Here is a 72,089-nt window from a genome sequence, read left to right as displayed (position 1 = left end):
AGAAAGAGCAATTTGCAAATTTATTTGGAACAACATAAAACCTAGGATATCGAGAACTATTCTCAACAATAAAAGAACTTCTGCGGGAATCACCATCCCTGACCTCAACCTATACTACAGGGCAATAGTAATAAAAACTGCATGGTATTGGTACAGAGACAGGCATGAAGATCAATGGAATAGAACTGAAGATCCAGAAATGAGCCCACATACCTATGGTCACTTGATCTTTGACAAGGGAGCTAAAACCATCCAGTGGAAAAAGGACAGCATTTTCAACAAGTGGTGCTGGTTCAACTGGAGGTCAACATGTAGAAGGATGCAAATCAATCCATTCATATCTCCTTGTACAAAGCTCAAATCCAAGTGGATAAAAGACCTTAACTTAAAACCAGATACACTGAAACTAATAGAAGAGAAGGTAGGAAAGACTCTGGAATACCTAGGCACAGGGGAAAAGTTCCTGAACAGAACACCAATGGCTTATGTTCTAAGATCAAGAATTGACAAATGGGACCTCATCAAATTGCAAAGCTTCTGTAAGGCAAAGGACACTGTCAGTAAGACAAATCGGCAACCAACAGATTGGGAAAAGATTCTAACCAATCCTACATCTGATAGAGGGCTGATATCCAAGATATACAAAGAAGTCAAGAAATTATACACCAGACAACCATATAACCCTATCAAAAAATGGGGTACAGAGCTAAAGAAAGAATTCTCAAGAGAGGAACCTCGAATGGCTGAGAAGCACCTTAAGAAATGCTCCACATCCTTAGTCATCAGGGAAATGCAAATCAAAACAACCCTGAGATACCACCTCACACCAATCAGAATGGCTAAGATCAAAAACTCAGGTGATAGTAGAGGCTGGCGAGGATGTGGAGAAAGAGGAACACTCCTCCATTGCTGGTGGGATTGCAAGCTGGTGCAACCACTCTGGAAATCAGTCTGGCTGTTCCTCAGAAAACTGGACATAGCATTACCTGAGGATCCAGCTATAGCACTCCTGGGCATATACCCAGAAGATGCTCCAACATATAATAAAGACATATGCTCCACTATGTTCATAGCAGCCTTATTTATAATAGCCAGAAGCTGGAAAGAACCAAGATGTCCCTCAACAGAGGAATGGATACAAAAAATGTGGTACATCTACACAATGGAGTATTACTCAGCTATTAAAAATAATGAATTCGAGAAATTTTTAGGTAAATGGATGGATCTAGAAATTATCATCTTGAGTGAGTTAACCCAATCACAAAAGAACACACAGGGTATTTACTCACTGTTAAGAGGATGTTAGCCCAAAAGCTAGGATTAGCGAAGAATCAACCTGAAGACCACATGAAGCTCATGAAGAAGGAAGACCAAGAGGGGATGACTCAGTTCTAGTTAGAACGAGTAACAAAAATGCTCAAGGGAGCAAATACGGAAACATAACATGGGACAGAAACTGAAGGAGGGGCCATCAGGAGACCATTTCACCTGGGTATTCACCCCATGTACAGCCACCTAAGCTAAACACTGTTGTGGATGGCTGGAAGTGCATAATGTGAGGAACATGATATAGCTGTCTCCTTAGAGGTCTGCCAAAGACTAACACACTCAGAGGACGATGCTCACAGTTAACCACTGATATGATCAGGGGTTTCCCAATGGAGAACTTAGAGAGAGGACTGAAGGAGCAGAAAGGGTTTGTGACCCCAGGAGGAAAGCAACAATACCAAACATCCAGAGCCCCCCAGGGTCTAAACCACCAGCCTGGGAACACATAGGGAGGGACCCAAGACACCAGTGGTATATGTAGGGGAGGATGGCCTTGTCGGTCATAGGTGGGAGAGGAATTTCTTGGTCCCATAAAAAATAACACAGAGTGGGGGGGGAATGTGAGGGCGGGGAGGGGATAGTGGGGGGGGTAGGTGGGGTCACTGCCTCATAGAAGCATGAGGAGGGGGATGGGATAGGAGGTTTCTGGGTGGTGGGAGGAAGTGGGGTAAGGGGATAAAATCTGAAATGTAAATATTACAACCAATTTTAAAAAGGGAAAAAAAGAAAAGTTGTTAGAACCAACATCTTAAAAAAAAAATGTCAGCCCCCTAGGGGGGAAAATATTTTTTTTCTTGAACTAAAACTTGTTCTGAGAATTGTATATTGCAGAATACACAGCCTTGGTGTATCTACTCATCAATCATACTGAACAGACCTGCCCAAAACCTCCCATGTCCTGGAATTCCATCTGGATTCAGCGAAGACACAGCATCAGAGGCTTATCAACTTACTCTTCTCCCCACCCCTCTTCTAAAATCTCAACGCCCTTAATCAGCTTGAAGAAGTTAAAGAAGAGTCAGCGCCCCTATTCTCTGGGCTTGGGGACTAATGTGGTTAATAATGGTCTGTCTTTCTAGGGAAAAGTAGTGGTTTTGTTGGAACAGGGAGAATTAGCTAGGACTTATTGCATAGCCATAACCTATTGGTAGAAATCTGTATAATTATTATCAAGATGAAGTTGTAATTTCTTAAATGGTACAAAATTTACTTTGATTTCAAATTTAAGGTTTTCATTGGTACAAGTTTTTATTGATATAAAAGTGAGATGAATATTCATACTCTCATGGGCATTGTGCCTGTATAACACATTTAGGAATACAAGGCCTAGACCCAGCCCTTTTTAAATTTTTTTAACTGATTTCGGATGGTTAACCTATGAGTTAAGGAACTATAGCAAATTCATGGTTTTGAGTTTATTGTTAGGGTGTCTTCCATATTTTATTTAGAAATAGCTGAGAGGAGTGAACAGACAACAGTCCAGGTTACCTTACATGGATTGTTGGTTTTCAAAACATCAGAAGTCCATAGAATTGACGCTACAAATATTTATATATTAATGTCCATTCTGATTAGAGACCTGTCTGCTCCTGACAGCTTCCTGTCATGGATTCTAAGAAGAAATTGAGCATCCTTGGAGTTACTCCATTTGTGTGGTAACAGCCACTAGGCAAGAATTGCCTCTTTCCATCTACAGACACATTACTGTCCAGAAAAGGACACACATGCAGAATAGTCGACTGATTATATCTGCCTAGACAGAGTAATCAGCCCTTAATAATCCTGCATCACTAAGGTCTGTCAGATGATTCTGGGCCAGAAGGCTGAAGATTTGATGCTCCAACGTTCGGTAGTATAGGGGCTTTTCAGGTGTCCAGCAGTCTCTATTAATTGGCTAAGTCTTAGAAGCTATGTTTAGTGCTTCCCAAAATTTCAGTTAACTCAGTCATTCTGGATTTCTGACGGGGTTAAAGACCTATAGTCTCATAGTCAATCCTGGCTATTTACTTTGAGAGAAAAGATCTGAGTAGATGGTTTTCAGCTGACATTCATTCTAAAGCCAAAAAAAAAAAAAAAAAAAAAAAAAAAAAAAAAAAAAAAAAAAAAAAAAAAAAGCCAGGATCAAAAGTAAGTGTTTTAGTTAGAAGAGATGACAGAGGTTCTGGTTAGTCAACAGAATGATGGACTGGGTATTAGGACTATCTTGTATCTCACTGGTACAATTAGGAATAAGTATGCTCTAATTGTATTTTGAGAGAAAAGTTTTACTTTAACAGGAAGAGTGATATGTAGGAGGAGCTAAGTGGGAAGGAGTATTGAGAGGAAGAGATGGAGTCAGGAGAGAAGATGAAGGAGAGGAGAAGCTAGGTGATGAGAGAGAGAAAGAGAGAGGGGGCATGGAGGCAGATGTTCACAGGTCTCCACCAGTCAAAGATGGTTTTTATATCTAGGTTGGGTATTGGGTTACGCTCCTGACTGAGCATTACCAAACTTATAAATCTTTTGATTAACATTTAAAAAAATGTATAAAAGCAAAAAGGAAAGGGGTGGGGCATGGGACAGGGGTTTTCTAGGGAGGGGAAATGGGGAAAGGGGATGGCATCTTAAATGTAAATAAAATATTAAATAAAATAAAAAAAGAAAATTTTCCCCAGAAAAAAATAAAATTATTCTCTAGGTATATCTTTATATATAACCTTAAATATCTTAAAGGTTACTTTGTATTCTTCTTTTGGCTTCAGAAACCATTCTTTCTTGTTTGCCTTTGAACTCGAGTTCTCTATCCATATCCTAGCTTCTTCTATTTTTATCCTCACTATGTGTGGTAAGGTTTCATGATTTCAAATATATTCTATGTATAGCCTATGGTCTTGGCTTTTTTCTAAACACCAGCCAATTTTGTGTTTTAAAATTTTCTTGAAGAAGTCTAAGAGCCATTTCAAACTTGGTATGTCTGAGACATATTACTGCTTTCTAAGATCATTCATTACAGTCTTTTACCACACACTTAATCAAGAAGAAGATGTAGCAGACCCAGTGCCAGAATATAACAAAACCACTGTACTCTTTTAAGCCCTGGCAGTTTAGTACACATCTCCATCAGTCTTTGAATTTATGTAAAGTTATAGCTTTCTGATTGGCCTTTTTCTATGTGTGCTTGTCATGAACTGTATGTTCCTCCCTGGAATCTTATCACAATATTTTTTTTTGCCTGTCATAATTTCTAATGGCAATTCTACTCTTAACTGTTACAGAAAAACATAAAAGCAGACATAGTAATGGAGTATCATGTGACATCTATGCATGCATTCTTTGTGCAGTGGTGGGATCCTTTCAGATGTTGGCTAGCTTTGTGAAGTCCATAATGGTGTCACCCTTGTGCACACAGAACTTCTAGCTGTAACTGAGTGCCTTGGTTAACCTCGTCTTGCTTTTACTCTCCCCTTTCTCCTCCTGGCTTTGAAACCATTGGAAATCTCAGTAAGATTTGCACACTAAATGTTGGTAACTGAGAGCTGAGTGGGTACTTACCAGGAAGCAAACAGTCAGGGTGCAGATCCATGCAAACTGTGGCAGAGCTCTCTTCTCTCTTGTTCTGTTAGGTTCTGTGGAAATCAGAAAAGTGGCCCATTAGTTGTTTGAAAAGGATAAAGTTTAGTAAATGACTTCTTTTGTATGGATGTGATCTTTGAGAATCTGATGGTCTGAAACCTAAGCACGCATTGTTATTCCACAGCAGTGGGCAACATTAGTTCAAGCCTTAAGCACATTCTTGCAGAAAGGAATCAGTGAAGGGCACACAAATATCATGTAACTAAAGCATGAGGATTTCTGATAAACAATACACACTGCCCAGATAATCACACCATCTAGACCAGGCAGACTTGAGGAAGGTTAGCAATAAGAAGGTAAGGTGCTAGCAAGATGACAGTCCAGAAAGTGCTGCACAAACCAACAGGAGGCGAACCTTGCCTAAGTTCTATCCCAGCAATTGTCTGAAAAGACAGGCATGGTGACATGGTCCTGTAACTCCAGTGCCGGGGAGATGGAGACAAAGCTCTCACTGACACATGGGTCTTACTGATTATACTATCAGACTGACCAGAAATATCCAAGTCCCAGTGAGGCTTTGTCTCAAAGCATTAACAAGAAGAAATCAAACCAGAGGAAAACAACAGCTACAACATGAATGACAGAGTGGATGGCTCCAGAGGAACAAGATCCAAGTTTGACCTGTGGCCTCCACTCACATGGACACACACACACACACACACACACACACACACACACACACACACACAAACACAGATACATACACAGGCAGAGACAGAGACAGAAAGACACACAGAGATAGAGAAAGTGAGGGAAGGAGAGAGAGGCAGAGAGTTCTTTTCTAACTCAAGAGGGCTATCTTTCGGCAAACTATCATATAAACTGTTTGAAACAGAATATATTTTTAGAAGTTTTCTTTTTACAAAGTTCCTTGGTATATTCCCTTAGGCAGAGAGGACTGTCCTTGCTCTCATGCTGTGGTTGGAAGACAGAACCATATCCAGCATACTCTGCTCTCAGCCTCATTGTCCTGAAGATTTTCCATTTGATATGCTTTAGAAAATCCCCAGAGGTCAACTATTCATTTTATTCATTTTTATATCCTGGAAGGGGGAGGGAAAAGGGGTAACAGGATCAGATATTGGGGAGGGGGGGGAGACAGGAGAGAAGCCATAGGGCCAAGAAAATAAGTAGAAATAAGCAGCCTCTGGAAGTGGGAGTTGGGGGGACCCTCTATAGAGTACTAGAGATCTGGGAGGTGAGACACTCTCAGGACTCAATGGTGGTGACCTTGGCCAAAATGCCCAACATGGGAAGAGGGAACTTGAAGGGCCCACTTCCAGTAGATGGACAGGGCTTCAAGTGGAGTGACAGGGTTACTAACCAACAGTCAAAATTCCTGACCCAGAATTATTCCTGTCTAAAAAAATCTTCAGGGACAAAAATGGAGAAGAGACTGAAGGAGAGGAGGTCTAATGACTTGCCCAATTTGGGATCCAAGGCCTGACACTATTACTGAATTTATGATGTGCTTACAAACAGGAGCCTAGTATGACTGTCCTCTGAGAGGCCCTACCAGCAGTTGACTGAGACAGAAGCAGATACTTAACACCCAACCATCGGATCTAAGTCAGAGACCCCTATGGTTAAATTGAGGGAAGGATTGAAGAAGCTGAATGGGAGAGCCACCCCATAGGAAGACCAGCAGTCTCAACTAACCCAGACCCCCAGGGAGCTCTCAGAGACTGAGCCACCAATCAAGAGCATACATGGGCTGGTCTGAGGCACACATGTAGCAGATGTCTAACTGGTCTGGCCTCAGCTGGGAGATGATGCACTTAATCTTAGAGAGCCTTGAGGCTCCAGGGAAGGGGAAAGTCTGGTACGGGGAAAGCACCTTCTTGGAGGCAAGGCTGAAGAGGAATTGGATGAAGAACTGGGGTGGGGGCTGGGGGAATGATTGAAATGTAAATAAATAAAATAATTTAAATGAAAAAACAAAGAACTAATTGAGCATCTGGGTGTTAGCGGTGACTCCTTGAGGCTAGGATGTGTAGAGGGACAATGATGAAAGGAAGCTGGGTAATGGGTGCCGGGAGCCAAGCCCATGAAATGACCTACTGTTCTGGAAAACTTAGTCAGTTAAAGTACAAAGTTAAAAAGGACATTCTTGGGTCTCAGGTCCCAGGAACTTAAAGAACGTCTGGTATTTCCTGGGTATTACGACAGTGGGATGGTCTTGGGCAATGAGGACATGATAGTGGGATAGCCTCAAGCAACAATCCTTGTCTAAACTTCCCCTTTTGCTGTGTCTTTATAACCTGCCTCCTGAAATTAAAGTTAGAGAGCTTGATCAGAACCTTTGACTTGCTCTCATTCTTTGTGTCTCTTGTCCCTTAATTCTTTTGCCCCATAGGGTCTCATTGAATCCCCCACGGGCCTGTGCAAATGCATACCCAGATATGCTTGAGTAGAGAAGACATAGCATAGTAGGGAGAGTCTAATTCATGATAATCTACAATAAAGCTTTTGAATAACTAGAAACGAGGTATTCCATATAAGAATCTTAGTAAAAAAGACTATTAAAGATATAGAAACCTTGGTTAACCTTATCTCATCAGTATGTATTACATATACGTATGAAATATCACATTGGGAATCATAAATATGTGAGACCATGTCTTAATTCATTTTTTAAATGTTTAGTGGGACAAATTGTTAATCAACCTGCATTGGTCATTATATATGTATTGAATTGAATAATTCAACCAAATAATTTAATATAGTTCAATAATTATGTTGTAAGTCACAAATATAAACACTTAAAATATAAATTATCAAACAATAAAAGTCTAAAGTGTTCCAGCATGTCTATGGGGGAGTTGACAAGGCAACCTCAGCTGCTGTATTGTCTTCCATGCCCAATATCCTTGATCCTTGTGTCTCGAATTGGTAGTTTGTACGTTTGAAGACATGGGTACCTCTTCTAGTCCTCTCAGACCAAGTTCAATGTGAGAACTTAACATACATAACATACATACATGTCTAAAATTATTTTGATCAAATCCTGAAGACCCCCAAACTCAGGAGACCCTTCCTCAAGTCTCAGGAAATCACGACCACCCAAAAATCACAAGAAACCATATCTGGATGCAATCAGCAGAGGTTTATTGGGGAAAGTTGGCTTGCCAACGGTCAAAACTGCTCATCCACACAGGAACAGAATTTTGACAAAAGGCCAGCAAGCTGAGTTTTTTTTTTTTTTTTTTTTTTTTTAATAGCATGGGGTGGGGAAAAAAAGGAATTTTTGCGTGGTTACACATGATTGGTTGCATTTTTGCATGGTTATACATGATTGGTTGTTTTACAAATTCTGAACATCAGCAGGCTGTAACACTGGGAAAACCTCAAAGCAGGGGGGTTAACCAAGAACAGTGGAAAGTTAGCTACTTCTTGGAACCACCCAGATGACTTGCATCTTTCTCTGTGGTTAGGAATATCTTCTTGCTTTGGGCCTTCCCCACCCTGAGGTTTGAGGAATGTTAATCCAGCAAGTGTCCTCTGATTCAGAGATAATGCCCTCCACCCTGAATGTGTCCTGGGGCAGTGAAAACCTGAAATCTTACATTCAGTTCCGCCTTCTGTTACCTGCATTCTCTTGCTCAGGTTTAGGGTAAAAAAAAAAAAAAAATATATATATATATATATATATATATATATATATATATATATATAGTTTTATTTTATTTTTAAAAATCACATTGAATCCCTGTGGTGCATGGATATAGGACCATTTATTTCAGCAACAGTAGCCTCTGAGAGACCACATCACTGAGGAAAACTGACTCTTCCTTAGTAGCCATCAGTTTCCAATCCTTCCTTGGCTATATGTGGCATCCTCACTTGTTCTTCCTTCTTCATGAGCTTCATGTGGTCTGTGAGTTGAATCTTTGTTGTTTCAAACTTTTGGGCTAATCTCCGCTTATCAGTGAGTAAATACCATGTGTGTTCTTTTGCGATTGGGTTACCTCACTCAGGATCATATTTTTTAGTTCCACCCATTTACCTAAGAATTTCTCGAATTCATTATTTTTAAGAGCTGAGTAATATTCCATTGTGTAAATGTACCACATTTTTTGTATCCATTCCTCTGTTGAAGGGCATCTGGGATCTTTCCAGCTTCTGGCTATTATAAATAAGGCTGCTATGAACATAGTGGAGCATATGTCTTTGTTATATGTTGGGGCATTTTCTGGGTATATGCCCAGGAGTGGTATAGCTGGGTCCTCAGGTAGTGCTATGTCCAATTTTCTGAGGAACCGCCAGACTGACTTCCAGAGTGGTTATACCAGCTTGCAACCCCACTAACAATGAAGGAGTGTTTCTCTTTCTTCACATCCTCACCAGCATCTACTATCACCTGAATTTTTGGTCTTAGCCATTCTGACTGGTGTCAGGTGGTATCTCAGTGTTGTTTTGATTTGCATTTCCCTGATGACTAAGGATGTTGAGCATTTCTTAAGGTGCTTCTCAGCCATTCGAGTTTCCTCTCTTGAGAATTCTTTGTTTAGCTTCCTTTCCTATCTGTATCCCTTTGACTTCCTTTTGTTGTCTAATTGCTCTAGCTAGGACTTCCAGTACTATATTGAATAGGTAAGGTGAGAGTGGGCAGCCTTGCCTAGTTCCTGATCTTAGTGGGATTGCTTCAAGTTTCTCTCCATTTAGTTTGATGTTGGCTACTGGCTTGCTCTATATTGCTTTTACTATGTTTAGGTATGGGCCTTGAATTCCTAATCTTTCCAAGACTTTTAACATGAAGGGATGTTGAATTTTGTCAAATGCTTTCTCAGCATCTAGTGAGATGACCATGTGGTTTTTCTTCTTTAAGTTTATTTATGTAGTGGATTACATTGATGGATTTCCGAATATTGAACCATCTCTGCATTCCTGGGATAAAGCCTACTTGATCTTGATGGATAATTGTTTTGATGTGTTGTTGGATTCGGTTTACGAGAATTTTATTGAGTATTTTTGCATCAATATTCATAAGAGAGATTGGTCTGTAGTTCTCTTTCTTTGTTGGGTCTTTCTGTGGTTTGTGTATGAGCGTAATGGTAGCTTCATAGAACGAATTGGGTTGTGTTCCTTCTGTTTCTATTCTGTGGAATAGCTTGAAGAGAATTGGTATTAGGTCTTCCTGGAAAGTCTGATAAAATTCTGCACTAAAACCATCTGGTCCCGGACGTCTTTTGGTGGGAAGATTTTTAATGACTGTTTCTATTTCTTTAGGAGTTATGCGTGCAACTGTTTAGATGGTTTATCTGCTCCTCATTTAACTTTGGTACCTGGTATCTGTCTAGAAAATTGTCCATTTCATCCAGATTTTCCAATTTTGTTGAGTATAGGCCTTTGTAGTAGGATCTGATGATTTGTTAATTTCCTGTTTCTGTTGTTATGTCTCCCTTTTCAGTTCTGATTTTATTAATTTGAATACTGTCTCTGCACCCTTTGGTTAATCTGGCTAAGGGTTTGTCTATCTTGTTGATTTTCTCAAAGAACCAGCTCCTGGTTTTGTTGATATTTTGTATAGTTCTTTTTGTTTCAACTTGGTTGATTTCAGCCCTGAGTTTGATTATTTCCTGTTGTCTACTCCTCTTAGGTATATTAGCTTCTTTTTGTTCTAACGCTTTCAGGTTTGCTGTCAAGTTGTTAGTGTATGCTCTTTCCATTTTCTTTTTGTGAGCACTTAGAGCTATGATTTTTCCTCTTAGTACTGCTTTCATGGAGTCCCACAAGTTTTGATATGATGTGTCCTCATTTTCATTAAATTCTAAAAAGTCTTTAATTTATTTCTTCCTTGACCAAGTTATCATTGAGTAGAGCATTGTTCAGTTTCCAAGTGTATGTGGGCTTTCCGTTGTTTTTGTCCATGTCAAAGAGGAGTCTTAGTCCATGGTGGTCTGATAAGGTACAAGGGATTATTTCAATCTTTTTGTATCTGTTGAGGCCTTTTTGTGACCAATTATATGGTCTATTTTGGAGAAAGTACCATGAGGTGCTGAGAAAAGGGTATATTCTTTTGTTTTAGGATGGAATATTCCATAGATGTCAGTTAAGTCCAATTGGTTCATAACTTCTGTTAGTTTCATTGTGTCTTGATTTAGTTTCTGTTTCCATGATCTGTCCATAGCTGAGTGGGGTGTTGAAATCTCCCACTATTATTGTGTAGGGTGCAATGTATGCTTTAAGCTTTAGTAAAGTTTCTTTTATGTATGTGGGTGCCCTTGGATTTGGGGTATAGATGTTGAGAATTGCGAGTTCCTCTTGGTACATTTTTCCTTTGATGAATATGAAGTGTCTTTCTTTATCTTTTTTGATTACTTCTGGTTGAAAAACGATTTTATTTGATATTAGAATCGTTACTCCCGCTTGTTTCTTGGGACCATTTGCTTGGAAGATTGTTTTCCAACCTTTTACTCTGAGGTAGTGTCTGTCCTTTTCACAAAGGTGCGTTTCCTGAATGCAGCAAAATGTTGGGTCCTGTTTACATATCCAGTCTGATAGTCTATGTCTTTTTATTGGAGAATTGAGTCCATTGATATTAAGAGATGTTAAGGAAAAATGAGTGTTGTTTCCTGTTATTTTTGTTATTGGCAGTGGAGATATGTTTGTGTAGCTACCTTCTTTTATGGTTTTTAGAAGATTACTTTCTTGCTTTTTCTAGGTTGTAGTTTCCCTCCTTGTGTTAGAGTTTCCCACCAATTATCCTTTGAAGGGCTGGATTTGTGGTAAGATATTGTGTAAATTTGGATCTGTCATGGAATATTTTGGTTTCTCCATCAATAATGATTGAGAGTTTTGTTGGGTAAAGTAGTCTGGGCTGGCATTTGTGTTCTCTTGGGGTCTGTATGATATCAGTCCAGGATTTTCTGGCTTTTATGGGCTCTGGTGAGAAGTCTAGTGTAATTCTTTTTTTTTATTAGATATTTTATTTACACTTCAGATGCCATCCCCTTTCCCCATTCCCCCCCTTAGAAAACCCCTATCTCATGGCCCCTTTTCCTTTTTGCATTTATACATTTTTAAAAATAATGTTAATCATAGGCTTTATAAGTTTGGAATTGTTCAATCAGAGGTGTATCCCACTGACCAACCTAGATATAACAACTATCTTTGACTGGTGGAGATACATGAACATCTGCCTCCCTGTCTCCTCCCTCTTTCTCTCTTTCATCACCTAGCTTCTACTCTCCTTCTCCTCCTCTTCTTACCCCATCTCTTCCATCCCTTCTTCTCCTCTTACCTTAGCTCCTCCTACACATCACCCTTCCTGTTAAAATGAAACTTTTCTCTCAGAATACAATTAGAGCATAATTATGCCAATTTGTACCAGTGAGGTACAAGATAGTCCTAATACCCAGTCCATCCTTTTGTTGACTAACCAGCACCTCTGTCATCTATCCTAACTAAAACATTTAGTTCTGAACCTGGCTTTAGGATGAATGTCAGCTGACAACCATCCACTCAAATCTTTTCTCTTAAGGTAAATAGCTATAAGTTTTCAACCCCGTCAGAAATCCAGAATGACTGAGTTAACTATAATTGTGGGAAGCACAAAGCATAGCTTCTAAAATTTAGCCAATTTATAGACATCTCTGAACACCTGGACACTCACTCTACTTCAAAACGTTGGAGCATCTGTTCTTCTGCCTTCTGGCCCAGAATCATCTGACAGACCTTAGTGCTGCAGAATTATTAAGGGCTGATTACTCTGTATAGGCAGATATAATCAGTCGACTATTCTGCAAGTGTGTCCTTTTCTAGACAGTAATTTGTCTGTAGAAGGAAAGTGGCAATTCTTGCCTAGTGGCTGTCTCACCACAACTGGAGTAACTCCAAGGATGCTCAATTTCTTCTTAGAATTCAATATAGGAAGCTGTCCAGAGCAGACAGGTCTCTAATGAAAATGAACATTAATACTGAAATGTTTGTCATGTCAATTCTAAGGATTTCTGATGTTTTGAAAACCAACTATCCATGTGAGGTAATCTGGACTGTTGCCTGTTAACTCCACTCAGCTATTTCTAAATAAAACATAGAGAACACCCTTATAAGAAACTCCAAGTCATGAATTTGCTATAGTCCCTTAACTCACAGGCTGACCATCTCAAATCAGTTTAAAAAAGTTAAAGAAGGACTGGGTCTAAGCTTTGTATTCCTAAATGTGTTATACTGGTACAATGCCTATGAGAGTAACAATATTCGTCTCACTCTTATATTACTAAGAAGCTCATGCCAATGAAAACCTTAAAATTTGTAATCAAAGTAAATTGGTGCCATTTAAGAATTTATATCTTCATCTTGATATCAATTATACAGATTTCTACTAATAGGTTATGGCTATGCAATTAACCCCCAGCTAATCCTCTCTATTCCCACAAAACCACTACTTTTCCCTAGAAAGACAGTCCAACATTTACCACCTTAGTCCCCAAGCCCAGGGAATAGGGGCACTGACTCTTCATTAGCTTCTTCAAGGTGATTATGGGCTTTGAGATATTAGAAGAGGAGTGGGGGGAAGAGCAAATTGACAATCTTCTGATACTGTGTCTTCACTGCCTCCAGATGGAATTCCTGGACCTCAGAGGTTTGAGCAGGTCTGCCCAGCTTGCTTATTGAGTAGATACACCAAGGCTGATCATTCTGCAATATACAATTCTCAAAACAAAGTTTAGTATCAAGATAGTTTCTTTTTTTAAGAGGGCTGAGATTTTATTAAGAATGTTGGTTCTAACCGCTTTTCCATTTTTCCCCTCTTTTATTGGATATAATATTTACATTTCAAATTTTATCCCCTTACTGCATTTTCCCCACCACCCAGGAACTCCTTATCCCATCCCCCCTCCTCCTGCTTCTATGAGGGTGTTTACCCACCTACCCCCAGCCTCCCTCCCCACCCTCAGATTCCCCCCCCCCCCCCCCCCCCAGTGCTCAGCCTTCAGGGTACCAATGACCTTGTCTCCCACCTATGCCCAACAAGGCCATCCTCTCTTACATATACAGCTGGAGTCATGTGTTTCTCCATATGTGCTCCTAGGCTGGTGGTTTAGACTCTGGGGAGCTCTGGCTGGTTGGTATTGTTTTGCTCTCCTCATGGGGCCACCAGCCCTTAAGGTTCCTTCAGTTTACTCTCTAACTCTTCCATTGGGAACCTTTGATCAGATTAATGGATAGCTGTGAGTATCTGTCTCTGGGTATGTCAGACTCTGGGGGACCTCTAAGGAGACAGCTTTATCAGGCTGTTGTCAGCTTTCCCATCCTGACATCCCTATCAGCGTCTATTTTTGGTGACTGCCCATGGAATGAATACCCAGATGGAATGGTCTCCATACAAACCCCCCTTCAGATTCTGTCCCACACTTTGTGTCCATATTTGCTCCCTTGGATATTTAGTTACTCCTTCTAAGAAAAACCTAGGCATCCTCACTTGTTCTTTCTTCTTTATGAGCTTCATGTGGTCTGTGAGTTGAATCTTTGTTGTTTCAAATTTTTGGGCTAATCTCCGCTTATCAGTGAGTAAATACCATGTGTGTTCTTTTGTGATTGGGTTACCTCACTCAGGATCATATTTTCTAGTTCCATCCATTTACCTAAGAATTTCTCGAATTCATTATTTTTAAGAGCTGAGTAATATTCCATTGTGTAAATGTACCACATTTTTTGTATCCATTCCTCTGTTGAAGGGCATCTGGGATCTTTCCAGCTTCTGGCTATTATAAATAAGGCTGCTATGAACATAGTGGAGCATATGTCTTTGTTATATGTTGGGGCATTTTCTGGGTATATGCCCAGGAGTGGTATTGCTGGGTCCTCAGGTAGTGCGATGTCCAATTTTCTGAGGAACTGCCAGACTGATTTCCAGAGTGGTTGTACCAGCTTGCAACCCCACCAACAATGCAGGAGTGTTCCTCTTTCTTCACATCCTCGCCAGCATCTACTATCACCTGAGTTTTTGATCTTAGCCATTCTGACTGGTGTCAGGTGGTATCTCAGTGTTGTTTTGATTTGCATTTCCCTGATGACTAAGGATGTTGAGCATTTCTTAAGGTGCTTCTCAGCCATTCGAGTTTCCTCATTGAGAATTCTTTGTTTAGCTCTGTACCCCATTTTTTAAATTCTCTCTTAAAAAAACAAAGGTGAATAAAATGCTGATATAACATTTTTTCTTTTAAAAATTTTTTATTTGTTATTTTATTTGTTTACATTTCAAATGTTATCCTCCTTTCTTGTTTCCCTCAGCAAACCCTCATTTCATCCCTGATACCCCTGCTTTTATAAGGGAGTTCCCTCACCCATCCACCCACTCCTGCCTCACTTTCCTAGTATTCCCTTACCTTGGGGCATCAAGCCTCCACAGGACTAAGGGCATCCCCTCCCATTTATAAGACTATCCTCTGCTACATATGCAGGTAGAGCCATGGGTCCCTCCATGTGTACTCTTTGGTTGGTGGTTTATTCCTTGGGAGCTTTGGGGGTCTTGTTGGTTGACATTGTTGTTCTTCCTATGAGGTTGCAAACCCGTTCAGCTTCTTCAGTCCTTCACCTAACTCCTCCATTGGGGTTCCCATGCTTAGTCAGATGGTTGGCTGCAAGCATCCACATCTGTATTGGTTAGGCCCTGGGAGAGCCACTTAGGAGACAGCTATATCAGACTCCTGTGAGCAAGCACTCTTTGGCATTAGCAATAGTGTCTGGGTTTGATGGCTGCATATGGGACGGATTCCTAGGTAGGGCAGTCACTGGATGGCCTTTCCTTCAGTCTCTGCTCCACACTTTGTCTGTTTAGACAGGAGCAATTCTCAGTTAATATTTTTGAAATGGGTGGGTGTCCCCATCCCTCAATCTGGGGCCATGCCTAACCTCTGGATAATGTCACTATAGGTTCGTACTCCTCTTTGTTGGGTATTTTAGCTAATGCCATCCCTGTTGGGTCCTGGGAGCCTCTTGCTTTCCTGGCATCTTGGACTTTCTAGTGACTAACTCCAGTTCCCCATTCTCCACTATTACACCTCAGTTCAATTTCCTGAAACTCTGTACTCTTCCACTGTCTCCTCCCATACTTGATTCTGCCCCTCCTTTTCCCTTCCCATTCCTTTCCCTTCCAGATCTCTTCTTCCCTCTACCTCCCATGATTATTTTGTTCCCCCTTCTATATAAGACTGAAACATCCACACCTTGGTCTTCCTTCTTCTTGAGCTTCATATGGTCTGTGAGTTGTATCTTAGGTATTCCAAACATTTTTCCTAATATTCACTTATGAGTGAGTAGATACCATGTGTGTTCTTTTGTTACTGGGTTACCTCATTCAGGATGATATTTTCTAGATCCATCCCTTTGCTTAAGAATTTCATAAGGTCATTGTTTTTAATAGCTGAGTAGTATTCCTTTGCATAAATGCACTACATTTTATTTCTTTCTTTTTTGGATATTTTATTTATTTACATTTCAGATGCAATTTCCTTTCCCCACTGCCCCTCCCTAGAAAACCCCTATCCCATCCTCTCTCCTCCTTTTTGCTTTTATACCATTTTAATTACATGCAAGTATTAAAGTCAGTTCTAGGTTGAGCAACTAGCAATACAATAGATGCAAATAGTCAAGGAACAAGCAAGACAATAAACATAAATAGTCAAAGAACAAGGAAGGCAATAAACAAAGTTTGTGAACATTCCCGTGATCACTGTTTCTAAGGGCTTATCAGGATGACTAAAATATCTGAGCCTACTTCCCTATCCTAGCCCAAAGTCATTTTCATGTCTGAAGCCTACTTCCTTGTTCTAGCTTAAAATTTAGATTCCTGCCTGAAATTACTTCTTTGTTCTAGCCTAATATTTAGATTACTGTCTAAAATTACTTCTTTGTTCTACCCTAATGTCAGATTCCTGCCAGAAGCCCTTGGTCCATGCCAGATTCTTGCGGAGCAGCCCCCAAAACTCTTTGCCTCTCCCCCTTTTTTTAATTTCATAAACAAGACTGAACCTGTTTTAAGTCATTCTGACAAGAGTGCCTTCCTTACCCATCATGGAATATTCATTATCCAAAGCAATGCACTTATGTCTTAGGCTGTTAAGGCTATGTGCAGAATCTTACTGTTTTTGGCTTGCCAGCCTGTTAACTTAACAAATCTGTCTGGGGGTTCATTTTCAGTTTCAAGTCATGTACTTTGGTTGCCAACATGTTGATGTTGTTAAAGACAAGCTTTAACACGGTGGACAGGAATAAATGTATTCGCAGGACAAAAAAGGGTTAGTATGATCAAGCTATATATGCCATTCTTGAAGCTTGACCAAAATGGAAATACTGACCTTAAGCCATGAATAATTCTATCAGCAGTATCTGCAGCATCAAATCTCAGCAGAGTAGTATTCTTTAAGTTCACAATTTCACTATGCAAACTTAAAACATGCAGAGAGGTGCTAAAATTATACCAAATACCCTGCAAGTGTCAATTTTTTTTTCTAATTATAATGACTATTCTTATAAATTTTGGAAGTAACACAGCTCCATTGGTATTTGGCATGACATTGGAGATGACTCCTTACTCTTAAACTTTGATCATCCTTCCAATAATTTGAATGGGATAAAAAACATCAATCCATTCTTCCAAATGCCTATCTAAATTCTCTTGTTTACTCAACACATTAGTAACATTTTTTTGTTAAATGATTACCAAAAGTAGCTTCCTTTGTCTAAGCAATTGAAGAAGCAGTGGTGCTAGCAATTAATGTAATTAAAGCTGTTATACCAGCAATAATCAAGCCCACTACTCTCTTGCTTCTTCTTAAAGCCTAACTCACTTATTCCAGTAATACAGATATTTTCAATCAAAAGCTCCCTGATTTCTTCTAGGACCTGTTTAGCAGCTGGTGGTAGATGATAAAACACAATGTAGTATGGTAGTCATCAGAACAACAAGAGATGCGTTTCATTGCTCAAATTGTTTTTATTTGTTTGATTGTATAATTAGATCAGGTTGTTTTCTTCAAAATCATCTTTAAGGCTTATTTATTCTAAGAGATCACACTGTTCTGACAGTTACCATCCCATCATATCTTTAACCAAACCACTGCTGAAGGAATTCCTGAAAGAGCTCCCGAAAACGTTGTCTAAGTGACGGAGTTGTAGTTTGGATGGTAGTACTAGATGTAGTAGAGGGAGAGCTGTTAGCAGACTCAGTTGGTGTAGGTATGGCTGTTGAGGTGCTAGGTTTAGGTGAAGTAGTAGGTTCTGTTGTGGTAGGTTTGGTGGTCGATGCTGGTGTGGTTGAAGTTGTGGTAGGATTGTTGGTTGGTGCTGGTGTGTTTGAATTTGTGGTAGATGTGGTTGCATTTGTGTTAGGATTGTTGGTCGGTGCTTGTGTGGTTGAATTTGTGCTAGGATTGTTGGTTGGTGCTGGTGTGGTTGCATTTGTGCTAGGTGTGGTTGCATTTGTGGTAGGATTGGTGGTCGGTGCTGGTGTGGTTGAATTTGTGTTAGGATTGTTGGTTGGTGCTGGTGTGGTTGAATTTGTGGTAGGTGTGGTTGCATTTGTGGTAGGATTGGTTGTTGGTGCTGGTGTGGTTGCATTTGTTTTTGCTTTGTCAGGGATTAACTGTTTTTTAGGAAAGCATAGAAACCTATGGGGATATTGATGTAATATTAACATTTTAGTTCCTGGAGGGCAAATGTTAGGCTGTGGATATTTAATTGGTGAAATGTAAGGTTTTTTAGCTTGATGTTTCTGTGAATCATGGAAATAATATCTATCTTGACCATGTCTTCCGTAGTTAGGAAAGGCTTGTCGATAGTCTCTGTAGTTATTCCATGGCCTTTGGAATGACTGTGGTTTTGATTGGATGTGATGACTCTCACCAGGCTGTGGAAATTAAAGGAAAAAGAAACTTTTAAATTTTATCATTTGAATTTCAAACCTTAGCATAGTGACTATACTTGTATTAATTGTTATTTTATTATATAAGTTATAGGAATAAATTATAATAATTCTATACATGTATACAACATATAATAGTCAACTAAGCATAGTTGATATTTTTGTGTTAAACATTTAGGAATTTTTGACTCTCTCTCATATATATATATATATATATGTATATATATATATTCACATTTATTTAATATATATTTGTGAAATATGGGCAATACCTCAATACATGCATTGTTAAAATAAGGGTAACTTATGTGTATATTTCTTCATATTATTTTGTTTTTGGAGACTTTGAGAAATTCTCTTTTAGTTGTTTTTAAAATATATATTTGGTGTTTATAAAACATAGTCACCTCTGTGCTGTAGAACATTTATACTTATGATTTCATTATGTATAACTATGTTTTGTGATTATTTTATTTATTTAAAACCAACACATAGTAATTACATATAATTACCTTAAAATTTATTTTTTGAGATGATAATTATAACATTTTGCTCTTTTTTCTTTCCTCCAAACACCTTCCAAAATGTACTTCCTTTTTGTCTTTAAAATCATGAGTTTTTTTCATATTAGTAGTTGTTACACACACACAAACACACACACAGATACATCTGTATATAAATACATAAGTGCAATGTACAGTCTTTCATGAATAGAGCTAAACAGTAAAACTTCAAACTTTCACAAATTCACCAAGACTTAATATGCTATTTACCAAATGATAACTTATTGAAGAAATCAAAAGAGAATGGGACCTCATAAAATTGCAAAGCTTCTGCAAGGTAAAGGACATTGCCAATAAAACAAAATGGCAAACAAAAGATTTAGAAAAGTTGTTATCAATCCTACATCCAATAGAGTGCTAATATCCAATATATACAAAGAACTCAAGAAATTATACTCCAGACAGTCAAATAACCCTATTAAAATGGGGGTACAGAGCTAAACATAGAATTCTCAACTGAAGAATATCAATTGGCCGAGAAGCACCTAAAGAAATGTTCAACATACTTAGTCATCAAGGAAATGCAAATCAAAACAACCCCAAGATTCCACCTCACACCAGTCAGAATGGCTAAGATCAAAAACTCAGGTGACAGCAGATACTGGCAAAGATGTGGAGAAAGAAGAACACTCCTCCATTGCTGGTGGGATTGCAATCTGGTACAACCACTCTGGAAATCAGTCTGGCAGTTCCTCAGAAAATTGTACATAGTACTTCCTAAGGACCCAGGTATACCACTCCTGGGCATATACCACTTCAAAAGATGTTCCAACGTATAACAAGGACTTATACTCCACTATGTTCATAGCAGCTTTATTTATAATAGCCAGAAGCTGGAAAGAACCCAGATGTCCTTCAACAGAGGAATGGATACAGAAAATGTGGTATATTTTCACAATGGAGTACTACTCAGCCATTAAAACAATGATTTCATAAAATTCTTAGGCAAATGGATGGAAGTAGAAAATATTATTCTGAGTCAGGTAACCCAATCACAAAAGAACACACATGGTATGCACTCACTGATAAGTGGATGTTAGCCCCAAAGCTTGGAAAACCCAAGAAACAATTCATAGACTACATGAAGCTCAAGAAGAAAGAAGACCAAAATGTGGATGCTTCAGTGCTTCTTAGAAGGGGGAACAAAATATTCAGGGGAGGAAATACTGAGACAAAGTGTGTAGCAGAGACTGAAAGAAAGGCCATCCAGAGATTGTCCCACCTGGGTATCCATCACATATGCAAACACCAAACCTAGACACTATTGAGGATGCCAGGAAGTGCTTGCTGACAGGAGCCTCATAAAGCTGTCTCCTGAGAGGCTTTGCCAGAGCCTGACAAATATAGAGGCAGATGCTCACAGTCAACTATTGGACTGAGCGCAGGGTCCCCAATAGAGGCATTAGAGAAAGGACTGAAGGAGCTGAGAGAGTTTGCAACCCTGTAGGAAGAACAACAATATCAACCAACCAGACACCCAGAGCTCCCAGAGACTAAACCACTAACCAAAGAGTGACCCATGGCTCCAGCTATATATGATTGTTGGACATCAATGGGAGGAGAGGCCCTTGGTCCTGTGAAGGATCAATGCCCCAGTGTAGGGCAGTGTAGAGGCAGGAGTGGGTGGGTGGGGAAGAACCCTCATAGAAGCAGGGGGAGGGAGGATGAGATACTGGCTTTCCAAAGGGGAAACTGGGAAAAGGGATAACATTTGAAATGTAAATAAAAATATCCAATAAAAAATAAGCATTTAAAAATGTTTAACAAAAAGTGAAAATAGAAACACAAGATAATCAGACTTTAAAATGATGTATATCATACCAAGACACACAAAGAAAGGTCCAAGAAAAACAAGAGGACACCAAATCTGTTAGTAGGAGGTGATACATAAACATGAGGGTAGCAATAAATGAGACATGGTCAATGAAACAGTTGTTTCTGTGTTTATAAGCAAGGCTGACACACTGTTAACTACACTCATTGAGAAGAAAGGGAGAAGCCCCCAGAGAACAAAACCAGAGAGGAAGAAAACAGTACAACTCATACCACAGAGATGAAGGGTCATTAGAAACTCATACTAACAAAAATTTTCCAATAAAAATAAATCTAGGGCCTGATGGCTTACTGTTTTTCAAAAATTTTAAGGAAAAAGTAATACCAATTCTTTTTAAATTATTCCAAAAATGTTCCAAAAATGTTTGAACAAAAACATTTGTTCAAAGTCATTCTACAGGGCAAGTATATGCTGAGATTAAAAACCAGTAAAGAACACTGCAAAAAACTTGGCCATTATCTTTGATGAGTACAGATTCAAGAAGTCTCAACAAAAATACCAGCAATGTTTTTTAAATAAAAAAAACCATTGGAAATCATTTTAAATGGAAACAAATGTTTCAGTGGGACCATCTGGAAATATTATTTATCAAACCATTGCAAAAATTCAAATGAAGTCAGTGTTTTAAATTTTTGATTGAATGTGTTTTTATACATTTATACCATTTATTACAAAATGGGTATAAGTAAGATATATTTCTAGGATCCAGTAAAAAGAGAAAGAAGACATGATCCTTTCCTCACATTATTCTAAAATCATGTACAAGATGCAATCTTACAGACTACAGTACAAGCAAGGCAGATAGAGACTGAGGGAATGGCTAACCAATAACTGGCCCAATTTGAGACCCATCCCATGGACAAGCATCAATCTCTGACATTATTAATGATACTCGGGTATACTTGGAGAGAGGAGTCTAGGATGACTGTCCTCAGAGGCTCTACCCAACAGCCTGACTCAGACACATGCAGACACCTACAGCCAAAGAGCGAGTGATGCTTGGGGACTCTTAAGAAAGAGTAGGAGGAAGGATTATGGCTATAGGAACTCCACAGGAAGACTGGCAGTGTTGGCTAGCCTGGACCTGGACCCTTGGGTCTCTCAGAGACTGAACCACCAACCAAAGAACATACACAGGATGGACCTAAGCCTCTTCGGATATATGTGGCAGATGTGCAGCTTGGTCTTCATGTGGGTCCCAAACATCTGGAGGGAGTGTTGGTGGAATGGGGGTAGAGATAGGGCTGTCCCAAAAGACAGGGCTGTTGCCTGTCTGTGGGATATGTTCTAGCTGGGCTGATTTGTCTGACCTCAGTGGGAGAGAAGAGCCTAGCTTCCCAGAGACTTTAAGTGCCAGGATGGAGGGATATCCAGTGGGGCTTCCACCCTCTCAGAGGAGAAGAAAATGGGGGATGGGAGATGGGGTATGGGGGAAAATTGTGGGAGGGGATAATCAGGAGGGGGCAATGAACAGAATGTAAATTGAGTAAGTAAAAAAAATAAATTAAAAAAATATGGGGCCCGATATACTACTCCTGGGCATATAATCAAAGAAATCTTGAGGTTCGGTCTGTTGTTATGTATTTTACTGCTAAGTGCATGTCCCCAAGGCCTGGTTTCCCCAGAGAGGAAAGTATCTGACCTATAGACCCTTTATAGTGAGGCTATGTGACCTTGTCTCCAAGTTATTTATAATTAGTAAATAAGGCTGTGGGATGAGAGGGAGACGGATAAGAGGGAGAGGAAGAGAGAGAGATGAGAAGGAGAGGGAGAGAGAGGGATGAGAGGGAGAGGGAGAGAGAGGGATGAGAGGGAGAGGGATGAGAAGGAGAGGGAGAGGAAGAGAGAGGGATGAGAGGGAGAGGGAGAGAGAGAGAGAGAGGAGGTTGTGAGAGAAGGAAGATGTTATGGACTAGGAGTCAAGAAAGCATGGCCATGAGGGCTGGCCAGTTGGAGTTAAGAGCAGCCCAGATGAGACTTAGTACATAGTAATAACTCAGGGTTATTAATAGGAAATAGATTTTAACAGCATAGAGGGTAGATATCTGCCCAGCTTTAGTGTTGATAAAGGGTTATTATAAAGAGAAAAAGTTGTGTGTCTTTTATCTGGGAACTGAAATATCAAAGGCAGGTTAGAAGTCCCTAATTGAGAGTAAATATTTTCTATAGAGTCTCCGTGCTACCACAGAGACACCTGGGTATTCATATTTATTGCTGCTGTATTAATTGCACTCATATTGCCACTATATTAACAATAGCAAGGAAATGGACTCAGACTAGAGGTCCACAAACTGTTGAATGAGTAGTGAAAATGTGGTACATGCAGAGACCTGGGAGGTGAGAGACTCTCAGGACTCAAAGGGAGGAACCTTAGATGAAATGCTCTACAGTGGTGAGAGGGAACTTGTAGAGCCCACCTCCAGTAGAAAGACAGGACATCAAATGGGGGATGGGGTTGCCATCCCACAGTCAAAAACTGACCCAGAATTGTTCCTGTTTAAAAGAACTGCAGGGACAAAGATGGAGAAGGGCCCGAGGGAAAGGAGGTCCAAATTAGGATCCAGCTCAGGTTGAGGCCCCAAGGTTTGACACTATTACTGATGCTATGGTGCGCTTACAAACAGGGGCCTATCATGACTGCTCCCTGAAAGGTCCAGCAAGCATCTCAAAGAGTCAGATACTAGCACCCAAACAATGGACAGATGCTGCAGACTCCTGTGCTTGAATTAGGGAAAAGCTGGAAGAAGCTGAGAAGGAGGGTGACCCTATAGGAAGACCAGCAGTCTCAACTAACCTGGACCCCCGGGGATCTCTCAGACACTGAGCCACCAACCAGGCATCATACATTAGCTGATATGAGGTCCCCAACACATATACAGCAGAGGACTGCTGGATCTGAACTCAGTTAGAGAAGATGCACCTAACCCTCAAGAGACTTGGGGGCCTCAGGGAGTGGGGAGGTCTGGTGGGATGGAGATGGGGTGGGGACATCCTCTTGGAGACAGGGGGAGGAGGTGTGGTATGTGTAACAGTTGGAGGGTAGACCAGGAGGGCGGTAAAGTCTGGACTGTAAAAAAAAAGATTAGAAAATAAATAAAAAAGAAAATGTGGCACATGAATAAAAATTACATTGTATATATGCAAATTTATGAACTTACATGAAATTAGTAGAATTGAAAATAAATTATATTAAGTGAGGTAACCCAGACTCAGAAAGACAAATACCACATGTACTCTCTTCTATGCATAGTTCAGGCTTTAATTTATGTGGGATCCAGTGCACAGAGGACAGGAACCTAGAATGTAAGCTGCCTGTGGTGGTTTGAATGAGAATGGCTCCTATGGGCTCACCTGTTTGAATGCTTGGCCCACAGTTGGTAGAATGATTTGGAAAGGATCAGGGGGTGTGGCCTTGCTGAGGGTGTATCCTTGTTGAGGGTTGGCTTTGAGGTTTCAGACATACTTGCTATGTTAGATTTCTTTCTCTTTATTCTGTGCTTGTGGATCAGATGTAAGCTCTCACCTACTGTTCCAGTTTTGGGAGCCAGACCTCTCCAAGACTTTCTTGGAGTCCTTGATCAAAGAACAAAGTGACTACTAGTTCTGTGTCCTTGTCCAGAAGACATGGCAAGGTCCAGTCTGAGGCTAGAGCCTGTGCCTTGAAGGTTGCAGTTTTTGTTCCTGAGAATGCAGTTTTCTTCCCTTGAGGGCTTCGGTTATCAGACTCACGGCAGCTGTGTCTGAGGCCTCTATCCTGTTTTCTTTGCCACACTGCTTGATTTAGCTTTCTGCTGACTTTGCCAATTATTCCTCTACAAGTATTGTATAAGATGCTGTACTACTACTACTTCCACCTCTCCCTCTTCTTCTGATTTATTTTATGTGTGTGAATACATTGTCACTGTTTTCAGACACATCAGAAGAGGACAGTGGATCCTGTTACAGAAGGTTGTGAGCCACCATGTGGTTGCTGGGAATTAACTCAGGACCTTTGGAAGAGCAGCCAGTGCTTTTAAGCACTGAACCATCTCTCCAGCCTAAGATGCTGTACTTCTTAATACACTTGCTTGGCACGATCATCAACAACTTCCCAGTTCCAGCTATCTGTCTTCTTTATTTCTCAACCTTAGTCCTTCCCTTGGACATCTTGCTGTTTGAGACCCTTATGTTTCTCTCTTATGTCTGGCTAAATTTTTTTAGTCTCTAATACAACTTAACAGCCCAGATATTAAATAAACCCATTCTTTAATTAGTATACCACTAAAAGAATAGGCTTATTAGAATACAGTAACAATTAAATATTTGAGTTTTAAAAAATTGTTTATGAGAGAATAGTCATAACTATACATGTCACCTGTGATTGCTGAGTAAGATACTAGCTTACTTTTTATTATTGTTAGTTCTTTAAATGGAAGCTTTGACTATCACTTCTATCACGGTTATATATTTTGTTTACATTAAAATACAACTATACCTTCTCTGTAACTTCAATATCTGATGGCTTTAAATTATTAAGAATGATTCAATTTGATGTGCCCTTGGGGACTGAGGTTTTTATCTAATTTATTATTATAATTAAAATATGTAGAGTAATGATTGATATGTAGTAGGAGTTCAAAACTAATGAGTGAAGAATGAATACAATGGTTTAAAGTAACTTTAAGGAAATAATAGTAGATGGGATTGTTTAGACTTGCTTAATTACTTAGTATAGAATTTTCTATTATCTCACATTATTTTAATCCTTAATTAGGTATAAACAACAAAAACTAGTTCCTGATGCTTAGAATATTTTAAAAGTGTAAGAATAGTTTCTCACTAAATCTGAGAAGTTACTGCAAGTAGTTTCTAGGTCAGATCATTACAAGGGCTCTTGGGTAATTGATCTTTGACTGAATTCCTGAGGGGAGATGAGGGATCCTAAATGCTGTGCATTGAGAAATGAAGATACAGAATACAAGAATAAGCATACCATTGAATGTTTATCCTTAAGAGATATTCATCCAATTACCAGATTGGATTAATTCCAAGTTTAATTGTGGACTTTCTTTTTTTTTTCTGTAAAATATTTTTATTACATCAATTGCTTATAGGTGTGGGATGGGTACCAGAAGTACAGGAACACATACGAGCAAATAATACCTTGGTATGACTTCATGAAATTCTTAGATAAATGGATGGAACTAGAAAGTATCATCCTGAGTGAGGTGACCCAATCACAAAAGAACACACATGGTATTCACTCAGTGATAATTGGATATTAGTCCAGAAGCTCGCAATACCCAAGATTCAACTCACAGACCACATGAAGCTCACGAAGAAGGAAGACCAAGTGTGGGTGCTTCAGTCCTTCTTAGAAGGAGTAACAAAATACTCAAGGGAGCAAATATGGAGACAAAGTGTAGGAAAGAAACTGAAGGAGGGGCTGTCTGGAGACCATTCCACCTGGGTATCCATCCCATATACAGTCACCAAAGGTAGATGCTGATGTGGATGTCAGGAAGTGCATGCTGACAGGAGCCTGATATAGCTGTGTCCTTAGAGGTCTGCCAGAGATTGACATATTCAGAGGTGGATGCTCACAGCTAACCACTGATCTGATCAAGGGTTTCCCAAAGGAGGAGTTAGAGAGAAGACTGAAGGAGCTGAAAGGGTTTGTGGCCCCATGAGGAGAGCAACAATACCAACCAACCAGAGCTCCCCAGGGTCTAAATCACCAGCCTGGGAGCACATAGGGAGGGACCCATGGCTCCAGCTGTATATGTATGGGAGGATGGACTTGTTGGGCATAGGTGTAAGAGGAGATCCTCGGTCCCATGAAGGCTAGACACTGAGTGTGGGGGAATTTGAGGGTGGGGAGGTGGGAGTAGGGGGGTAAGTGGGGGCACATTCTCATGGAAGCTGGAGGAGGGGGTTTCTGGGTGGGGGGTATGGGGTAAGGGGATAAAATCTGAAATGTAAATGAAATATCCAATAAAAAAATTTAAAAAAAGAAAAGAAAAAAATTAAGTGCACTTACAACCACAGTTCCTATTGTAGCCATGGTGGAAATTACAACTTAGGAATGGGGTACTATTGCTTAGTAGAAATCATCTGGGTTTTCATTCTTCTTCAAGGAATTGTGGACTTTCTAAAGCAAATTTAAATTTCTCTGAAGTGAACATATCCTGCATTTTCACAATAAAATAACTTTCTAAGCCTTAAAAGAACAGCACAGCCATTTGGGCCGTCTTTGAAGATGACAGTTGTATTTTTTATTTTCTATTTTGATACATAAGTGTATTTGGTCCTTTAGTACAATCTTATAGCTGAAAGGCATTTGACATGGAGAAAAATAATGAAAATATTTTAGTGACAAATTAGTGGGGCAAATTCCAAACTTTTCTGAAGTATATTTGAAAATTATTGTTTTAATCACCTTTAAGAAGAGCTTAGATATAAGAAAATGTTTCTATGTGTGGCTTACACAAAGAATTAAATTTAGAATTCGCCAACTGACTAAATTTAAGTGGTATCTAATGAAGAATCTTTACTCTAAAAGTCACTAAACAAACTGAACTCCTAATTTCTCTTTTCTTCATTTTTTGAGATTTTTATATTCTTTTCAAAATGTCTAATATTTGTAACTGACTTGATTTTAATATATAAATTATATTTCAGAATTAATTTTTAAGTGCTTTTTAATGCTGACTTAGTAGATCAACATGTTATGTCTGAAGTTGGTAGATGCAAGAGATATAGCACCAAGATATATCTTTTTGAGTGAATATTTTCTTTTCTTGATCTTAACACTCACAGTCAGTTGCTATGTATTTCGAGGAGAGGTCATCTCACAGTGTACAAGAACTCAAGTGCAGCACTAGAGAAACCTGGATTCTCTCCCCTTCCTTTTCTTTCTCTCTCCTTTCTTTCCAGTATTTGATGGGGTCCTATTATAACTCTCAGACACATATGTATCTGTCAATGAAATAGAGTCCATATATTCATGGCAATCTTATTATATAGGGTAAGTTAAGTAAATGTGAGTTATAATATATAAATAAACTACCAGCGAGATTAAGTGCTGTGAAAATGACTACATGGTATAAAGACAGTGAGTAGTGAGGCAGCTATGATAACAAGGACTCTGAATAAGGAACCTGGGAAGAGACTAAGTAAAGCCCAGGAGCAAATGCAGATTAGTACTGAGGAAGAGAGCCTTAGACAGAGACAATGTGCCAAAGGTACTAAAATGGGGCTAGGCATGCGAATTCAAAAGTCACTGAAGCATCTACTGTGAACAAACTTGAGGAGTTGGTCAGTAATGAAGTATGAGAGTTACAGGCAGTTGGGAAGACCACAGAACATCTGTTTATAGGGGTAAATGCTTTGTGCATTACTTCAAATACTAGAAACCCATGAGAAGATCTCAAATTAATGATTCAGTGAAATAAATGTACGTTGTTAACAGAACTTTTGTTGTGTAAAGAAAAATGCAGAAGGAAGCAAGATCGAAAGCAGTGAACCAGATAGAGTCGCAGAATTGGTGAGGAATTACTGTGTTTGGTTCAGACCTGGAACAGGAGGGTGATCAGACATGGTTAGATCAGTTATGGTTTGAAGATAGCATTTGCTGAAGTAGTGAGTCTGGAAGGAGCTAGAGTGAAAGATGATTACAAGATTTTTTTTGACATATGTAACTAGATCTGTGGTTAAAGATGGAGAAGAAAATGATGTAGAGACAGTAAGCTGTGCTACTCTTGACATTTAAATTTCATAAAGAGAAGATATTCCTGGGCTAGCAGAAAGCAGGGAGTGTTCAGTCAGGTAGGCAGAAACCAAACAGGCAAAAGAGCGGAGTAAAACTAAAGACTAGGATTACATAAGAGACAATGATCATATTAAATACCATTAGATATTACCACCATGAGAAATGACAATCAACTGTTTGGCACAAGTGGTTTAATCCAAATCATGTGAGCAAAGTCAGCCTGGGAAAGGTTTAGGAGAAAGCCGTAGAATAAGTACCGATGTTTTCTTTCCAGAAGGCCTGGAGCAAGAGGTAGAAGAGTGTAAGCTTTAAACTGCAAGGTGATGTTATCACATGTGCTAATGGAAATAGCCAATAGAGAAAGGGGAACCTTATAGGTTATACAGAGTGCATAACTGCAGGATGAAAATTCATGTGTAGGGGAGGGGAGTGTGATATTTTGCAGCACTTGAGAGATTGCTCTTACAATAAGGGTGATTATAGTTTTATGTGATGAGAGACAGGACATGTGTGGGTAAGTAAAAACAGTTAAAATCTTACTTTATGATTGACAGATTAGGAGAACTGGGGTAAGTTATTTAACCTCTGTGTTTTTGCTTTCTCACTTATAAAACAGAGGCTGTAACAATATCTTAGGAGAGCTAATGAAATTCAGTAATTCAGCACACTATTTGGCAATGCATATTGCTTAATGAGACCTAAATTTCACATTTGCAAATTCTAATGTTGACAAAACTAAGCTGTGGGCCAGTTCTGACTTGCTTGTTTGGTAAAGTTTTGTGGTAACATAGCTATGTTCATTTTGAGCTTTGTTGGCCCAGATGAGCAGTTGCCAGTGGGAGCACACAGTCTATCCACTTTTAGAAGTTTATCAGCTCTTGCCCTAGCTGTCATTACCAATCCACTCAGGTCTTCAAAGAGGCCACCAGCTCCCTGAAATAAGAGGTTGTATTTATCTGTTCTTTGTACTCCTAGTATGCCTTAATAAATAACTAGAATTAAGCAAATGGATGCTATTCAAACATTTTAGAAGTATCTGTCTCTGTTTCTCTCACTAAGTATTTTGGATGAAACAGAAGGTGCCCTAGATGAGGCTATGTTTCTGAGGATGTGTAGTGACTCGGTACTTTATTATATATCACCCAGAGAGGAAGACCATGAAATCTTACAGAATTTACCTCTCCACCATCTCTTACACCATACTGTGTATATTGGTGCCTATATATAGATGGGTATATCCCTCCTTCAGACTTTGGCACTGTTTCTTCTGCTTAAATGTTTTTTCTCTGTTCTTTCACCATATATTTAATCACATGTCATTTAATATCTGTTAACCTCATGTACAATGGCAAATGTGGTCCATCACATCCTCTTAACATGCCCCGTTTGCATCCTGGATTGCAGATTTAGTTTATGGCCTGTCTTCCCCATGCTTCATGAGGTTGTCAGCTGTATGTCTTTGCTGATGTTGTTGTTAACAGTTGCTGCACATCTGGAGTAGACTAATGAGTAGTGGGTGATCAGTAAGTGTTCTGAGGTCAGCGAATTGCACAAGTCAGTGACAAACAGGTGCTTCCCTCACTTTATTTCAGAGTTCCAGTTCTTTTCTCACTATAGAGATTTTAGGGGAACATTTTTACAAACCCTTAAGAAATTGTTCCTTTTCTCAGTCTCATTTGGGATCTCAAGAACTAGGTACTCAAGATTCTATGTTGCCAATGGCGTCAGCATCAGAATTGTCTAAGAACCCGAGAGAACCATAGATTCTGTGGCCTTGCATAAAATCCTCAGGGTACTTTGAATGATTGTCAGAGTTTTGTAAGTTCATAGAGGTTTTTTATATATATAAAATATATATTTTTTAAAGATTTATTTTTAATGATTTAATGTATGAGTGCTCTATCTGCATGTACACCTGCATGCCAGAAGAGGGCACCAGAATTCATTATAGATGGTTGCGAGCCACCATGTGGTTGCTTGGAATTGAATTCAGGACCTCTAGAAGAGCAGGCAGTGCTCTTAACCACTGAGCCATTTCTTCAGCCCCTCTATAAAATATTTTTATTAGCATATATTGAATTCATAGAATCTTAAGACATATCATATGTTCCATGTTATTTAAGTAATATAATTACTCTAGTTCAGAATACTAAGGGATTTAATTAATTAATTAATTAGTTCTTGATTTTATTTTTTTTTCAAGACAAGGTTTCTCTGTGAAGGCTTGACTGTCTTGGAACTCAATCTGTAGACCAGGCTGGCCTTGAACTCCTGGAGATCCACCGCCTCTGCCTCCTGAGTGCTGGGGTTAAAATCATGTGCCACCGATACCACCATCCTGCTGGTTCTATTTATTTATTTTTCCACATAGCCCATTCTATAGTCTGTTTTAATTATGGTTCCATGTTTTAAGCTTTTTTTTCTTCTATTTCTTGTTCTTGGTGACAAGAAATGGTCAGCATATTATTAGTGGCTAGAGAGTGCTGCAAACCACCTTCTCTATACTAGAGGTAGATGGAGGGAGGATGTGGGCATATGTGCTGTCACTGTCCATGTCCTGAGCTGTGGGGACCCCTCATTAACCTTAGTGGTCTGCACTTTTATGTCGGGTTTTTAATCCACCTCTGTATCACATTTCTGATCCTCTGTTTCTCACATGATGGCTGATAGGAATCTGTAAGCTGTTCATCAACGTCAGGAGCCAGTTCCACTGTGATTCAGCCACTCATTCTTTTATCCAGTTTAGGTTAGCTCTGGTCCAACTCTGTACCATCTATTACAACATTTAAAATATCCACTGCTAGGATTTTTTTTTGTGTGAGGTTTATCTTGACCCTATGTATCCATGGTACAATGAAAAATATAAATATGAACCTGATAAATCTCAGCAGCCCTGATCTCATAAAGATAAGCACTGATATATTGAATGTTCCAAATGCTAAGTTTAATTAAGTTCCTTTATCAGGTTAATAGTTAAGATTTTTTAGCTTATGACTTTTGGGTAACAGCTTTTCCTCACTGGGCAAAGATTTAGCTTAACAAGTGTAGACATCTGAGAACCTTTTCCATGAAGCAATGAATACAAGAAGAGATTGCTGCTAGTGCAATTTTAAAAGTTATGTTTTGAGACTTATTTATCAAAGAATATTTTATTGTTTTATGAAAAAAAATTGTTTCCCCAGAAGTTGTCTGTCTAAAACGTGGGGCAGAGACTGGTAGAGAGAGGACAGCACCACCATCTCCTCTATTGATATCTGGAAGGCACTCTAGGGACGCTCTGCTCCCGGGTGTTCTGTCTGCCCATTTTCTCGTCTCTGGGAATTTGATTTGTGCTCTATTAACATTTTGGAAGCTCAGACAAAACTTACTAATGCAACTTCTGTTTGAGGGATTGCCACCAAGTACCGTTTAGTTCAGCAGAATACATTTGACAATCATTCACTTAGATTTTTTTTAATATGGTCGATTTCTTTTAGTTGCATTATATTAAGAGGTCTCTTTATATGCCTTATAAAGCTATGACTTTATAAGAACTTAATTTTAAGAAAATTTGTTTAAAGAGTTTCAGATTCCAGCATACATAAGAAACCTATGCAACCTTGCTCCATCGCCAGGCTTCATTCTCTCAGGTCTGAGATAGGGTCCAGGGATGTGTATTTTTAATAGCAAAGCAAATGTTTCTGAGAGAGCTGTCCTATGGAATAAAACACCCCTCTACTTCAACCTAATCTGGAGAAAAAAAATGTATAGTCATATAAATGTCATAGTAAGTTTCAAAACATAACGCTACTTTAATCATATGACTAGACCGCCACTTGACCTTTGTCTATTGTGTAATGTAGATGGATACTGAAATAGTTCTCTTAGGTGGATAGTATGAAATAAAGACTCAGTAAAGGTTGCCATGTAAAAATCAACAATAGTATTTCTGTTACACAGCCGTAGGCTCAGTACACAGTACTTGGTCAGTAGTCGCTAAGATGCAAAACAAACTCTCAGCCTTCCAAATTATGTCTTCTCTTCTCAACACTCCAGCTCATGACAACATATACTCAAGACACTGTTCTCTGAGATTTTTATAACTCTACTGATTCTTTTGATTGTGTTCTTATTATGACTTGTCGATCATTCTATATTTTATGTTTTTAGGGTGTTTTTTGTTTACTGAAAAGCTTAACTAAGTTTCAAAAAGTTTGAATTAACATTGTTTATTAAGTGAATGATAGCACTGAGGAGAAGGTCCAGTCAGTCAAGCACTTCACTTACTGAGTGAATGGTTTTTGTTTCTATTTTTCCCTCAAGTAAATTAATAGGAATGCTTTAACTATGACCAGCACATTTGCAGGCATCAGAGAGGCTCTTTAATTTTATTTATAAGTATTTCCATTAAAAACTATTGAAAATAATCATTGAGTTGTGTTAGTATTGTGTGCTACTCTTTCAGAAAATTTATCATGTGAATTCAACTATTTATTTTACCATTATTGTAGTCTCAAAACATCCAGGAAACATAACTTGCACTATTTAAAAATAAAAAAGAAGATATATTTCTAGATAAGTGCTAGAGAGATTCTTCCAAATCTACCCGGCCTATCTTGGTCATTTTTGTTCATCTTTCCTTCCTTGCTATAGTCACTGGCCTCACAATCTGTAAACATGCATGAAACAGAAAGAGAAATCAAAGCAAGTTCATAGTGAGCAGGAGCCTGACACCAAGTTTTAAGTGAAAAAACGCTATTACTAGTAAAAATAATAATAAAAAAAAACAAATACAAAAATACAAGAAGTCTTTTGAAGTTTTAAAAATAAGTGAATCAAGGATATTTACCACCAGGGGAACTTACCATAAAATATGAAATAAGAGCCAACAGGCCCAAGATGAAGGTTTCCGTTTTCATTTCTTAATGTTGTTCCTGAAAGAAGGTCAGTGATTGCCAAGTTAGTCAAGTCAGTCGACAGCATTTTTTTTTTAATTTAAAATGAAAACTTAGAAAGAATTTTGACCTTAGTCATGTACCGTGATGAACAAATGCTGGTGCCACGTTCTGTGATGCCCATGTGGTTTAGGCAAGATGACAATGTATGCACACAGCAATGTTGTTATGTCTGTGATATAACATGTGTCTATATAATATGTATATAATTATATATATAATGTTGTTATGTCTGTGATATAACATGTGTCTATATAATATGTATATAATATGTCTGTGATTGCATGACAGATAGTACTCACCTTATTTTTTGTAACATAACTCAGATAATTATTTAAAGAACTGCTCTCAAGCAAAAAAATATTAAGATGATCCTTGTTACATTTAGGGCAAGTACTTTAGGATGAAATAGTTTCTTTGTACTTTGGAGATGTTTACCTGAAGCTAGTAAACTTTATATATTGCTTGCTATATATTTGAGCCTAGTTATTGTCAGTGTGAATAGGTTATTGTGAAATTAATATTTTGGTAAAATTATTGAAGTATTATCATCACCACTCTCATTGTTCATATCTGTCTACTGAATGATTATTGCTCTCATATGCCTTTTTTTCAAGTGATTCTCTAACGGCAACTGTGGTTAATTAGCGTGTGAATTGGGTGTAAAAGTTTGGACTTTAAACTGACAACAATTCCAGAATGTACCATAGCGTTGTGGAAATGAATCTGGGAATGCAAAGCTCAACTACGGATATTCTGTTGATCTTGGGGTTTTTGTGTCTTCTGCAAGTACAGGAAGAGCGGTGTGCAGATGCAGCAGCTGTTACTGTCTCTGTAGACTGCTAATGTGCTGTCTTAAAATTAACTGAAAAGTACGTAAGAAATGTAACTCAAACAGGAATGGCACCAATGTCAATCCTGTTTATGTTTTCAGAGTTCTTCTACTCATGACTTACTGTAGAGACTATCAAAATACATCAAATACTATCAAAATTGCAAAAATTGGGTTGTTCATCATTCAGTTAGCCAGGTCTTCATATCTCCTCTCCCTCATAACTTATCAAAATTCAGTTTGCTCTACCACCTGAAATGTTTTGTCTTAATATATAGTTGCAATTTTGAGGTAGCACGGTACTTTCTCTTAAAAGCCACAAGAATGCTTCACAATGAGAGCAAAACTCAGAACTGTAAAGTTAAAATATCCTTATATATTTATAAACAAATACTCACCTGGGTAGAAGATTCTCCTTTGGAACAGTCAACTGTTAAGCTTATTTTTGCCAAATATTCAGTTTGGGTAGCTACGGTTGAAAATTCGAGAAGAAAGAGAACTTTCATAGAACACAACCCTTCTTAAATACCACTCTCTGATTCCTAGTAAATGGACAGTAAGATTGACAGAAGATAAGATGTATTGATAATGTTTACTGAAACAAAGAAGTGATAGTGGCAGCTTTCCCCTTGGCAACGCCACCCATGGCACTGTGACCCAAGCTACTGTCCAGCAGGTTGGAACTCTGCAGTGTATGGTGTTCACATGTAGATACACATCATCATTATGTGGGGGATGCTTACAATATTTCATTCTCAAGCCCCATCCCTGAAGAATTTGAGAAAATATCTTTTATAAACAGCCCAAGTGTTACAAGTTAAAATTTTATTTGTGATATAACAAAGAGAGTGGTGATGATAATACTTCAAAAATTTTACCAAAATATTATTTTCACAATAACCTATTCATACTGACAATACCTAGGCTCAAATATATAGCAAACTATAAAGTTTACTAGCTTCATGGTGTTGAACCTAGAGCTTTCAAATGGCTAGGTTTATTTATTAGAACTGACATATAAGCAGTATGGCTTGTTTTATTTGTGAAGACATTTATTTTGGAGGAAGAATTTTGAAGAATGGGGAAAAAAGAAGCTTTGAAAGCAGCAGAAAGGCTTTGGTTGTGGGAGATAAAAAATTCAAGAAAAGACATTGTTTATTAATTTTAATTTTATATTTCATTCCTAGAGCTATAATTTTATTTAAAAGTACTATGCACACCCATTTGAGTCACTGAAATGGGTCACATGAAGATTACTGCACACATTTTTTTTTCTGTAGCTAACTACAGCTGAACTTTTAAGCATAATAAATATATTTTAGGTTCTGTGAACACTTGCTATTTTCATTATCTGAACAAGATGAATGGATACAATGCACAATAGCCTAAAAAAGAGGGTAGTTACAGAAAAGTTGTCTAATCCAATTTAAATTTACATTTAGAGATCATAGCATTTTACACAATTTTATGTTTAAAATAAATCCAGGCAGTCTGCTCATTTGGGAAAAAAAATCCCCTTTTGCTGAATGTTAGATTTCATTCTCCAATAGCTCAAATCTGTTTAGCCCCACCATGTTACAGAGTATCCTAACCAACTCATGAAGGGCTGGCTAATGTGACCTTTAAACAACCTCTTCAAAATCATGGAATTATTATAGGAAAGAAGTGAGTTAGAATTGGTCTGTAGCCACCACACTTCCCTTGACTTGTTGGAGCTTTGCTAACGGGAAGGGTGGCATCTGGAAGGCCAGCACAGTTGCTGGCTTGCAGATTGTTTTGCACAAGCTGGTTGTATGTTTCCATGACCTTCTAAGCCAACACAGGGGATGTCCCGAACAGAGTGTCCTCTAGTAACACGGCCATTTTATTAAAAAGATAAAGAGCCCTTCTTTGTGCTTGGTGTAGAAACTGTTTTGATGCCTAGATAGATTCTTAGCCAAATGTTTTAAAGTGACTTATGGTTGTATGGATCACTGATTGTGGAGGACATAAGGACGGATGCTGTCAGATTGAAATAGTTTCTTCATGGGTCACAGGAAATAAAAGATTAGAACGTCAGAAACAGGCATAACCACACTTTTATTAAAAACAAAGGCTATTACTCAAGAGTAATTTTAATTAAAATTGACTATGAAAGACTGGACTAGATAAATTCTCATAATATTTAAAGTGGCCACTGTCTTTAGTCACAGGAAATTCAAACTGTTGATAAAGCCTTACTGTTGTTAATGAATATGGTCAGTTAGTAGATCCCTTTTCCCTCCTAATAAATCTGGATCAACATCAAGCGAAACAATTCTCTGCGGAAAATTTTACCAAAATAATTTTTTTCTTTTTTTAAATTGGGTATTATATTTACATTTCAGATTTTATCCCCTTACCTCACTTCCCCCCACCACCCAGAAACCAATGGAGTATCGCTCAGCTATTAAAAATAATGAATTAGAGAAATTCTTAGGTAAATGGATGGAACTAGAAATTATCATCCCAGTGAGTTAACCCAATCACAAAAGAACACACATGGTATTCACTTACTGATAAGCGGATGTTAGCCCAAAAGCTTGGAATACCAAAATAATTTTAACAGAGCTGTGATTACTGATAGTGAACAAGACTATCCTAGAATGAGTGTCGGGGAGGGTCCCTCACCCAGAGATTCCAGCTACTCACTCCTCTGCTTGTGCCCCTCTCTCAGCTGTACATAACCCTGCCCCAGCTGCATGTGGTCTTCTTGGGAAGTGCTAGAGTTGCAGAGGAGGTGCACCTTCTTGAGACAACACTGTTCTGTATAAAATTTACGCTTTGGGAATTGTACCATCTAATTAACAAAAAATAAAAAAATAAAAAAGTTCTAATGATGTTTTAAGCAACTTCACAATTTTGTGCTGAGCTCCATTCATAGTAATCCTGGGGTGCATCCAGTAGGTTGAATGCTGGTTGGACATGCCAAGGTGAGGCAGAAGGTCCACTGAAGGGAGGGCTCTAAGCATAGCAGCTTTCTGGTAGTCGCTTCAGTGAGGCAGCTAGAAACATCTTTAGTGTGTTGTTGGCCGTTCATGTCTCCCCAGGAGTAGGCATGAAACAAGCAGAATGGAAATTACTGATCAATTATTGACTCTCTGTTTTAGGAGCATGCTATCCACCTATGTACACTTTATGATACTGAAGAAGAAGTAAGGCCCCAGCACAATTAAGTGTACTAATAAATTTTTCAGTCGTGATGATACACCAAAACACCAAGGAGCTGTCAGAAAATAATTCAGGGATATTTCAGAGTATTCTTCTCCCCCCTACTCCGTCTCTCTTTGAAAAATTATTTTCTTTGACCCACATTTTCCCGAAGTTAGGAATTTACTAAGGTCCTTGAAGTTATTTAGTAAATATTTTCTGTAAGAGTTTCTTTGATATATGCTCACAAAGGATTTTCGGGACAGTTAAAGATTCTGTAAACACTCAATCAGCGTGATTCCTCAAACTGCAGTCATGATTGTTGGGCGTATAGGAGGTATTCTGACGCCACATCCGACTTGGTTTTGCGACATCTGTAACTGGTGGTAGACGTAGTCTCACAATGCTTCCATTATGAAGCAAACATTACAAAGCAGCATTGAGAATCAGGGAAACAGGAATATCTAACAGGAACCTAGGTGAGATCAGTTTTCATCTTTGTGAATAGACTCGAGAAGTTCCTGTGTACTTTGATTTTGTAATGAGATACAGGAATGGGTTCACAACATGTGCTCTTCTCTGTGAAATTCCATTCCACCACTGAGCAAAATTTTATTTTTATTTGAAAGTTGGTTATTTAATTTGTCCAATTATAATAGTGGCTGACCTATAATTTTGTTTTTGAGCTTCCCATGTTCCAAAGGACAGGGAGGTTAACTACAGAAGGCGGCAGGGTAGCAGTACATTAGCTTGCTTAGACTTGTTTTTTCGCGGAAGTGTTTGTCCACTTGGCAGGGGACAGAGAGGGCAGATGGGGGATTGTATTTTTTGAAAATCAGTGTGAGTATGATACAGAGTTTTGGTTTTGTGCCAAGAATTTGAGTATTGACTTTGGATCAGTTTGAGTGAATGTGTGTGGGCCCACCCTTAATGAGGAGCTCGGGCTAAGTTTATTTGTCTGAGCCTCACTTAAGAAAAATAATATATGACTTGTAAAGTGGTTGATGCATCGAATATATTCATATCTATCTAGAAATCTATGTCCTTCTTTTACCTTTTACTATATGTATGCTTATTATGTAACTACCTTTAAACAGAGAACAGTCTTTCAAAGGCTGGTAGTTGTTGCTATTCAATTTGTGAATTTATTATTATTATTACTAAACATTTACTAAGTGCTGTCTCAAAGTGTATGTTTCTCAGTATGAGCTTAGAGGCAGAAACTGACAGCACTTGATCTACAAATAGTAATGAGAGAGAGAGAAAACCAAGAGTACAACCTTAGGTGAGATTTAAGAGGGAATTTAATAGTGGGATCAGGAGGACAACTTAGAAAGTTAGTAAACTCATCCAGAGAACAAGGTTCTAAAGTCTCAAATTGGACAGAAAAGAAGTTGATAGGCTATTTGCAAATACAGGAGCAGCCATACAGTGTGGCCGGTTCCAGCCACGATGAAAGTGACAGTCTAAAAGGGCGTAGGAGATAAAATGTGGGGGCTGACATGGGGGATGTGATCAGAACAGTACAGGAAGAGGACAAACTTGCTGAGACCTTTTTCTAGATGGTGACTTAGATGAGAAAATAGAAGTAACAAGTGATCATTAAAGATGAGGAATTATTAAATGGTGGCAAAACCAGGTTCTAGATGTGGCTTAAGATCGCAAGCAAAATATGTTATGCACTCAATGAGTTAGATACTAATTTTAAAAGTATATTCTTTGCTATTATTTTAGTTGACACATCATTATATATGCCTTCCTCATTGCTTCCTCATTTGTCACTCTGAGTGACATCACTGTATGATCTGTACTGTGCCATTGCTGCTTAGTACCTCTGCATTCTTCCAGCATATGGGCTTAAAATCCAACTAACTAGCTTGCTTGCTTGCTTGCTTCCTTCCTTCCTTCCTTCCTTCCTTCCTTCCTTCCTTCCTTCCTTCCTTCCTTCCTTCCTTCCTTCCTCCCTCCCTCCCTCCCTCCCTGCCTTTCTTCTCTCTCTCTCTCTCTCTCTCTCTCTCTCTCTCTCTCTCTCTCTTTCTTTTTCTTTTTTTTACATGTTCTTTTTATTCAAGGGTTTCTTCACAGGCAGTATTTAAAGTCAGGCTTTTAAAATTAAAGGCCTAAACTACAGAAGTTTTGTAAATATGACACTGGCAAGGGATGACCATCTGGATAATTTAAACCCTCATTATCCTGGAGTGCAACTTTGTAACACAGAACGCACAAGATCAGTATCATTCAAAACAAACAACTGAGAGACCACAGGTGCTGGGTAACTCTGTCAATGAAGAGAAAGGTCAGTCTCAGCCTTGCTGAGTTCTGTGGCAGAGCATCAACTGTGCTTCAGAGCTTTGTAAAGTCTCTTTCTCCATGAGCCAATCCGCACATCTCTGCTGAAGCTCTTTCTCTCGTTCCTGTTGCTGCTGCTGCACATCTTCTCCTACACACTCCAGCCTGCGGGGAATAGCAGAGTCTTCATGTTTCTCGAGTTCTTCAACAGTGCGTAGCTCCAAGTGAGCCTGCTCAGTCTGGTCCCATAAGTCATTCAACTGTTTCATGAGCCCCATAGCACCAGACTGGTAACCACCAAGCAAAATTATCATCTTCTTTTCTGTCTTTGCAGCTCTCTTGGTTTCTGTTGTCATGTGAATCTTGTTTATCTCAAGTCTCTTTTCAAGTGTTTCAATTTTGTCCTTTTTGCAAGCAAGATTAGCCTGTGTAGTGGCTCTGAGCAGGAAGACAGAGGACTAGCATTCCTACACATTTGGTTGTAAGCTTCACTGGAGAGTTCTCCACAGCCCATTCCTTGTTTTACCACTTCCATCTCCTGTACCAGAACACTCCGGGCCTTTTTCAGATCTTCTTTGGAGAACTTCTCGTAAGGGCTGTGCTCAAGATTGCTCTTAATTGTTGGTAGCAAACCCGACATTTCTTCCTTTTTTATTTCCAGATGGCTTTTAGGGGTGATGTAGAAGGTTATAATGCAGCATTGCAATCATTTCTTTTTTGATCAGTTCTTCACATTTCTGTAAATCTGTTAGAGGTGGTTCTACATTTAAAGGTCTTCAAGTAGTTTCATTTACTTCAGATGGTCTGGGTAAGTCCTTCTGAACAGCTCTGTGCACTCGTTTCATTTCCTCTGCACGCTCAGCGTCTCGTATGTCCTGCTTTCGACCATCCCCATCAGCGGCATCTTCAATGTAGGTATCATCTAGTTCACGTTCTTCCAGGCCCTTCTCAGAAATTTCTGGTAGAACAATTTCAAAATCATTCTTAGGCCCATCTAACCCTAGATGGAGATGTTCACGAGATTCTCTTTCCATCTGCTTCACATAAGAGTGGTCACTGTTGTCTGCCATTCCATCCTCTGGATTAATGTTTAATTTGTTTCTAAGCGGTGCTCTGCCTGGGGTGGCATTAGTGACTGTTTAGGGGTTGTTCCACTTCGGGGACTCAGCCCTTCAGCTCGATTAGAAGGAGCCCACCTTTCAATGGAGTGTTCACATTAGTCAAGGCCATGGGTTCTGAGCTTCCTGTAGAGTCCTGTCTTGGGAGGCTGGTGCCCGTGGTGTTCTCAGAGCAGTGCTGTTGTTTGTGACATTGTACTCAGGCAGGAGAGTGCTAGAAGCAGAGTTTGTGATTCCAGACTCCTCTACTGTCTGTCTTGCAACTTCACTGGCCTGGCCTACCTTGACAGCTTCCTGCAGTTCAGCATCTGAAACCTGAGGGGCCTCGCAGGCAGCACAAGTTTGCTTCTCTTTTTAGTAAACTCAGAGACACCACTAGTTTGAAGGATAGCTGATGGTAAATCAGATTCCTTTTTTCTTTTTAAATGCTGTTTGTCTTTTTTTTTTTTCTGTCTCTTCCTTCTTTTTCAGATCTTAGCTCCCCATCAAGATCTTGCTGTTGTAATTTCCTGAAATCTGCATCAAGAGCCCGGCAATTCTCCTTAGAAGATCATAAAAAACAAGAGCTGGCAGTTTTTTTTTTTTTTTTTCAAATGGGATTTCAGCATTATAATCCACTCTTCTCTTCTTTTTCCTTTTCTGAATCTCTATGCCAGCTGCTGGAAGCTCTCGTCTATTCTGGAGGGCAGTGAGGTACTTTGCTTCTTCCAACTGCTTTTCTCTTGCTTTCCTCTTAGCCTTCTTTCTTTGAGTATTGGCCAGACAGGCTCGAGCCTCAGAAAGCATCTCAAATTCATCCTCATCCATGTCAATTGGATCAGGCTGGGCTGGTTTGGTTTCTGGGTTTGGGTTTATCTCTCCAGACTTATGTTTTCGGGGGTCACCTGTTGTTGCCTCTTCATTGTCCCTTTGGGTAGTTTTGTCCAGGAGGAATTCATAGTGTTCCAAGCACTGGGCTGCTGTTCTTTCTATGATCGGAGCAATGGTCCTCCACTGCGTTGGCATCAGCTTGGCTAAATGCACAAGTTTTTCTTCCTCTTCTCTGGACCATTCAGTGTTTTTTTTTTTTTTTTTAATACCTGGGTCCAGCCATTTGTACCATCTGGCTTTGCATTGCTGATTTCCTATGCAGCAACGAGGCAATCCCAGACCACTGGTTTTTTCCATTTTTCATTACCGCTGCTTTCAGAATTTTATCCTCTATATTCCTCCACACGCCCCCTTAGATCACAATCCAAGGCATCTTGGTGACAGAGTGTCCGGGCAAGTGGCCGAGAGGAGCTTTGAGAAAGTAGTAATGGTGCTTTGGTCACGGGATGCAAAGAGGCCACTTCCTTCAAAAGCAACCTTCTGCCTTCCAACATTCTTTTCTTATTACCAATGCTCCCATAGCATCCCTTAGACATTGTCATTTCCAACAACTGCACTGCCTTACGGTGTCAACTTGAAATATTTAGTCTTCTTACTCCAGTATATTTTTTATTAAAAAAAAATCACTAGGAATTGAAAATCTCAAAAACTGCTCCAAAGAGCCTTTCTAAATAGGTCTACTTCCCCCGAGTCCTTCCCCCCAACCCCCACTACCTCTGGTGGGTGGTAGGTTATAAGGGAGGTTAAAGCGCTTAAGAACTATCATTAAAAGTAGGATTTTTAAAAATTAAAGTTACAGTGCCCTAAGGCTTATTGGGTCTTTCCCCTCTCATTAAATGAAATGATTGTTTACATGGTGAAGACAGTATTTTCAGAGTGATTCTTGGTCTCATATTCATATCACAGATTTAAAACCTTGTCACATAGATTTGAATTTTTAGGGGTGGGAGGTTGTGTTCTATATCGAGCCATGACCTCCTGTGCTGTTGATGTTATCCTGGCCTAAGCCATTGTCTGTCACCAAGACTTAATAGAATTTACTGTTTTCCTTTTTGAGACAGGATCTTCTGATGTTTTCTGGCTAGCCTCAAACATGTGATCTCCTTGCCTTATTATCCACAAAGTGTGTGTTATAGGCATGTGGTACCATGCCTGCCTTCGCTCCAGTCTTGCTCTCTCATAGTTGATGCTCAAAATTAAATCACTTTTGTTATATATCCCCACTCCATACCAATAGTAGCATTCCTTATTTTTATTAATTATTTTATATATTTGTACATCAAATGTTGTCTTCCTTTCTGGATGCCCCTCTGCAAGCCTCCCACCCTATCCCTTTCCCCTTTGCCTCTAAGAAGGTGCTCCCTAAACTCCCTATTTATTCCTGCCTTACCCCTCTAGCATCCCACTTCCCTGGGACAATGAGCCAAAACAGGACCAAGCACCTCCCTTCCCACTGATTCCAGATGAGGCAGTCCTCTGCTGCATATGTAGCAGGAGCCATGGATCCTTCCACACATTCTCTTTGGTTTGTTATTTTGTCCCTGGGAGCTCTGAGAGGTCTGGTTAGTTGATACTGTTGTTCTTCCTGTGGGATTGCAATCTCTGTTAGCTCCTCCAGCCTTCTCCTAACTCTCCCATTAGGGTTCCTGGGCTCAGTTTAATGGTTGGCTGTAAGTATTGCATCTGTCTTAGTCAGGTGCTGGTAGAGCCTCTCAGAGGACAGCCATACCAGCCAGGCTCCTGTCTACAAGCACGTCTTGGCATCAGCAATAGTGTTGGGGTTTGGTGTCTGTGGATGGGATGGATCCCAATGTGGGGAGGTCTCTGGATGGCCTTTTTCTTCAATATCTGCTCGATTTTTTTTATCCCTGCATTTCCTTTAGACAGGAACAATTCTGGATTAAAGATTTTGAGATAAGTGGGTGTCCCTGTCCCTCAACTGAGGGCCATGTCTATCTACTAGAGGTGGTCTCTTCAGGTTCTATCTTGCCACTGTTGGGGTATTTCAGCTCATGTCATCTCAATTGGGTCCTAGAAATCTCTGGCATCCCTGTCATCTAGGACTTTCTAGTGGTTTTCCCTTCTTCCTGTTCACCACCACCCACTGTACATATCTCTATTCATTTTTCTTACTCTCTGGATTTCTCTCCTGTTTCTTCTCACACCTGATCCTGCACCTCCTTTCCTTCCACCATCCCCTCTTCCATACAGGTCTCACCCTCCCTCTGCTTCTTGTAATTATTTTGTTCCCCCTTCTAAGTGGGATTGAAGCATCCACACTTTGGCCTTGCTTCTCGTTAAGCTTCATATGGTCTATGGGTTGTATCCTGGGTATTCTGAGCTTTTGGGCTAATATCCACTTATCAGTGAGTACATACCATGCATGCCCTTTTGGATCTGGGTTATAACACTCAGGATGATATTTTCTAGTTCCATTTATTTGCCTATATAAATTTGAAAAGTAGTCATTTTTAATAGCTGAGTAGTATTCTTCTCCAGCACTGTGTGTACTTGGACACTGCCATGCTTCTTGTCATGAAAATAATTGGCCAAATAAAATGGTTTCATCTTAAGGTATCCCCGTAAAGAATGCACAGCAGCTGGTTAGCATCATGTTTTAAAATGAATGGCATTATTTGGAACAGGTGTATCCATCATGTATTATATCTTAACATAGTTTCAGAACCTTTCCTTGGATTTAGTACTAATGGTATATATAACAATGTCAGCTCTTATTATTTGAGTGTAAAATGATAGGGTGAATTTTCACTTCTGATATTTGTAATGATGCAGGAGAAAATGCCCTTATATTTGTTCATGGAGAGTCTGAGCAATAGAAGATTTTCAAGTAGTTTTATTGATTTTACAGTAAATATTTTGAAATGGATTTTTTCCCTTGTACATTTTGCTTTGCAATCCCAGGCTACTGTAGACATACACACATTTGATATATTAACAATTTTATTTGGTCAAATGGGATGAACTTAATTTCTCATGGTACCTAGGAGTTAAAGAAGAGGTCTTCCTATTAGATGCAATTAAAGGGGAATTATCATTTATTAATTGGCCTAGATTTTATGTTAAACTATGTAATGTTAGTCTACAATGGATGTTCTCCAATCTGCTTTCTAGTCTCCATCTGTGTCCCACCAATCAAGACTGAAAGGGATGTATTTTTTTAGCTCTGTTTTCCTTTACGTTTCTTAAAGTGTGTGATGAATTTCACGAACCCCACTGTCTGAGCTTTTCTGTCAAATCAGTGCACACAGTAGCCTGTCTGCTCCTATACCAACTCCACTGATAGCTTACATGTGGCAGGCAAACAGTGCAACCATGAAATAATCTTAGAAATGTTGTTTCACTCAATATTATAACCAATGTAATATATATTGGCTTCTCTTGCCTATGGTCTTGTGCTTGCCTCTTGCTGTCTGGTTATCCCTGGTGTTTGCTGCTCTGGGTGATTCTGTCTGGAGTCTGCGGTCTTTTGTCCCTGGATTGCTTCAGGTCTCCTGGTAGGCCTGTGGCCCTGGCTATAGCAGAACAACTGTGGGGCTTTCAAATGTGGGGTGGGGTCCTCAGAGGGGCAGAGAAACTGCTTACATGTTGCCCTGACTGCAGTGGATGTCCTGGGAGGCCTTCAAACTGTTTGGTCTTCAGAGGAGTACCCAAGCTGTTGTCCTATGTGAAGCTGTTCTCCAGTAGGGCCTATGGTCTGTGTTTTTTTGTTTCCCTGTGTGCAGCAGAACTCAAGGGAGATTTTCATTCTTTTTGGTTAGTCGTCCTGCATGCCACAGAGTCCTCAGGAGGTCTTCAGACTGTGGTGTCTGTGTCCCAGTTGCCCTGTGTGCATTGGATCTCATGGGATGCCTTCAGGCTGTGGTGTCATTTGTCTTGTGTGCAGATCTCCTGGAACACCAGTTGCCCTGACTGCAGCAGATTTCCTGGGATACCTCAGGATGTGGTATCATCAGGGAGCAGGCTAGCTAGCAGTCTGTCCCAGCAGAAACGACCAGGCAGAAGGTGAGTCATATATGGCAGGCAGGGGTTTTGTGGGGGTGATTGGTTCTGAGTCCACTGGGCTCCCATGGGCAGCTGTGGGACTTTGGAACAATTCTCACTAAATACTCTGAGTTCAGAGGATCTTCTCTGATGTCTTAGGATATGGTGCCATCTAGGGAGTAGACTAGCTATCAGTCTGTCTCAGCAGAAAGGACCAGGCAGAAGGAGAGTAGTATTTAGTTAGCAGGGGTTTTGGGGGATGATGGGTGAAGTGCAATTTTTAAAAAACAATTATTTGATCTGTCACTCTTACATTGTTATACTGACCATCTTAGACTGTAGAGAATCCTAGCTGTTTGTAGTGCTGCCACCCACAGCAAGAATGATGAAATCTCTACCTGTTGCATGCTGTTTCCCAGAGCATTGAGAGAGATAATTTGTGTAACAGCTGGAAGACTATCATACCAAAACTTGTGGGACTCCATGAAAGCAGTACTAAGAGGAAAACTCATAGCTATAAGTACCTACAAAAAGAAACTGGAGAGAGCATACATTAACAACTTGACAGCACACCTGAAAGCATTCGAACAAAAAGAAGCTAATATACCTAAGAGGAGTAGACAGCAGGAAATAATCAAGCTCAGAGCTGAAATCAACCAAGTAGAAACAGAAAGAACTATAAAAATATCAACAAAACCAGGAGCTGGTTCTTTGAGAAAATCAACAAGATAGATAAACCCTTAGCCAGACTAAATAAAGGGTACAGAGACAGTATACAAATTAATAAAATCAGAACTGAAAAGGGAGACATAACAACAGAAACTGAGGAAATTAAAAAAATCATCAGATCCTACTACAAAGGCTTATACTCAACAAAATTGGAAAATCTGGATGAAATGGACATTTTTCTAGACAGGTACCAGGTACCAAAATTAAATCAGGAGCAGATAAACCATCTAAACAGTCCTATAAACCCTAAAGAAATAGAAGAAGTTATTAAAAGTCTCCCCACAAAAAAATTCCAGGACCAGATGGTTTTAGTGCAGAATTCTATCAGACCTTCCAGGAAGACCTAATACCAATTCTCTTCAAGCTATTCCATCGAATAGAAACAGAAGGAACACTACCCAATTCGTTCTATGAAGCTACCATTATGCTCATACACAAACCACAGAAAGACCAACAAAGAAAGAGAACTACAGACCACTCTCTCTTATGAACATTGATGCAAAAATACTCAATAAAATCTTCACAAACGAATCCAACAAAACATCAAAACAATCATCCATCATGATCAAGTAGGCTTTATCCCAGGAATGCAGGGATGATTCAAGATATGGAAATCCATCAATGTAATCCACTACATAAATAAACTCAAAGAAAAAAAACACATGGTCATCTCACTAGAAGCTGAGAAAGCGTTTGACAAAATTCAACATCCCTTCATATTAAAACTCTTGGAAAGATCAGGAATTCAAGGCCCATATCTAAACATAGTAAAAGCAATATACAGCAAGCCAGCAGCCAACATCAAACTAAATGGAGAGAAACTTGAAGCAATCCCACTAAGATCCAGGACTAGACAAGGCTGTCCACTCTCACCTTACCTATTCAATATAGTACTGGAAGTCCTAGCTAGAGCAATTAGATAACAAAAGGAAGTCAAAGGGATACAAATAGGAAAGGAAGAAGTCAAAATATCACTATTTGCAGACAATATGATAGTATACTTAAGTGACCCTAAAACCTTCACCAGAGAACTCCTAAACCTGATAAATGACTTTAGCAAAGTGTCTGGATATAAAATCAACTCAAACAAATCAGTAGCCTTCCTCTACTCAAAGGATAAACAGGCTGAGAAAGAAATTAGGGAAATGACACCCTTCACCATAGCCACAAATAAAATAAAATATCTTGGAGTGAATCTAACCAAGCAAGTGAAAAATCTGTATGACAAGAACTTCAAGTCTCTGAAGAAAGAAATCAAAGAAGATCCCAGAAGTTAAAAAGATCTCCCATGCTCCTGGATTGGCAGGATTAACTTAGTAAAAATGGCCATCTTGCCAAAAGCAATCTACAGATTCAATGCAATACCCATCAAAATTCCAAATCAATTCTTCATAGAGATAGAAAGAGCAATTTGCAAATTCATTTGGAAAAACAAAAAACCCAATATAGCGAGAACTATTCTCAACAATAAAAGAACTTCTGGGGGAATCACCATCCCTGACCTCAAACTGTACTACAGAGCAGTAGTGATTAAAAACTTCATGGTATTGGTACAGAGACAGGCAGGAAGATCAGTGGAACAGATTTGAAGATCCAGAAATGAACCCACACACCTATGGCCACTTGATCTTTGACAAAGGAGCTAAAACCATCCAGTAGAAAAAGGTCAGCATTTTCAAGAAATGGTGCTGGCTGAACTGTAGGTCAGCATGTAGAAGAATGCAAATTAATCCATTTTTATCCCCTTGTACAAAGCTCAAGTCCAAGTGTATAACGGACTTTCACATAAAACCAGATACACTGAAACTAATAGAAGAGAAGTTGGGGAAGACCCTCGAATACCTAGGCACAGGGGAAAAGTTCCTGAACAGAACACATCAATGGCTTATGCTCTAAGATCAAGAATTGACAAATGGGACCTCATCAAATTGCAAAGCTTCTATAAGGCAAAGGACACTGTCAATAGACAAAACGGCAACCAATAGATTGGGAAAAGATCATTACCAATCCTACATCTGATAGAAGGCTAATATCCAATATATACAAAGAACTCAAGAAATTAGACGCCAGACAACAAAATAACCCCATTAAAAATGGGGTACAGAGTTAAACAAAGATTTCTCAACTGAGAAAATACGAATGGCCAAGAAGCACCTTAAGAATGTTCAACATCCTTAGTCATCAGGGAAATGCAAACCTCACACCAGTCAGAATGGCTAAGATCAAAAACTCAGGTGATAGTAGATGCTGGCGAGGATGTGAAGAAAGAGGAACACTCCTCTATTGTTGGTGGGATTGAAAGCTGGTACAACCACTCTGGAAGTCATTCTGGTGGTTCCTCAGAAAATTGGACATAGCACTACCTGACGATCCAGCTATACCACTCCTGGCATATACCCAGAAGATGCTCCAACACATAACAAGGACATATGCTCCACTATGTTCATAGCAGCCTTATTTATAATAGCCAGAAACTGGAAAGAACCCAACAATATCCTTCAACAGAGGAATGGATACAAAAAATGTGGTACATTTACACAATGGAATATTACTCAGCTATTATAAATAATGAATTTGAGAAATTCTTGGGTAAATGGATGGAACTAGAAAATATCATCCTGAGTGAGGTAACCCAATCACAAAAGAACACACATGGTATTTACTCACTGATAAGTGGATGTTAGCCCGAAAGCTTGGTATGAACTAACTCTTCTTATTGATATAAAAGTGAGATGAATATTGTTACTCTCATAGGCATTGTACCAGTATAACACATTTAGGAATACAAGGCTTAGACCCAGTCCTTCTTTAAATTTTTTAACAGATTTGAGATGGTTAGCCTGTGAGTTAAGGGACTATAGCAAATTCATGGCTTGGAGTTTATTGTTAGGGTGTTTTCTATGTTTTATTTAGAAATAGCTGAGTGGGGTTAACAGACAACAGTCCAGATTAACTTACATGGATAGTTGGTTTTCAAAACGTCAGAAGTCCACAGAATTGATGTTACAAAGATTTCTGTATTAATGTTCAGTTTGATTGGAGATTTGTCTGCTCCTGACAGCTTCCTGTATTGACTTCCAGGAAGAAATCGAGCATCTTTAGAGTTACTCCATTTGTGGTGAGAAAGCCACTAGGGAAGAATTGCCTCTCTTCAGCTACAGACAAATTACTGTCCAGAAAAGGACACAATTGCAGAATAGTCGATTGATTATCTGCTTAAACAGAGTAATCAGCTTTTAATAATTCTGCATCACTAGGTCTGTCAGATGATCCTGGGCCAGATGGCTGAAGATTTGATGCTCCAACATTTTGTAGTATAGGGATTGTTCAGGTGTTCAGCGGTTTCTATAAATTGGCTAAGTTTTAGAAGCTATGCTTGGTGCTTCCCATAATTTTAGTTAACTCAGTCACTCTGGATTTCTGACAGGGTTGAAAACTTATAGTCTCATAGGCAATCCTGGCTATTTACTTTGAGATAAAAGATTTGAGTGGATAGTTTTCAGCTGACATTCATTCTAAAGCCAAGAAAAAAGCCAGGTCCAAAACTAAGTGTTTTAGTTAGGAGAGATGAAAGAGGTTCTGGTTAGTCAACAAAATGATGGACTGGGTATTAGGACTATCTTGTACCTCACTGGTACAAATTGGCATAATTATGCTCTAATTGTATTTTGAAGAAAAGTTGTATTTTAACAGGAAGAGTGATATGTATGAGGAGCTAAAGTGAGAGGGGTACCGAGGGGAAGAGAAGGAGTAAGGAGAGGAGAAGAAAGGAGAGGAGAAGCTAGGTGATGAGAGAGAGAAAGAGAGGGGGGGCATGGAGGCAGATGTTCACGTGTCTTCACCAGTCCAAGATAGTTGATATATCTAGGCTGGGTATTAGGTTACACTTCTGATCGAGCATTATGAAACTTATAAAGCCTTTGATTAACATTTTTAAAAAGTGTAGAAAAGCAAAAAGAAAAAGGGGGCATGGGGTAGGGGATTTCTGGGGGTGGAGGGGGAATGGGAAAAGGGGATGGCATCTGAAATGTAAATAAAATATCCAATAAAAAAGAGTGACAGATCAAATATTAGTTTAAAAAATTGCACTTTACCCATCACCCCCCCAAAACTGCTGCCAATGGAATACCACTCTCCTTCTGCCTGGTCCGTTCTGCTGAGACAGACTGATAGCTAGTCTGCTCCCTAGAAGGCAACATATCCTAAGACATCACCGAAGATCCACTGAACTCAGAGTATTTGGTGAGCACTGTCCCAAAGTCCCACAGCTGTCCATGGAAGCCCAGTGGACTCAGAACCAATCACCCCCACAAAACCCCTGCCTGCCATATACAACTCACCTTCTGCCTGGTTGTTTCTGCTGGGACAGACTGCTAGCTAGCCTGCTGCCTGATGATAACACATCCTGAGGTATCCCAGGAGATCTGCTGCAGTCAGGGCAACTGGTGTTCCAGGAGATCTGCACACAAGACAACTGACACCACAGCCTGAAGGCATCCCAGGAGATCCAATGCACACAGGGAAACTGGGGCACAGACACCACAGTCTGAAGACTTCCTGAGGACTCTGGAGCACGCAGGAAAACTGACCGAAAAGAATGAAAGTATCTCTTGAGTTCTGCTGCACACAGGGAAACAAAAAACACAGACCATAGGCCCTACTGGAGAACAGCTTCACAAAGGAAAACAGCTTGAGTACTCCTCTGAAGACACAACAGTCTGAAGGCCTCCCAGGACATCCACTGCAGTCAAGGCAACATGTAAGCAGCTTCTCTGCCCCTCTGAGGACCCTACTCCACATTTGAGAGGCCCCACAGGAGGTCTGCTATAGCCAGGGCCACAGGCCTACCAGGAGACCTGAAGCAATCCAGGGACAAAAGAGACAAACTACAGACATAATCACCCAGAGCAGCAAACACCAGGGATAACCAGACAGCAAGAGGCAAGCACAAGACTATTGGCAAGAGAAGCCAATATACATGGGCATCATCAGAACCCAGTTCTTCCACCATAGAAAGCCCTGAATATACCAACACACATGAAAATCAGAAAGCTGACCTAAAATACTATCTCATGAAGATAATAGTGTTCTTTAAGGAGGATAGAAATAAGTCAATGAAAGAAATACAGTAAAACACAGGTAAACAGGTAGAAGCCCTTAAAGAGGAAACAAATAAATCCCTTAAAGAAACACAGGAAAACACAATCAAACAGGTGAAGTGTAGTGGGAGATATTTAAATCTCCAACCCAAATATGACCAGTCAATGAAAACACAACTCAGTAATTATGAATATATTCTGCAAGCCTGGATTGGGCAGATACCCCTACACTACTCTGTTGACCAGCTATGAGACCCTTATAATTTGAGGGTTGTCCAGACCCTGTGTCTGTCCTTCTACCTCCTGCTTCCCAGTCATCCTCCTCAGTAGTCCTCCTCCATCATCTTCTCCTCTTTTTCTCCCTAGTCATCTCTGTCATCTTCCTCCTCCATTGTCTTCCTCCAGTCTTCTTCTCTCCCCAGCCTTTATTTCTCCACCTACCCTTCCTCTGCCCAATCACTGGCTTCAGCCTTTATTGTACAAATTAAGATGGGCAGAAGGTTCACTAGAAATCACCTGTGGAATGACTCACACCTCTGCAGTTCTTCACAGGAAAGGGAATTAGTATCAAAATACAAGGCTGGACCTATCCACAACAGTGAAGTAATTGAATAAGTGGTCCAAGACTAAAGGTGGAAGCAGAAACAATAAAGAAAACACAAATGGAGGCAAACCTGGAAATGGAAAACCTAGGAAAGACATCAGGAATTACAGAGGTAGTATCAGTAACAGAATATAAAAAACAGAAGAGAGAATCTCAGGTGTAAAAGATACCATGGAAGAGATTGACACAACTGTTGAAGAAAATTCAAAACATAAAAAACTCCTAACCCAAAACATACAGGAATTCGTGACACAATAAAAAGACAAAAAAAATCTAAGAATAGTTGGAATGGAGGAGAACGAAGAGTCCCAGCTCAAAGGAGCTGAAAATATCTTCAACAAAATCATAGAAGAAAATATCCCCAAACTAAAGAAAGAGATGGCCTAAAGAACACCAAATAAATGGGACCAGAAATAAAATCCCCTTGTCACATACTAATCGAAACACTAAACACACAGAACAAAGAAAGAATATTAAAAGCTTCAAGGAAAAAGCCAATTAACATACAAATGTAGACCTATCAAAATTACACCAGACTTCTCAGCAAAGACACTAAAAGCCAGAAGAGCCTGGTCAGAGGTCATGTAGACTCTAAGAGAACACAAATGCCAGCCCAGGTTACTATTCCCAACAAAACTGTCAATCATCATAGATGGAGAAAACAAAATATTCCAGGACAAAGCCAAATACAAACAGTATCTATTTACCACTCCGGCCCTACAAAGGATGATAAAAGGAAAATTTTTAGATGAATTTTTATTTATTTATTTTTTGTTTTGGAAGCACACTTGTCTATAGAAGAGTAGCCACTAAAGTCACTGTTCATTTGTAGATTGTACCCAGGATCTTAAAGAGCTATTGTTTTATTCTGTATTCTATTTTTTATTTATTTTATTGCATATTTTATTTATTTACATTTCAGATATGATCCCCTTTCACCATTTCCCCTCCCTATAAACCCTATTCCATGCCCCCTCCTCCTTTTTGTTTTTATATCATTTGAATTACATGCAAGTATTCAGGTCAGTTCTAGGTTGAGGGACTAGCAATACAACAGATGCAAGTAGTCAAGGAACAAGCAACACAATAAACACAAATAGTCAACGAACATAGACACAGTGATCATGGGAGTTCATATGAACTTTTAATTCTAAAGAAGAAGCATATTCCAAGACATTCAAAATGAGATGGGGAATATATTGGATACAGTCGACTTTTGTTTTATTCTGTTTGTATTCTCTCACTGAAGACTATTCACATATCTGAAGAGAAAATTAGACTATCTAAATCCAAAGCTCATGAAAATCTAACAGCTACAGGGAAGGAAATGAACCTGAAAGAGCCTGGGAACTCTAACCACTCTAACTACTTGGCCTAGGCAACTATCTCCTTCCTTTACTCTTAGAAACATGAATACCCTTGTCTTGCACTCTTAGGCTTCTATCATAGATACCTACAGCCCTCCTTTTCTCTCTTTCTTCCCCTCATCCTTAACAGCCAATCAACCAGCACTGCAAGCACCCTCTGACAATGTGGAAGCCACTTCTGCACCTACAACTATGGTTGCAATCCCATCTGCTTCTGCTCCTTCTTTCAACAAATGTATAGATGCTGACGCCATCACTCTGCTTAGCAGCCTCCATCCTGATACTTCACAACTGGTGTGGCAGATGAGACTATCTCAGCTACCAAAGATGAAAAGGCTCCAACTGAGCCAAGAGGCAATGGCCCATATGCTTCAGATAATAGCAATCAAACTTCTACAGACAATATTCCAACTTCTACAAGTAACAATACTCCAAGTGCTAAACAAATTACCTCCCACAAAGCTACAGCAAACAGCATGCAACAGGTAGAGATTTCATCATTCTTGGTTGTGGTGGCAGCACTACAGAAAGTTAGGATTCAAAACAATGTAACATGATCAGAATATGAAAGTACACGAAGACAGGGAAAACAATAGTTTAAAAAATCAACATATTTTCCAACTAGATTTGTGCATACATACACAGTATAGGTGTGAGGTCTATGTGTTCTTGTGTGTTTGTGTGACAACAAATTCATTGGCATAATCAATGAGAAAAAAAGAGACACCTTGTATTTGACTAATACTTGGCCACTTTTCCTTTATTAACTTGTTATGTAAATAATTGTATGTGTACAAATAATTATTATGTCAATAAAGGACTTATATATATTTATTTATATAGCAATTATAGTGTATATAAATTTTAATTATATGAATCATTTGTTATTGGAAATTTATGCACCATCTATTCCGGGCCTGACAACAATACCTAACACAATACTCAAGTCTCTTAACATGGCATGCAAAGGGATTATAGCATATACATATCTTCCAAAAGCCACTTCAAATTCCTAGTAGACAACATTTAATGATAAATTTTATTGTTTACAATTATAATCACCTCATTTTCTCCTTTCCATTGACTCTTGCCAAAGCTTTCCGAATCCCATTCTTTGATCTCTGTCAAATTCATGGCCACATTTCTTATTTGCTGTTGTAACATGTATTCCAAAATACATAAATACAGCCTCCTCAGTCTCTATAACATGACTTCTATGGACATGATTTCAGGGATGACTATTCTGTTATCCAGTTAGGAGGCTCTTCGCAGAGTAAATCAACGTGTCCAGTCTCAGCACTCTTGAGATGCTTGTACATCTTTGTCTAGGATTGAGGCTTTATGAGCTTTCCCCTTCCATGTTAACATGACTACTGATGTCATCCTCACCCAGGTCCTACATAGATGGCAATGTTGATGAGATTTAATGAGTGTAGCTTCTCTGATGTTTCTAAGAAACCCAATCTCACAGAAAGCATAACAAACAATTCATCTCTTTTTTCTTAAAATAAAGAATGTTCACATCAGGTACCCCTTCATTTATATGAAACAAAATCACATTATGACTCTCTGTACATAAGGAAGCCTCAAATGCTTAGTGACTGAGAATATCCAGAAATGAAAAAAAAAAAAAAAAAAAAAAAAAAAAAGAACACACTGCCAAATTGGCAAGGATGCTTCCTGTCTGTAAGCATCAGCTGAAGTTACTTCATCTTCTGACTTGTGTTTTTTATTGCCAATGAAATCACATTACAACATATATAAGAGCTGACAGTTCTGGTCCTCCTTATTCCACCACTCAATCCTAACTGACCACAGTGCTTCTGACCAGCATGTTCACTGGCTAAGAAGTTTCTCCAAGGTAGGTATCTAGGAATAGGAAGCCCTTTAACTTCATGTTAAATGTTGCTCATCTTCAAAGGGATAAATTGTTTGTTGTGATTATTTTTACAGGACATTTTTACAGGTAACATTTGAATGGGATGCTTACAAGATATTGTTTCATTACTACAAGAATAAGTAAGTACATAAAACCATGAGTCATAAAATGTATTACATTTTAAAAACTTATGCAAGCAACAGAAAAGTATTTATGTTGATCACTTAGGACAGTGAGTTCACCAATGTCTGCAATTCGATTTCTTCTTCCTGTACCTTCTGGCTTTTTAACATTCTTAATGATAGGCTGCTCTCAGATATATCCTGAAAAGGTTGTCAAGAGGAGCTGAGAGGCCACTGTGTGCAGTGGTATAAAAAAATTCAGGCTGTCTGGCTCCAGAAATTTACCACAACCTTGGAGACAACTGAATAATTCTGTTCTTTGAGACCTAAATATTTATCTTTGGTTCTGTCCTAGTTACTGATGGAACACAGTTGCATAATAGAAACACAGTTGCAGATCTGAGAACATTCGTTGTACACAAATGACTCAGTGTACTGTTAAAAAGAGTCTAAATCTTAAGCCATGCTTTGATATTTTGCTGCATTTAATAGGAAGATTTCTTCCTTATCTATTACTTCTCTCTAGAAAATTAATATGATCAAGTTAAAGTGGTAGCATCTCAAATGAGTTTTCAGAAACTTGATGCTATAGAACTGCAATTTTTTTTTTTTTTTTTTTTTTTTTTTTTTTTTTTTTTTTTTTTGGTTTTTCGAGACAGGGTTTCTCTGTGTAGTCCTGGCTGCCCTGAAACTCACTTTGTAGACCAGGCTGTAGAACTGCAATTTTAAAGTAAGGCAAAATGCACAAATAAGAGAAGTCCATTTCAACATAATTACTGTTAAGTAAAAAGTTTCTTTTTTAAATATTCTGTTGCTCAGCCTCTTCAAGGAAAAATATGTGGCATTTTTACTCCATCAGCTAACAAGTAAAAAATGAAAATTGTTCTGATCACATTAGAGGCAAATATTATGAGCTAAAAATATTTTGTTACTAATACTGATATGATGACAAAATTCAGGAAGTTATTTTAAGATACAGTGCACTACAAATATACCATATCTTGGAACAAGTTACCAATAATGCCATTTCATTTTATAAAATAATTCTAACCAGCCACTATGCTAACTTCCAGGGGCTACCAAAAATGAAGTCACTGTATTTGGTCTTTGGCCTCTGGGTTCTTACAGGATGCTTCCTGGTGAGTATCAATTGTCCCTGTCACAAACCTTCATGTTCTCTGATGAACTTTTATGTCAGACTTTTTAACTTGATTTATCTGCATTTTCTAATGTATACAAACTGTACATTACTGATGAAATATTAAACAAGTGCTTTAATTTCCACTTTGAAAATCTGTTATAATTTAATAGTCACAGAGATTGTAATAAACCATTAGGAAAATAACAGATTTACCCAATAAATTTTACTACTGCATAATATCCAGATCAATATCAGGATGTCCAAAAGGAAACACAAAAATTTTCAGCAAATTCTTTGTTGCATTAAAAGCAATAAAAAAATGTGACCTGTTTTCCCTAAAGTTTATTCATAGGTAATTGACAATAAATTTTTGAATGACCTTGCATGCAGTGATCAATATTTAAAATAGAAAACCTTGTCTCTAATGTCTGCCCTGAGTCAATGAACTAATAAGATAGAACATTGGTAACAGATGTGTCTTGAAATAATATAGTTCAACAATACTATGAGTAGAAGTCATATGGCATGTAGGAGGAAAGAGAGAAGCAAAATTATGAGGGGTTGTGAGGAGCAAGCAGGGCTTACATGCCTGACCTTTACTACAGAGTTGCAAAGAAAGAATGAGGTCAGAGAAAAAGCATGCAGGACAATGGTTCTAGAGTGTAAGACCTTTAAAGTAGATATGATGTTAACTGATGGTCATTTTCTGAAGAATATGTAAATTTAATAGAAATTCAAAAGTAACATGTTGACTTCAGGTTTTCATTATAATGATACAAATAAAATCAAAAGAGTCGAGAGATGCAGAAAACAGGCAAAACAGGATAGAGGAGCATGTACAAGGCTCTGGGATGGAGATGGGTGATTGGACAGAGGTGTGCTCACTTTCTTAATGAGGTGTGTTAGTTAAATGAAGTGACATACAGTCACAGAGTAGAAGGAAAAAACAGTCAAGTCCTGGAAGAAACAATGGAGAAGTCATTCTCTTAACTCATCAGTGACTTCACAGGCTGCATGGCTTAGAAAGCGGAGTTCATTCCTACCTGCTGCAACCTGTTGGTGAAGTGAGAGAGGAGTCATCTGCAGGTAAATATGGGGGCTCAGCATGAGGTCGAAAATCCATAGAAAGTAAGTTGGTGTCAATGTAGAATGAAAAAGGCTCTACAGAACTGGAGAGGGCAGACCAAAGAAACTTGAGAGGATTAAAAACTCAGTGTCTAAGGACACAAAAGTCTGGCCATGAACTGCCCATGGCATCTTCTACCAGTGATCATGAAATTGACATTGAAGGGACATGTTTTTATGGTTAGCCTAAACTTTGGAATTAGTAAAGGCAATGTGTCAAATGACAAAGTAGGGAAAGAACTCAACAAATGAATGAATGATGTCTTAAACATATCAGTTGCAGACAAGCTTCACTTAGGATCAACAGTACAGGAACAAGAGCACATACTATCCTCTGGTTGACATGTCCTTTGTGTTCTAGAGTCTTCCCACCTCATTTCAAAGACTTCCTTCCCACAGAAGCAATTTATGACTCCAGAATGTAGAATCCAATACAATGTTATTTTTCCAAAATCAAAACAAACAAACAAAAAACAAACTAAAGTGTTTTCTTTAGTCCTTCATGTTGTACAAAATACAATGACAACATTTACACTACAGAGACAACTATTCTGCCTCTCTTTGTCCTATATTTGAAATATCTTATACTTTAACTACTCGGACTATAGAGGCACATAAAACATCCCTGGACCTCCCCCACTGCTATCATTAACTTATTCTTTAAATTACAAACTCTGGAACACGTTTTGAAACATATTGGAACTAAAATCTAATACAATTCTAAACTCTGGAGTGACAGAGACATTTCCCAATAATGTATAGCAACTCCTTACATTTGGGATTAAGTTTAGTGGCCTCATATACTAAGAGCCAGCTTAAAACTATGTTCATAATATTTTCTTTCCATTCAATGTCATCTAAGCTTTCACTCAGAACCTGTGTTCTCAGAACAAATGGTGAAACATTTTCCCTGAGTGTCTTTGAGGACATTTACTTAAAACCATGTAACAGATTTGTATTGCTGCAAAATAAATTACACAAATTAGGTCTGTAAGAAGCCTGTTTGTCATAGCGTAGTCTACACTTGGCTTAGACATGTCCTTTTCTCCAGTGATTCAAGAAGCAGAAGAAGAACCTGCAAGGCTCATTCTCATGCCACGGACATCCTATCATACTTTATAAAATTCTATTCTGGATCACAGTGTTCAGTGGCCCAAATTTTGTGTATTAATAATCAATTACCATGAAGTATCAAGCTTCTGTGTGGGATTTTCATGTTCCAGTTGGGTGAACTTTCCTTGACTTCATACTAGTCACCCCAAATTCAGATCCATACTCCCCTTACCCACACTGGACTATTTGTACTCAGTGTCATTCCTTTTTATTTCTATTTAATTCACACAAATTTTCCTGCAAGTTTAGTTTTTAATTTATAAGAAATATAATGTGAAAATTTCAGAAACACAATTGGAACTATAAAATGCAATAAGTGCAGTAAACCATGCTCAGAACACAAATACGTGTATTCTCCCTCACTTCCTAGACTATAATCACAATGAGTGTATCAAGGCCAGAGTAAATATGAGTGAAGACCCAGAGAGGAGAAAGAGGCCATGAGAAGTGTCCATGCAGTTTGCATATCATGAGCCAGAGGTCATTAAGAAATATAATGTGAAAATTTCAGAAACACAATTGGAACTATAAAATGCAATAAGTGCAGTAAACCATGCTCAGAACACAAATACGTGTATTCTCCCTCACTTCCTAGACTATAATCACAATGAGTGTATCAAGGCCAGAGTAAATATGAGTGAAGACCCAGAGAGGAGAAAGAGGCCATGAGAAGTGTCCATGCAGTTTGCATATCATGAGCCAGAGGTCATTTTGATCCCCTGTACTGAAATGCCATATGCTTGTCTCCACTACAAAGAACCTTTAATATATAAGTCAGAAAGTTCTTTTTCTGCAACATGAAATCTCTAACTTCTTCTGCATCCAGTATTACAGAATTTTATAACAGAACAGAGCTGATAAACTCAGGCTAACATATGTCTTGGGAGAGGATGTTTACAAGTCATCTGAAATTACACCTTGCTTAGAAAGTGTATATGCTAACAATTCTCTGTGAATTACCTAATTTGAAGTTGTTTGTTTTCTTTCTTCCACAGTCTGGTGAGTGTCAAGGAGATCTCAGAGGACCACATGATCCTGAAAGACCACTAGATCCATTCACTCCTCCTTCTTTTAATCCTCCTGAGCCAAAACCCAATAGTGTACAAAATGATATACTACGTCCTGATAAAGTATTTGTACCACCAACTCCTCCTAGTGTTCCTATTCCTACTACCCAAGATTTATTTAATCAACAACCTCCTCCTCCTACGACTGAATTTCATTATCCATATATAATAATTACTCCACCTCCTAGGCCTCCAAGCAATCCTCCAAATGGACCTCCTCCCACATACAAGCAAATATAATACCAACTGCCAAGATCTCCATAACTAGAGCTACTGCCCCAATTTCCACTGATACTTTTTGAAGGTGTTAGCACCTTCTTTTGTAATCAGAATAACATAAACCAAAGCCCTGCAGAATATTGTAAGAAATATTCTCTAATGCCTTAAGAAACAACCATTACCCAAGCATTACACAAAATGAAAATAAAAAGTTAAGCAGCATTAAAAAGCATCTTCTGTTGTCTTCACTGTGCCTACTGTAACACCTACTGTGTTATTTGCATAAAAGTGATCCTTCCAGAATCCTAACCTTATTAGGTTAGTTAGGTTAATGAGACAACGTGTTCGTTATGGAAATACAAGTGTAATGTACAGTCATGAAAACAGATGAAAAGTTAATAAGATGTCCCTTTGAATGTAATCCAAAATATAATTACTAATCACAGACCATGGTGGTATATCTCAAAAGTTTAAGTCCACACAGCATATTCATGAAAATTAGTGAGTAGGATATTATCATTATATTTGACGCAACAAGTATTTTACATCAATGGAATCAAACAACTTTGCATAAAAAAGACATAAAATACATTGCATGTGTATAGAACATTTTCTATTCTGTCAAGATTTCTTTAATAATATATAGCAGCTATATTACACAGTATTCATATTATCAGGGGAACTTTCACCAATCCAAAGTTGTTTAATGTGTGTAAGAACCTATAAAAGTTAAAAGAAAACTATACATCATTTTAGATGAAGTCCTTGAATATAAACAATTCATAGCATGCAAAATAGCTCTAGTAATAGGCCCTCAAAATTACCAAGGGACTATTGTGCTTATAACCAAACTTTCATATAAACTTTCAATTATAAGAAGACGCATATTCCGATAAAATCAAAATGTGATGAGACATATATAGGAATATAATTGACTTTGGTTTTGTTATTGTGTTCTCTTTCTGAAGACTGTTCACATTTTTAAAGAAAAAATTGAACTATCTAAATACATACATCAGAAAACACTAAAAGCTATGGGGAAGCAAATGAACCCGAAGGATCCGGGATCTCTGAACACTCTACTAGGCCTAAGCCACAACCTGCTTCCTGGTCTCCTGGAAACATGAAACCTTGTCCTTCACACTTAGGCTCTTATCTTAGATACCCTCCAGCCTTCCTGTTCTCTTTTGCCTCCTCTACTCCTAATCACACAACCAGCACTGCAAGCCACCCTCTCACAATGTGGAAGCCACCTCTGCTCCTCCAACTGTGGTTACAAACACAACTGCTTCTGCTGCTTCTGTCAGCAGATGTGTAGATGCCAACACCATCACTCCTCCTTGCAGCCTCCAGCCTGATACCTCCACAAATGGTGTGGCGGATGAAAATATCTAAACTAGCAAAGATGACACTGCAGCACCTGAGGCAGGAGGCAATACCACATATTCTTCAGATAACATCACTCCAACTTCTACAGATAGTCCTCCAGCTGTTACACAAATTATCTCCCACAATGCTCTGGGAAACAGCATGCAACAGGTAGAGGTTTCATCAATTTTGCTCTGGGTGGCAGCACTACAGACAGCTAGGATTCTTTACAGTCTAAAGTGGTCAGTATTACAATGTAAGAGTAACAGATCACCCCCTTCTGCCCCTCTATGGATCTGAGGCCTGGCACAGACCCCTGCCGAGTCTGCTCCTGAGGACACCAGATTTCTTCCGAGGCTTCCTAGAGGGTCCACTGAACCCAGAGCAGTAGGTAAGAAAACCCACGCACTGCCCCATGCCCATAGCTGGGTGCAGGGAGTGCCCAGATTCCAGCAGACCCACAAACCCCCCACCCCTGCAACATAGCACTCCCTTTCTGCCCCTCTCCAGATCTGAGGCCTGGTGCAGACACTTGCCCAGTCTGCTCCTGTGGACACTGGATTCCTCCTGAGACCTCCTGGAGGGTCCACTGAACCCAGAGTGGCAGAGGAACAACTGACCTCAGAGTTACAGACAACATATCCCTAGACATCCGAGAGGAGCCACTGCACTCAGAACAGTGGATATATTAGCCTGAGACATCCTAGAGAAGACACTACACCCAGAACAGTGGACACTTAGCTGGTCTGCTACCTAGGAGACACCATATCCTTAGTCATCCTAGAGGTACCACTGTACTCAGAACAGCTGGAGAAGATCACAGAGACACCTGGACCTTGAGGATATCAGACATAAGCAAGATGACTGGAAAGGGAGGCTTCAGTCAGAGACAGCAAGTACAGGTAGCACTAGAGTTACCCAGATGGCGAAAGGCAGGCGCAAGAACATAAGCAACAGAAACCAAAGTTACATGGCATCATCAGAACCCAGTTCCCCCATCATAGCAAGCCCTGAACACCCCATCAAACTGGAAAAGCAGTATTCAGAATTAAAATCACTTCTCATGATGATGATAGAGGACCTTAAGAAGGACATAAAATATCCTTCCTTATTTTTTTTGATAACTTTTGGTTGAAAGTCGATTTTATTTGATATTAGGATGGCTACTACAGCTTGTTTCCTGGGACCATTTGCTTGGAGAATTGTTTTCCTTCTTTTTACTCTGAAGTAGTCTCTGTCTTTGTCACTGAGGTGAGTTTCCTGCAGCAAAATTGTGGGTCCTGTTTATGTATCCAATCTATTAGTCTATGTCTTTTTATTGGAGAATTGAGTCCATTGATGTTAAGGGATATTAAGGAAAAGTGATTGTTGCTTCCTGTTATTTTTGTTTTCCTCTATAATTTTGTTTATTGGCCCTTTAAGTTGGGAATCTTCACCCTCATCTATACCTATTATCCTTAGGTTTGGCCTTCTCATTGTGTCCTGGATTTCCTGGATGTTTTGGGTTAGGAGCTTTTTGCATTTCTTTGTCAGTTGTGTCAATGTTTTCCATGGTATTTTCTGCACATGATAGTCTCTCTTCTATCTCGTGTATTCTGTTGGTGATGCTTGCATCTATGACTCCTGATCTATTTCCTAGGTTTTCTATCTCCAGGGTATTCTCTCTTTGAGATTCATTTATTGTTTCTACTTCTATTTTTAGATTCTGGATGGTTTTGTTTAATTCCTTCAGCTGTTTGGTTGTGTTTTCTTGCAATCTGTTAATGGATTTTTGTGTTTCCTCTTTAAGGGCTTCTACATTTTTACCTGAGTTCTTCTGTACTTCTTTAAGGGAGTTATTTACGTCCTTCTTAAAGTCCTCTATCATCATCATGAGAAGTGATTTTAATTTTAAATCCTGTTTTTTTTCTGGTGTGATGGGGTGTCCAGGACTTACTATGGTGGGAGAACAGGTTTCTGATGGTGCCAGGTAACATTGGTTTCTCTTGTTTATGTTCTTCTGCTTGCCTTTCACCATCTGGTTATCTCTAGTGCTACCTGTACTCACTATCGCTGACTTTGGCCTGTCTTTTCAGTTATCTTGCTTGTGTCAGAACTCCTCAGAGTCCAGATGTCTTTGTAATCCTGTGATCCTGAGCTCCTGGGTGGAAGAGCTCCTGGGTGGAAGAGCTCCTGGGACTCAAGCTGCCTCTGGGATCCTGAAATCCTGCTTCTTTGAGTGCAGTGTTTCCTCCACTGCTCTGAGTGCAGTGGTTCCTCAGCTGCTCTGACTGCAGTGGTTCCTCTGGGATGGATCAGGACATGGTGTTTTCAGAGGAGCAGACCAGCTAGGTGTCTGCCCCAATCAAAAGTACCAAGGGAGAGTTGGAAGGGGAGTTGTATTCCGGAGGAGGAGGGTTTGGGTGGGTGATGGGTCCTGAGTGCCCCAGGCTCCCTGTTGCATCTCTGGGGCTTAGGGTTTTGGGGAAGGTTTCTTGCCTGTTGCTCTAGGAAGGTTCAGGATATCCTGTCTTCAGAGTAGCAGACTAGCTAGGTGTCTGCCCCAGACAAAGGGAACTCTTCTTATAAAAAAACTCTGTAACACTGGAAGCAGAAGTTAGAGATTTCATGTTGTAGACAATGGTGTTTTGAGTTATAATAAAGATTGTTTGTACTGGAGAGAGGTATGTAACAATTATTCAACATGAGATTAGAGTGGCCTTTGGCTCATGACCTACAAAAACCTAGGGACTCTTTTCACAGGCCCCTTTTAGTGTCTTGGTCTTTTCCCATATTTACACTGACCTGGATACACTCATTGAGAGGGTACATGGTCTTTGTCTTCTGAGCATGGGTTACTGTGTATACTACATTTTCTAGTTCCTGTTTCTGAAATTTTCATATAACATTTTTAAAATTAAAATTAAAAGGACAATGTTGGGAATCAATAGACATAGAAAGGAATGACACTGAGTAAAAATAGTCCAGTGTGGGTAAGATGTATATGGATCTGTGTTGGAGGAGAATAGTGTGAGGTCAAGGAAAATCCACCCAATAGAAACATGAAATCCTCACATAGAAGCTTGTTACTTTTTGTTCATTAAATATTAATAAACAAAATTGGGACCACTTAGTACTGTGATACAAGATAAATTTAACAAAGTGTGAAAAAGATGTTCTTGGGATGAGGAGGGAACTGCTTTCCAGGTTCCTCTTCTGCCTCTTGAGTCAATTGAGGAAAAGGACATGTGTATGTCAAGTGTAGACTATGCTATGACAAACAGGCTTCTTACAGTCCTAATTTGTGGTAATTTATTTTGTAGCAACTGAAACCAGTTGCATGATTTTAGTAAAAGTCCTCAAAAACACTCAGATAAAATGTTTCTGCTTTTGTTCTAAGCATACAGGTTCTCAATGAAAGTTTAGATGACATTGAATAGAAAGACAATATTATGAACAAACTGTTAGCCTTGCTTTTAGTAGGCCTACTCACTGAAATGTGTTACAAATTAAAGTAGTTGGCATACATATTGGGAAATGTCTCTTTCAATAAATAGCTTATAATTGCTCTCAATACTTTTGAAAACATGTACCAGAGTTTGTACTTTTAGCAATTAGTTAATCCTGACATTGGTGGAGGTCCAGATGTGTTTCATGTGCGTTCATAGAGTAAGTAGTTACAATATGAAATGTTTCAATATAGGCCAAAGAGTAGTAGAATAGTTGTCTCTGTAGTGTAAATGCTGTGGTTCTCTCATGTATCACTGGTGTGACTAAATAAATCTGTTTCTTTTTGTTCCTAGGAAAGTGAAAGTCATACATGTTCCAAATCCTGGAGTCATAAGATTATTTGTGTGATATTGAGATTCATACCTGAGTCCTATTTAGAGTACATTGGTGTGAGTCATGTAATGTTTTCTATTTGTCTAGGCAGTGCTTGCCTTGGTATTGTACTTATTCAACACTCAGTGTCTCACTTGTTATGTTAACCACCCCCCCCCAGTTTTGTCATTTTTTCCAAAGCTTTAACATTAAAAATAAAATAAAAATAAACACAGGTGAAAAAACAAATTTGTTGAGGGAAACAAATGCATTATGAAGTTGGATTGCTCTGGATAGATAAAAGGTTAAGAATTGCTTCAGTGGCAGGGAAGTCTTTGAAATGAGGTCACAAGACTCTAGAACTCAAAGGGCCATTTCAAGTAGAGGGACAGTATGTGCTCTTGTTCCTGTGCTACTGATCATAAACCAATCTGGTGTGGAGCTGATATTTTGGAGACAATACCCATTCATCCACTCCTTTGTTGAGTTCTTTCCATAATTTGACATCTGACACATTGCGTTCAGCAATTCTGCCCAGTGGGGAGGGTACAGTCTTTCCAGTCTGTCTTTGGATCAAGATTTACATCTCTCAGGTTCTTCTCCAGCACTGTGTGTGCCTGAATGCTGCCATGCTTCCTGTCATGATTACAATGGTCTGAACCTCTGAATCCGTAAACCAGCCCCAAATAGATGCTTTCACTTATAAGATTTGCCTTGGTCATGGTGTCTGCTGACAGCAGTAAAGCCCTAATTAAGACACTTATTTAATAATCTTGCTCTCCAGGATATTTATATTGCTGGCTTTCAGTTTTACTTCTTTCTTTCATTGCAACTCCACAGGATATGTCAGTCATATTTGCCAAATTCATTTGTCATGTCCTTTCCCATTTCTGTTTGTCTCTTGCACACCCACTTCCCAGTGTACCTCTTTTATCATTATGTTAATAAAACATAATATTTCTAGACACACCGATGGGATTAGTGCTCACTTTATTTTTTGTAGTTCATTGAGTCATGGCAGACATTTGATACAAAGGCTTCCATTTCACAGGCTGATCACCCTGGATGCAAGTTCAGGATTTCAATTTTAGTTGCCAAGGAAGAAATTCTCAGTGTCAAGAAGATACTTCACATTAATTTTATTGTTGCTGCAACTAAGAATTAACTGAAAAGAGCTTTTTAATTAATATTTATTGCATATTTTATTTACATTTCAGATATCATCCCCTTTCACCATCTCCCCTCCCTATAAACCCTATTCCATACCCCCTCTTCTTTTTTTGTTTTTATATCATTTGAATTACATGCAAGTATTCAGGTCAGTTCTAGGTTGAGGGACTAGCAATACAATAGATGCAAATAGTCAAGGAACAAGCAACACAATAAACACAAATAGTCAACGAACATAGACATAGTGATCATGGGAGTTCATATGAACTTTTAATTCTAAAGAAGAAACATATTCCAAGACAATCAAAATGAGATGGAATATATTGGAATACAGTCGACTTTTGTTTTATTCTGTTTGTATTCTCTCACTGAAGACTATTCATATATCTGAAGAGAATATTAGACTATCTAAATCCAAAGCTCATGAAAATCTCACAGCTACAGGGAAGGAAATGAACCTGAAAGAGCCTGGGAACTCTAACCACTCTAACTACTTGGCCTAGGCAACTATCTCCTTCCTTTACTCTTAGAAACATGAATGCCCTTGTCCTTCACTCTTAGGCTTCTATCTTAGATACCTACAACCCTCCTTTTCTCTGTTTCCTCCCTTCATCCTTAACAGCCAATCAACCAGCACTGCAAGCACCCTCTGACAATGTGGAAGCCACTTCTGCACCTACAACTATGGTTGCAATCCCATCTGCTTCTGCTCCTTCTTTCAACAAATGTATAGATGCTGACACCATCACACCTCTTAGCAGCCTCCATCCTGATACTTCACAACTGGTGTGGCAGGTGAGACTATCTCAACTACCAAAGATGAAAAGAATCCAACTGAGCCAAGAGGCAATGGCCCATATGCTTCAGATAATAGCAATCAAACGTCTACAGACAATACTCCAACTGCTACAAGTAACAATTCTCCAAATGCTAAACAAATTACCTCCCACAATGCTACAGCAAACAGGAGGCAACAGGTAGAGATTTCATCATTCTTGCTTGTGGTGGCAGCACTACAGAAAGTTAGGATTCAAAACAATGTAACATGATCAGAATATGAAAGTACACGAAGACAATGAAAACAATAGCTTTAAAAATTCAACATATTTTCCAACTAGATTTGTGCATACTATACACAGTGATAGGTGTGAGGTCTATATGTTCATATGTGCTTGTGTGACAATGAATTCATTGGCACAATCAATGAGAAAAAAAAGAGACACCTTGTATTTGACTAATACTTGGTCACTTTTCGTTTATTAACATGTTATGTAAATAATTGTATGTGTACAAATAATTATTATGTAAATAAAGGACTTATATATATTTATTTATATAGCAATTATAGTGTATATAATTTTTAATTATATGAATCATTTGTTATTCGGGATTCATGCACCATCTATTCCAGGACCTGACAACAATACCTAACACAATAGATACTCAAGTCTCCTAATGTGGCATCCAAAGGGATTATAGCACATACATATCTTCCAAAAACCACTTCAAATTTCTAGTAGACCACATTTAATGATAAATTTTATTGTTTACAATTATAATCACCTCATTTTCTCCTTTCCTTTGACTCTTGCCAAAGCTTCCCGAATCCCATTCTTTGATCGCTTTCAAATTCATGACCTCGTTTCATATTTGCTGTTGTAACATGTATTCCAAAATATATAAATACAGCCTCCTCAGTCTCTATAACATAACTTCTATGAACATGATTTTAAGGATGACTATTCTGTTATCCAGTTAGGAGGCTCTTCCCAGTGTAAATCAATGTGTCCAGTCTCAGCTCTCTTGAGATGCTTGTACTTCTTTGTCTAGGATTGAGGCTTTATGAGCTTTCCCCTTCCATGTTAACATGACTACTGATGTCATCCTCGCCCAGGTCCTGCTTAGATGGCAATGTTGATGAGACTTCATGAGTGTAGCTTCTCTGATGTTTCTTAGAAACCCAATCTCACAGAAAGCATAACAAACAATTCATCTCTTTTTTCTTAAAATAGAGAATGTTCACCTCAGGTACCCCTTTATTTATATGAAACAAAATCACATTATGACTCCCTGTACATAAGGAAGCCTCAAATGCTTAGTGACTGAGAATATCCAGAAATGAAAAAAAAAAAAAAAAAAGGAACACACTGCCAAATTGGCAAGGATGCTTCCTGTCTGTAAGCATCAGCTGAAGTTACTTCATCTTCTGGCTTGTGTTTCTTTATTGCCAATGAAATTACATTACAACATATATAAGATCTGAGAGTTCTGGTCCTCCTTATTCCACCACTCAAACCTAACTGACCAGAGTGCTTCTAACCAGCATGTTCACTGGCTAAGAAGTTTCTCCAAGGTAGGTATCTAGGATTATGAAGCCCTTTAACTTCATGATAAATGTTGCTCATCTTCAAAGAGATGAATTGTTTGTTGTGATTATTTTTACAGGGCATTTTTACAGGGAACATTTGAATGGGCTGCTTATAAGATATAGTTTCATTACTGCGAGAATAAGTAAATACATAAAACCATGAGTCATAAAATGTATTACATTTTAAAAACTTATGCAAGTAACAGAAAAGTATTTATGTTGACCACTTAGGACAGTGAATTCACCAAAGTCTGCAATTCCCTTTTCTTCTTCCTGTACCTTATGGTTCTTTAACATTCTTAATGATTGGCTACTCTCAGATATATTCTGAAAGCGTTCTCAAGAGGAGCTGAGAGGCCACTGTGTGCAGTAGTATAAAAGAATTCAGGCTGCCTAGCTCCAAAAATTACCACAACCTTTGAGACAAGTGAATAATTCTGTTCTTTGAGACCTAAATAATTCTGTTTGGTTCTGTCCTAGTTACTGATGGAACACAGTTGCATAATGGAAACACAGTTGCAGATTTGAGAACATTTGCTGTACACAAAATGACTCAGTATACTGTTAAAAAGAGTCTAAGTCTTAAGCCATGCTTTGATATTTTGCTGTATTTAATAGGAAGACTTCTTCCTTATCTACTACTTCTCTCTAGAAAATAAATATGATCAAGTTAAAGTGGTAGCATCTCAAATGAGTTTACAGAAACTTGATGCTATCGAACTGAATTTTAAAGTAAAGCAAAATGCACAAATAAGAGAAGTCCATTTCAACATAATTACTGTTAAGTGAAAAGCTTTCTTTTTAAAATATTCTGTTGCTCAGACGTTTCAAGGACAAATATGTGACATTTTTTACTCCATCAGCTAACAAGTAAAAAATGAAAATTTGTCTGATCACTTGAGGGTCAAATGTTATGAGCTAACAATATTATGTCACTAATACTGAGATGATGACAAAATTCAGGAAGTTATTTTAAGATACAGTGCACTACAAATATACCATATCTTGGAACAAGTTCCCAATAATGCCATTTCATTTTATAAAATAATTCTAACCAGCCACTGTGCTAACTTCCAGGGGCTACCAAAAATGAAGCCACTGTATTTGGTCTTTGGCATCTAGGTTCTTATAGAATGCTTCCTGGTGAGTATCAATTGTCCCTGTCACAAACCTTCCTGTTCTCTTATGAACTTTTATGTCAGACATTTAACTTGATTTATCTGCATTTTCTAATGTATACAAGCTGTACATTACTGATGAAATGTTAAACAAGTGCTTTAATTTCCACTTTGAAAATCTGTTGTGGCCTGGATCCTGGCATAGTGGAGCAGATGCCCAATTGATCTGCTCCCCTGTGGAAACTACATCTGGAGGCATCCTAGAGAGGCTTTTTACATTCTAGGTTAACACCACCTTTCTTTCTCTCAATTTTCTTCCTCATCCTGAGCCCCCATATTTATCTACAGCTGGCTCTCTTCTTACTTTGCCAACAGGTTGCAGCAGGTAGGAATAAACTCCCCTGTCTAGGCCACACAGCCTGTAAAGTCACTTATGAGGTAAGAGAAGGACTTGTCCTGTGTTTCCTCCAGGACTTGATTGTTTACTCTGTAACTCTATGTCACTTCATTGAAGTAGCAGACCTCATTTAGAAAATGACCACAGTTAATGTCCTAGCATCCAACAGTGTTTCAGGGCTTTTCATCTGCTCCTCAATTCTGTTTTGCCTGATCTCAGCATCTGTCATATTTTCTGATTTTTATTTATATCATTACAATGACTTTTTAAGAAACCTAAACTGAGACCTCTGTTCTTGCATTAGTCTTAACTAAAGTGCATAGAGAATAGAGACATTCCTCAGAAATTGGACACCAATTAACATTATACCTACCTCAAGGGTCTTTCTCCCTAAGATCATCCTACTGCCTGCTTTTACTCTGACCTCGTTCTTTCTTTGCATCCTTGTAGTAAAGCTAAGGCATGTAAGTCCTGCTCACTCCTCATGGCCCCTCACAGTTCTGCTTCTCTTTTTCCTCCTACATGCCATATGACTTTTATTCATATTACTGTGAATCATATTATTTCAAGACACATCTACGCTACTAGTGTTCTCTCTATGTTATTAGTTCATTGACTCAGGATAGACATTATGTACAAAGGTATTCCATTTTAAATGTTGGTCACTGTATGCAAGCTCATTCAAAATTTATTGTCAATTATCTATGGATAAAGTTTAGGAAAAACAGGTCACATTATTTTTGTTTTAGATGCAACAAAGGTATTCACTGAATATTTTTGTGTTTCCTTTTGGACATCCTGATATTGATCTGGATATTACACAGTAGTAAACTTTTTTGTTAAGCTTCATATGATCTGTGCATTGTATCCTGGGTATTCTGAGCTTTTGGGCTAATATCCACTTATCAGTGAGTACATACCATGTATGCCCTCTTGGATCTGGGTTGCATCACTCAGGATGATATTTTCTAGTTCCATTTATTTGCCTATATAAATTTGTGAAGTAGTCATTTTTAATAGCTGAGTAGTATTACATTGTGTAAATGTACCACATTTTCTGTGTCCATTCTTTCACTGAGGGACATCTGGGTTGTTTTCAGCTCTGGTTATTATAAATAAAGTTGGTATGAATATTAGTGAAGCATGTGTCCTTGTCATATGGTAGAGCAATTTTGGGTATATGCCCAGTAGTGATATATCTGGGTCTTCAGGTAGAAGTATTTACAATTAT

At 38.8% G+C, this 72,089-nt stretch overlaps 1 protein-coding gene, 1 long non-coding RNA gene and 1 pseudogene across 2 annotated transcripts; 1 reads left to right on the top strand and 2 right to left on the bottom strand.

Moving 5' to 3' along the window:
* Positions 1-17,995: 17,995 nt before the first annotated feature.
* On the bottom strand, positions 17,996-33,856 carry LOC117712442 (uncharacterized). Its single transcript, XM_034508233.1, has 2 exons — positions 33,803-33,856; positions 17,996-18,796 (listed from the first exon to the last, which is right to left on the bottom strand). Exons 1-2 carry the CDS (start codon positions 33,854-33,856, stop codon positions 17,996-17,998), a joined length of 855 nt encoding a protein of 284 aa, XP_034364124.1.
* A 6,339-nt stretch (positions 33,857-40,195) lies between these two features.
* Positions 40,196-42,542, bottom strand: LOC117712441 (cell division cycle 5-like protein pseudogene; annotated as a pseudogene).
* A 13,177-nt stretch (positions 42,543-55,719) lies between these two features.
* LOC143442989 (uncharacterized) lies at positions 55,720-60,861 on the top strand. The gene is made up of 4 exons (XR_013111619.1): positions 55,720-55,831; positions 55,924-55,989; positions 57,045-57,110; positions 60,346-60,861. It is a non-coding gene; the product is annotated as an uncharacterized LOC143442989 (long non-coding RNA).
* The last annotated feature ends 11,228 nt before the right edge of the window (positions 60,862-72,089 follow it).

This window comes from Arvicanthis niloticus, chromosome 7, assembly GCF_011762505.2.
Source record: "Arvicanthis niloticus isolate mArvNil1 chromosome 7, mArvNil1.pat.X, whole genome shotgun sequence".
Classification (NCBI taxonomy): Eukaryota; Metazoa; Chordata; class Mammalia; order Rodentia; family Muridae; genus Arvicanthis; species Arvicanthis niloticus.
Note: the sequence above shows the minus strand (reverse complement) of the source record. Positions and strands in the feature narration are given on the sequence as shown.

Bases quoted from the DNA above. Each gene is read 5' to 3' on its own strand.
- LOC117712442 (XM_034508233.1), bottom strand. From the start codon at position 33,856: ATGAAAACGGAAACCTTCATCTTGGGCCTGTTGGCTCTTATTTCATAT. The intron at 18,797-33,802 runs GTAAGTTCCCCT...TAATTTCCACAG, and splicing joins CTCTTATTTCATATTTTATG to CCTGGTGAGAGTCATCACAT.